Source organism: Haemaphysalis longicornis, unplaced genomic scaffold, assembly GCF_048455015.1.
Source record: "Haemaphysalis longicornis isolate Haplotype H1 unplaced genomic scaffold, Haemaphysalis longicornis Haplotype H1 scaffold_17, whole genome shotgun sequence".
Classification (NCBI taxonomy): domain Eukaryota; kingdom Metazoa; phylum Arthropoda; class Arachnida; order Ixodida; family Ixodidae; genus Haemaphysalis; species Haemaphysalis longicornis.
Genome location: NW_027526276.1, coordinates 1,383,417 through 1,440,806, shown reverse-complemented (window position 1 = coordinate 1,440,806; position 57,390 = coordinate 1,383,417). Strand labels below are relative to the sequence as shown.

At 45.6% G+C, this 57,390-nt stretch overlaps 2 protein-coding genes across 2 annotated transcripts; both read right to left on the bottom strand.

Moving 5' to 3' along the window:
- Positions 1-1,989: 1,989 nt before the first annotated feature.
- LOC144166376 (uncharacterized) lies at positions 1,990-35,323 on the bottom strand. Its single transcript, XM_077695892.1, has 4 exons — positions 35,120-35,323; positions 23,438-23,534; positions 12,350-12,552; positions 1,990-2,415 (listed from the first exon to the last, which is right to left on the bottom strand). Exons 2-4 carry the CDS (start codon positions 23,511-23,513, stop codon positions 2,035-2,037), a joined length of 660 nt encoding a protein of 219 aa, XP_077552018.1. The 5' UTR covers positions 23,514-23,534; positions 35,120-35,323; the 3' UTR covers positions 1,990-2,034.
- A 6,967-nt stretch (positions 35,324-42,290) lies between these two features.
- LOC144166341 (uncharacterized) lies at positions 42,291-54,299 on the bottom strand. Its single transcript, XM_077695869.1, has 3 exons — positions 54,087-54,299; positions 51,342-51,425; positions 42,291-43,166 (listed from the first exon to the last, which is right to left on the bottom strand). Exons 2-3 carry the CDS (start codon positions 51,412-51,414, stop codon positions 42,613-42,615), a joined length of 627 nt encoding a protein of 208 aa, XP_077551995.1. The 5' UTR covers positions 51,415-51,425; positions 54,087-54,299; the 3' UTR covers positions 42,291-42,612.
- Positions 54,300-57,390: the final 3,091 nt, after the last annotated feature.

Sequence of the window (57,390 nt, the reverse complement as noted above, 5' to 3'; positions counted from 1 at the left end):
ACATTTAGGTATCCGCCTCTAGGAAGGCCAGGAGCGGTCGCTCATTACCGGTACAATACAGTGGAGCGACCCGCATGCAGCACAACCTGCTGGCGGACTATTGTTTGAGCGATTCATGACAAGAGCTCGATGCTGCTTCCTGTAAACACATCTTGTTGCGCAAAATACAAGTCATTGCTTGCACAAGCTTTAAAAGCGTAGTAGCAGCATCTCTATCTGCCTAAGTGCTACTGGTATCGCCATAAGCGCATGCCCCCATCCCCATCCCCGGTGCACGGTCCTGAGATTGAGTCGGCTCACTCGCTAGAGAGGTAGACCATCACCGCGCCGTGGCGGCAGTGTGGCCAGATTGGGCTATTCATAGACGCATTGTGCGACTCAATATATCTTTTCGCGCGGTTTTAGATGATTTGACTACATGGCTATTTTTGCGCTGCATCTCTTGAAATGAAGTCAACTTTAAAAACCGGTTTTAAGGATGCAATGCATTTTCAAGATTCCAGCATATGCAACCGCCCAGTGGGCAATTGCATGTGGCGGCCACTCCGAGTTCCGGCAGGGTTTAAGTACCTGTAATCAATGTCAGCGGCTACACCGGACGGAGTCCATGGCCCCTTATCACGAGCTTATTCATGAAGCTTTAGGGCATTGTGGCTGAAAATAATGTCAATTTCGTCCGCTGACACGCACCCAATGCCAAGTGTAATGTTTTTGGTCATAATACTAAATCATAGGAACGTTTTGGTCATATGATGACGCTTGTGCGGAAAGAGTCATCAAAGAACCATAGCCGAATTATTCCTAAACCATGCAGGGGGCGGCAGCAAAGGCTGAACTTACGCACCAAGTCACGTTACCACAAGAAAACGCTTGCAGCTGTAAATGCCACAAAATGATAGGGCGGATGATGAGGTGCCATCTGCGGTAACTTATAAAACCGCTGTTCATAATCTTAGTCACTTCAATTCTTCAGCGCGGGGGAGAGGATGGACTGGGGCACCATTGGATTGAAAATTAAATCGTAGCGTCGTGTATGTTTGCCTTTTGAACAGGTTGTTTCAGAAATCAGCGCTTTAGAAAGAAATGGCAAAATTATAGGACACATGCGTACACTCAGCCGCGAAAAAGCATGTGCCTAACTGTATGTTAACAGAACGCAATATTGTGTGCACGCATTGTTTGCTTTTGGAAGTCTTAGAAATTCTAGCACGACTATTTTCGCACTCCTTTTCGTGGTTTGCGATTGCGATTGCCCGCCTTTGTAGAGTGCAGAGGTGAAGGATGGATGTTCGAAATTCTCGCCACGCTGACATGGTTTCTGAGCGGCACCACGTCTTTCCAGGAATCCCGGCTAGGTGTCTTGATCGCCAGTTGATGACTATACGCTCCACCCATCATCTGGGCGCCTATGCATCTACCATGCATACACTTACCGATTTTGGGTAGCTCGTAATACGAAAGTTTTGTTGTGTTCTGGAAACTTCTGGCTTTGATATGCGATCTCAAAAACCGCAAGGGCATTTTTTTCTCATTTCCGCGAGCGAACAGGGATTCACTCATGGGAATCATTCGTGATCAATTTTAAGTCTTGTGCGGAGAGGGAGGCGAGCAAGAGCACACCCATTCAAATCGCCTCTGCCGACATTTCCATCAACATCACGATAGCAGCAACCCCTACAATGTATACTTCTACTGCCACAGCTCCTCGTATACGAGTTAAGAGTATACCTTCTGTCATGAAACCTACAGCACTAATCCTATAAAACAACATCAGCAAACAACGCGTCGCGGACTGTTGACAATGCTACGCGCCGGTGGACAAGCGGAGTTAGGGCCTACCCTGTACGTAGTGGCCAAATCAATGACAGATACTGCATTGATTTAAAAGTCGGTTTCTTGCTGCCACCATTTAAGCCCGTCCATGCGATTTTGTCTTATATACTGCAGGTACTACTCGGAAAGCGCCAGGCAGGTATTATTTTCAAAAGTATGAGGTATATTTTATTTGGTCCGTTTCTTTTTGTAACCCAGGTTTCAAGCACCTGCAGGTGCCTCCTTTAGTGCCCGGAAAAGCTTATGCACGAAGAGCGCTTCCCACGAGTCATGAATGGCAGCTAGGGCGAGGTGCCTGAGGAATCCTGCAGTCGCCCTGGTGTTCTGTCCACTCGGGTCGTCGATATGCAGCGTCACCCTACCGGTGCGCAGAGTAGTCGTCACCGGCTCGTCACGTTCGTCCAGGATCCGCCGCGGCGTTGCCGCGTTGTGGTCTGAGGCATCGTCTGGGGCGGCGGTGAACTTTAGCTGCGTTGTCGTTTTCACTCCCTGTGCAGCGAGGTCGAGGGAGCCATTTCCTCCAGTGGTCCAATGGAAAGAGCACAACACCGGCTCTTCAGTCGATAGGTCGAAGCTAGCAACCTGCGTGAAAAAGAGTCAATACTCCTAATAAACCTTCTTGATGCAATATTTCATTATTGTTTTCTTTTGTATTCGACAAGCAAGAGGTGAAGGATACAGGAGGGTGCAAGAAATATTCAATCAAAAATTTCAGCGAAGCATGAAGAGATGAGATACGACCAAGATATTGCCATAAATGTTTCCCGAGAAAGGAGGGAAGATATGAGAATTAGAGAGACGTAGAATATTACGTACTTTGTCCAAAATGTCTACGGAGTGTAGCCTACAAAAAATTGCAAATGAATGTAAGCCGACATGAATTGCTACCACTGTGCACCTGACAAATCTCATGCAGATTATATCAACACCCATCAAGCTTTACGTTGCCTTATCGACAAGTGAAAAATAAAATCACTGTAACAGCAAGTTCGGCTGTATCTTTTTGGCTACTCAGTATGTACTCTTCTGGATAGACACATCGTTCTTTCTCGGTTTCTTCCGTCGTGCCTGCGTTTGATCGCTCGGTCTGCGCAGGTGAAGGTCGGCCGTGGTTTCGGGTAACCACAATAGGGCCAAAATGCACTTGCATCAAAAGGGTAATGCCCAATAGAGAGTTTCTAGCACAACTCCTCTCTCATGACCTTCATGAGGATCGGGAAAATTATCAACATGAAAGCTTGTTGAGATAGCCGTAATAGACTAACTGACTTCTCGTCCAAATGATAGCGCAGCTGCAGCGCTTCTTTTGAATCTTCTTACTTGGCGTGACATCGCCGTGCAGGACCACATTGAATCGCGAAGTTAGACCTATACGCTTTCACTGGTACAGTCGAGCCCGCTTATATCGAGCAGCGCTAGGACTGTAAAATAGTTAGATATAGCGAAATTTTGATATAGAAAGTGAAGCAAAAAAAACTTACATGAGAGCAATGCTGGCGACTGAGTCACGAGCTAACGCTGAGCTCTTACCACCCTGCAGTTCACTATTGATACGACGCTTTCTCGGAAAGAAAACAATCATTTATTGGGGCGGAAGAACTGCATGAGTGTAGGCACCTGCTTTTTGGAGCACAACGAGTTGCTCGTGGCTGCTTTCTGCACTTTACCTAAACACTCAACAAGCACAAGACCACTTCCCTCAATGGCACTGCAATATCGCCATAGCAGGGCCACAGCAGCGACGGCTTCACTCGGCTTGGAAGCGGCACGGAGTCTTCGGCGTCTTCGATAGAGTGGAGACAAGCATGGATACAAGCGAATAGCGGCGAACCCAGCGAACCGAGCAAGGGCGGGCAGCGACTGGCGTGGACTTGAAGATCGGTGACACCCAGTCCGCAGGACCCAATGTGGCGCTTTCGACGCCAACGGCATGCATTCGTATTCGTGTCGCTGCCTCGCTGGTCCAGCGTTACTGAAGATACATATATATATATATATATATATATATATATATATATATATATATATATATATATATATATATATACATATATATATATATATATATATATATATATATATATATATATATATATATATATATATATATATATATATATATATATATATATATATATATATATATATATATATATATATATATATATATATATATATATATATATATATATATGTATATATATATATATATATATATATATATATATATATTTATATATATATATATTGACTAACTCTAGCTCCACCGCTGCGTGCCGATGTGGAAAAGCCTGCTGCATGCCTAAGGAGAGCCAAAATTCCGGTGCGGCGGAGTTCGATATCTCCGTTGTGAGCAAAATCGCGTTCGATATAAAAAGTTTAAATGCATGTCATTTTTATCAGAATTATACAAGGGTCCGATATAGGAAATAATTCGATATTCCAGTGTTCGATATAAGCGGGCTTTACTGTATTGAACGACTATCGAGCAGAAAGACCCTCAGTGAAAGCACTCAACACGCAATCGCAAGAAGAGTACATCTCGGACATCGAGGAAAGGTTAAGAAGTCCGCAGCTTCTTGTTTACAGCCGGACAAGCTCACTTGAAGTGAATGGGGGGGGGGGGGGGGGTGTGGAGTGGCCCTCATCTAGGGTATTCTATTGTCGTGTATAGAGAAACCTACATGCGTTCGCACAGACGCCCAGGACCCAGCTCAGTTCCTGCAGCGTGAAGAAAATACGCCGAGTGTTTAAAGAACAACGTTACGGTATGTACCCCCGGGCACCTTTTTATTTTTCTCTTTCTTAGTAGGCGACTGGCCTCTCCGCGAAAAAATTCTAATCCCGAAACTTCTAGAGGACGTTAATTCCCTCACGTGTATTTAAAAGCCAACTCAGAAAGCACGAGGGCATTCCCGTTCGCACAGACTTCCGGGACCCTGCTCAGTCTCCGCCGCGGGAAGAAAATAACCTGCGTGTTTTGTTACGATATGTGCCCCCGGGCAACTTTTGATTTACCGCTGTAGCGCCGTGCGGTGCAGCAGTGGAATAGAGTTAAAGAGCAGAGGTATAGAATCCGCCTCGTGTGTAGAAAGAGAATGCATCGAATCCCGGGGCCCGACAATTCCCACACACAAAAAAACGCGCAACTATGGAATTGCAGTTGGGGCTTGGGGTTGGGACTGACCCCGGCGACCATTGCCGGTAACGCACTCCCTCACCAGAGCAGCATAATTGGCCACCCTGGTGCAGTAACGGCCAAAACCTCCCAAGAATACGCCAATTAATTAGTCTCCAGTGTCTGCGAAGCAACTGACCACGGCGGCGGTCAGACCTGTGACGCAGCAGGGGGTGCTAAGAATACCTCGACCCGGACAGGCCGCCATTGGAATCTGAACCTGGCAACGTTTAACACGAGAACCTTATCTAGTGAAGCGAGTCAAGAGGTGTTGTTCGAGGAATTAAAGGGCATCAAATCGGTTGTCATAGGGCTTCGTGAGGTTAGGAGAACAGGTGAAGCCTTTACGGTGCTGAAAAATGGACACGTTCTATGTTACCGTGGTCTGGAGGACAGAAGCAAACTGGGCGTGGTATCTCTAGTCAATAAAAGCATACCTGGAAACACAGAAGAATACTGTAGCATTAATGAAAGGGCAGCAGGTCTTGTAATTAGGCTCAATAGGAGGTACAAGCTCAAGGTGGTAGAGGGCTATGCCCCCTCATCCGGCCATGACGACCAGGTAGTGGAACGCTTCTATGAAGATGTGGAATCGGTAATGGCTAAAGTAAAAACACAGTATACCGTAGATATGGGAGATTTCAATGCTAAAGTAGGCAAGCATCAGGCTGGAGACAAGGCAGTAGGGAACTATGGTCTGGGTTGTAGAAATAGCAGGGGGGACCTACTAGTTGAGTTTGCAGAACGGAATAACCTACGCATAATGAATACCTGCTTCTGTAAACGGGAGAGCCGAAAGTGGACGTCGAGAAGCCTGAATGAGGACCATAAAAATGAAATAGACTTCGTATTATTCGATAACCCTGGCGTCGTGAAGGATGTGGAAGTGCTCGGAAACGTAAGGTGTAGAGACCATCGTATGATAAGATCTCGAATTAAGCTAGATTTGAGGAGGGACCGCAACAAGCTAGTACGAAAGAAGCCGATTAATGTGCTAACAGTAAGGCGTAAAGTAGAAAATTCAGGGTCGCGCTGCAGAAACGATACTCAGCTCATACCGAGGAACCCGAGCTTACGACACAGGAAGCCAGCGACAACCTTACACGCATTATCACGGAGTGTGCAGTAGAAGTCGGGGTGCGATGGCTAGACAGCATACTGGTAAACTTTCCCAGCAGACGAAAGATCTAATTAGGAAACGGTAAACCATGACAAGCTCCACCCCAGCTGACAGAATAGAACTAGCGGAGCGTTCGAAGTTAATCAATAAGTGTAAGACAGCTGACATACGGAAGAATAATATGGAGAGGATCGAATACGCTGTAAAGAACGCAGGTAGACTGAAAGTAGTAAAGAGGCGTCTTGGCGTAGGGAAAGATCAGATGTATGCACTTAAAGTATGTGTGCACTTTGTCTGAAAGGCAATGTCATCACAAATAGGGATAACATAGTCACAGTGGCCGAGGAATTCTATAGGGATCTGTACAGTAGCCGGGACATCCAGGATAACGCCGAACGAGAAAGCAGTTCAGAGGAGGTAGACATCCAACCAGTTACGACCGAAGAAGTAAAAAAGGCTTTGAAAGAAATGAAAAGGGGAAAGCATCTGGTGAGGATCAGATAAAAGCAGACCTCTTGAAGGATGGCGGAGAAATTGTACTTAAAAAACTGGCAAACCTGTATCCGCAATGCCTAATCACCGCAAGCGTACCGGAGTCTTGGAAGAACGCGAACATCATCCTAATCCATAAGAAAGGTGACATAAAGGACCTGAAAGTTTACAGGCCGATCAGCTTACTGTCAGTCGTCTACAAGGTACTTACCAAGGTAATCGCTAACAGAATTTCTGCAACCTTAGATTTCAGTCATCCTAAAAAACAAACAGGGTTCCGTAAAGGTTATTCAACAATGGACCATATTCACACGATCAATAAGGTGATAGAGAAGTGCGCTGTGTATTCTGAACCCCTATATATAGCCTTCATGGATTATGAGAAAGCATTTGACTCGGTCGAATCCCTAGCAGTTATTCAGGCGTTACGGAACCAGGGGCTGGATGAGCATTTTGTAAAAACAATAAAGAATATCTACAATGGGTCCACCGCTACCATCATTCTCCATAAGGAGAGCAGTAAAATACCTGTAAGTAAGGGTGTCAGACAAGGAGACACAATCTCTCCAATGTTATTCCCAGCATGTTTACAAGAAGTATTCAGGACGTTGGATTGGGAACAGATGGGAGTAAGGTTAATGGAGAATACCTCGGTAACCTCAGATTTTCTGTTGACATTGCCTTGCTAATTAACTGGGGGACGAATTGCCAAGCATGCTTTCCGCACGAGACGAACGGAGTAGAACCGTGGCCTGATAATTAATATGCAGAAAACTAAAGTAATGATTAATAACCTCGGAACAGCACAACAGTTTGAGATAGGTGGCGAGGCAGTGGAAGGGGTAAAAGAATATATCTACTTAGGCCAGAAGGATCAGAACGGGGTGCCGTGCATACTGCAGACATTCTCATATAATGAATAGCAGCTTACCATTATCCCTGATGAAAACAGTGTATGACAGCTGCATCTTACCGGTACTCACCTACGGGGAAGTAACCTGGAGGCTCACTAAGAGGGTTCAACTTAAATTGAGAACGACTCAAAGGGGAATTGAGCGGAAAATGATAGGTGTAACATTAAGGGACAAGAAGAGAGCGGAGTGGGTCAGGGAGCAAACGCTTGTTAAGGACATACTAGTAGAAATTAAGAAGAAGAAATGGACATGGGCAGGGCATGTAATGCGGAGGCAAGATAACCACTGGTCATTAAGGGTAACACAGTGGATCCCTAGAGAAGGCAAGCGTAGCCGGGGGCGGTAGAAAGTTAGTTGGGCGGATGAGATCAAGATGTTTGCAGGGATAAATTGGTCACAGTTGGCACAATGCCGGGGTAATTGGAGAATAATGGCAGAGGCCTTTGCCCTGCATTGGGCGTAGATAGGCTGGTGGGGATGATGATGATGATGATGATGATGATGATGATGACATGCATTGGTAGCGCGTGAGTACAAGCCAGCCGCAGAGATTTTACACTACAGTGGTGCCCTGTAATGGTAGTGATAAGGACATGTCAAAACAATTAAGCGGCTGTTTTGTCTGCCAGACAAATTGAACAAATCCAGGAGATGACAATGACAATTTTAAACGTTGTGCTTCATTAGGCACGCCATGCATCGGCAAAAGCTTTGTCTTACTAACCAAACATTTTCCACGCAAGTATGATGCATGCGGTCATATCGCAAGCTTGCTATTTTTTTGGAATGGAGTTCTCTAGTATGCTTTCATTGAAACGTCGGTATTCGCAATTTCACATAACCAATACTTTGGCAAACACATTTTCTATCGCTGACTGCCCAATGAAGAAGGCATGCATTCACAGTCCACTGTTCCTGTAAAAAATATCGTTAAGCTATTTCCGAAGCCTACAGTTTCTGACATAGCTGCACGCATCTACAATCAATTGATATTACCAAGAAATGGGCTTTATCGCAACACTTTTTAAAAAATTGAAGCCGCATACTCGGTGATCCCGAGAGACATATTGTAAGTTACCGCCGGCACACGCCGAAATTTAGCCCGGTGTGACACGTAACATAGTTTCGGTGGACGGCCTAAGATATCACTGCAATCTATTGAATCTCAGTGCCTGACTTCAATTTCCGTGTTCAAGCCATCGTCATTTGTATACTGGAAGGCTTTTGCGGCGAGTTCAGGTAGAGGGCAGGGTTAGTTTTTTTTTTTTTTGTGTGTGTGGGGGGGGGGGGGGGGCAGACACGGAAACCCTTTTCGCCAAGTCGGTGCTGTTATTTTGCACAAAGTCGTTTTTATGTGTGCCATAGAATTATTGTGGTGGCAACCGCACAAATCCGGTCGAAAATATGGCAATTGGCGTATTTTTGGTTCGCTGTTCTGAGAATTCCTCAAAACAAGCAGAAGGTTGGACTATTTCGCGTCGTCCGCGTAGGCGTTTGGGTGAGTAACACTGAAACCTCGAGAAAAAAAAAATCACGCCATATCCACGGAATGAATGATGATAAGTGGGGCGAAGCTCGAGAGGGGGAGATCATCGGTAACCGTAACTCTCCCGTGAGAGTTCGCCCATTACATCATTAAGAAAGACGTAAGACTGTGTGCGTACATTGTACAAATCAACTTTTATTTTCGGAGTCAATGCTCCCAGGCCCAGACCTGGTGAAAGACCCCGCGCCATCGAGGACTACGCCGCACCTCCACCACAATTTGTCACGTAGGATGGGACACAACGGTAAAGAAAGAACTTTTATTTAGGGCGAACCTGTGCCCGAACAAGACGAGAGGAAACGAGCAAAGGTCCTTGCGTCTCGTTCGATCTCCGAGAACGACTGCCTGCGTTCGTGGCGTGATCTCTTGCGTGATCTCCCCCTCGCAGTGCACGTGCGCTCGCGCCTCCGTTGGCGAACACAGACAAGCTCGCGCTCCCGGTGCCGAGTTTGCGCTGCCGGTTGCAGCCGGTTTTTGCGCGTGCAACGCGGCCCACTTTGCGACGTCTCCGAAAGCATGCGGCGGTCACGTACCACGAGACACAAGGGATAACCAGACCCATGACTTAAGAAGCTTCGCCCCTAAAATGGAACCGCCGCTATTCTGGTATGAGTAACACCTCCGTAACGTGCTGCCCTAAACGTCGTGCTCAAAAAGGTAAAGCCCAAGCCCCAGTGTTTGTCTGCGCTTTTTTAGTTATTAAGTTTATTCCTCCCCTTCATTTGTTTACTTGGTTTCGTTTCTTGTTTATTTAAAATATCCCAAAGTGCCCTGTTTCAAGAGGTTTGCAGCGAGGGGTATGCAGTACTAAAACAGAGAACTGATTCAAGGATAGCATTGATATCTATGTTGATGGGCTCAGTTGCAGATTGCGGAAAATTGTTCTTCTAGAGGACTGTATCGGCAAAGACGGATTGAATGTGCGTCATTATGTTTGTTCTTGGTGGGGAAACGGCTTTCTAGTGGGAAAGCACTCGGAAACGCCTTGGACTGGCTACATAAAATGCCTTGATGATAACTCCTAATACATTTTCGACAGAGCCACAGCGTGCGACACCTTCATGAAGTTTCTATAAGGGAGTCTGCTAGATTTGTGCATCTTAAATAGGGCAGCAAATTACAGAGTCCTTAGTGAATTGACGAATCTCTGACGGCATTTTGGGTACCAAGTCATTTATATCAATAACAAATATGTGACTGCCCAGATGAACACCTTCATGTTATCTTCCACGTGGAGTTAGGATTTATAGGCTGCCTATTATCCGGTTGAGGACACTGTAGAGTCATGCACTGCGGCCTTTCATGTGAAACTAAGCCGAGTCAAATACTCATCTAGTACGGGGTATTTAGGCAGAGAGGCACCCCAGCATTGCTCAGTTACCTTCGAGGACTTAAAAAATTCTCCCTCTGCGTTATTGAAGGCAGGTGTGGTGGAAAAACGGAGCATTCCGGCGTTTTTTTGCGACCGCGGATAGCTCACGCGAGCATCATTGCCGGTATTAGCCATCAAAAAAGCTATGCTCGAAATGTGGTGAATCCAATCGAAGGTATACAGCTCGACGATTGAGTCTGTCGTAAAAACCTTTATCTGAGCCTTTACTTGTGTCAAGGTTGGCCTCGTTGACAGTTTGTCACAAGAGCCGTCGTCCCTGCTGACACGACTCAATAAACCATGAACGACGTGCGCGTTAGGACAAACTTACAGCGAGCATTCGCTTACGGAAAGTGTACTAAAACATTGCCTCAGCTTTTTTAGAAGTACATTTTTATCACAGCGAAACAGAACAGCTTTTCTAGTACTTTGCTTTGAAAACGAGTATACACGTGTGCGCGATTAATTACGGAGATGTAACATAACATCTTAGGAAAGAGGGAAGGGTTAGTGCATTCAAATACCTGGCTATAAAAATTTGTCTTCTACTTCAGGGAATTGATTGCACTTGATGTATATCATCAGACTCTTCCCAAAGAAACCTGTTTGGGCGACCTCATGAGCCCCCCTATAGCAGTCCGTCTTTTATGCGTCTACTAGGACGGAGGGCTGAAATGAATGCGACCCATATTGTAGAGTCTATACCACCAGGTACTGAAAAACACTACCTACGAGTATAATAGATTAGAAAATGATTAAAAACTATCATTATGGGGCGAAAAAAGCCACACGGAAGCTGAGCTATTACATCACTCCTTGAAATCCCTCCGGTAGATCTATTGCCATCATATACGTACACAGTTCGTTACGATTTGCACCTTATCTGCATTCCACAGTAAAGACAGCACAGAAACCTAACCGGTGGTGTTTGGCATGCTCATGTCATTCGGGAATAACGAATGCATACTTCATTGATGTTACGCACAGAAGTATATGACATTTGGCACGTGTATAAAATAATCAGCGATAGGACTTCGCCAGAGATTGTACGGAAACATTAGTAATTATGCCCTACAGGAGGGTACATAACTACCAAAAGGCATCGATATTTTTGGAACGTCTTCCTCTTGCGCGCTGTAGCAGACGACGGTTCATCATCACCAGTTGCATGTGACAAAGAAGCGGTGGCACGCGTTCGCGCTGCACCCGCAGCCAGTTAGATTAAAACGCTCATCCTAACACGACGTGTACGATCCGCTCTCGCACGACTGCTTGACAGCCTGAGGACCTCGGGGTCTATTGCAGATATGGAAACAGCTGGTGTGCAACCAATGTGTCACTTCGCTGGACCCAAGGGGCCGTGAATTAGTCTCATTAAGCATTTTTAAAGAAAACTCAGATCTGCATAACGGGCTATCGTATGTTACATACTTCGTTTTGGTTACTGGTGGTCTCGAGGGTGTCTCCGTAATAAGCAGGTATCTCAAACAGCCCTTCAAAAGTTTTGGTAGACAAGGGGCTGTAGTATGCATTTTCTGCAAAAAAGTTTGGTCACTTTGTTGCAATTGATGTTGTATGAAATTCATGCGATGCTTAGGACTGTACATAGCAAAGGTGACGTTTGCACTCCTTTATTCAATCCTTCTTCTCTTCCCCTGGCTCGAAAATACCGCTCTATGGTAAATCAATGCGACAGCTAGGCGGCAACCCCGGTTCACTTATACGAGGGCTCCGAGAAATATTTCTTTAATTTTTGTGAGTATTCAGTTTACTCATTGTCGCTGGCACCGACGTTGTTAGCAGATTTTATATTCGCTGTTGTTTGGAGGCGGAATGTATGTTCCAATCCGTGTCGGCACGTTTTCCGTGCCAAACACAACAATATTCTTCTCACCTGGGTGCCATTTGCACAGTGGGATCGGATGGGGCCGCTTCGTCGGAGCAGGTGGAGGCCATTAATTTTGTAGCCGTCAAATCCAAGTGTTGAATGCGGCTCTGGGCCTCCTTCGAGTTCCGAGCTGTATTCGGGCGGTATTTCGTTCATTGTTGATTCTACGACCTGTTCCAAGTATCTGTCATGGGACTCGTCGCACCAACCTGGACACCAAGCAAGTGAAAAAGACTCTAAGCAATGCATGATCCAAAAATTTCTATTCTAAAACTAATCATACTGTACGTGGAACGTGTAAAAATATTCCTTCCGCCATTTTCCTGAATATTGCCTTAATTTTTGCTTCTAGAGGCAAGAGGGGCACTCAAAATGAGTGTATTGCGAATACTGATCCCTGCTTTCCCCTTTCAATGAAACTTGCAAAGATAACGATTGACGAGCAAAATCCACCACGTAGGTTCCATCCACATTCGAACCTCTTAGGAAAGGGGACTTGTAAATACTTCACATTATTTTGTAATTTTGCGTGATTGCAAAAATAGTCACTGAAATTTTGTAGTTTCAATAAAGACAAGTGAATAGGTCTTCATCGGCATAAACAAGTATTTTCTTTAAAATATTTGTTTGTAATACGGAAACATTTCACCTCTCACGACGGGGGTACAAGAGACAATGTCAGCGACAAAACACACACACACATACACATGTGCGAAATCTTGGGGAACGCAGGCATGTCTCTCATATGACCTACATGTCCCATATGTCCCATAAAATAGGCTGGCAGGTTGTCACTCTGTAGATAGGGCACCGTTTGGAAATCAATGAGTAGGAATAGGATGCTTAGAAGTGTCCATATTCATAGTCGTTCACCTGGAATATATGTTTGAGTAAACAGCGCGTTGTACTTGCATGACCCAAAATTTTTGACAGTTTTCTTGCGCTGATTTGTAATTAGTGTGACTCATTCCGAGAAAGCCTCATTTCCTATTTATGTTTTCTTGTTAACTATTTATCGTTTTTATTTAGCTCTTTTTTATCTTCTATAAGGTTGACCCATCCGCTGACCGGTTCTTGTATAGCCGTCACGGCACATTTTCATCGAAACTATGTACGTCTTCTATCTCGCAATTTTTATTCCACTCTTCAAGACTATCTTGTTACAATTTCCCCTATTTTGGTGCTTCAAATACACAATTTGAATTGGAAGGAATTGCGAGTTATTTATTAGCGGTACGTTTGCTGTATCAGGAAGCGCAGCAAAAGCAATGAATCAAAACATGGAAAAGTCGGTCGATTTCTAAGTATCCCGAGCCTCTATGGGCTAGGATTTTGTTACTTCTAGCTATCATAAGAAAGTCCTACTGGCTTAGCTATTGCTTCTTTACGAAAAGCGTCTCTTACACTCCCACGTACTAATAAAGGCACGCGACATCATAAGACAAGTACCTATACAGGGATCTTCAATGTGTTTCTACACACCCAAGTATCCTGTACGAGCAGCTCCAACACATTGATCGCTGTTGCCGCTTTGCGTTAAGGAAGTGTTTTCTGGGCGCTTGCCGGCAAAGAACTCGCGCAATTACCTCCATCACCGCAAATAACACTAGATGATAGGTTGGTTTTAAACGGCTGCCTATCGAGCCAGAAACCGACACCAAATTATCTACATGTTGGCCTCGCGTATGGACTAGTACGGATACCCTCGACGTCGGCTGCATTTGCCCGAGGGGTACACAAACCCTTTTTCCAGAAAATGATGTCGACATTTACATACACCAAGTTTGGTGGATTTAAATTTGCCTGCGCTGCTAAAATACAAAATAGCGAGGAGTTTCTTTGTATTGTAGTTGTAAGTAACAAAACATAATGTTGTATTCCGTGGTGGAATTTCCCCTAGACTATCTTAGCTCTGTGGGACAATGGGATAAAGAGTCTGTTGCAGAATCATAGTTCAATAAATACATAGGTATGAGTATATTGAGCCTGCTGGGGTGCCTGAGAAAATATAACAAAACTTTGAACTTCTGAGAACTGGATTTTCATTTAACAGGTACGCAGTCCCCCGCAAGCTGTTCGAGTACGGCCGTTTTTTTTAAATATCAGTTTTAAAGGAGACTCAATATTAGATTTTGCTTTACGGTTCTATATACCTACTTACCTCTCTGTACTCGTGTACCTCAATTTCTGTTGTCAGAAAAATGTGCACGAAACGTGCAGTCATTTAGTTTCCGTATTAGAAAACGTGTAGCAGTTATTGAAAGTCAGCATCCCTATGACGATCTAGCAGAAGGAGCTCACGAAACTTCTATGTTTGGCATCACTATACTACGAATACTTTTTTCGCTTCATCATGCTTTGGCAATTCTACAATGATCTCGTGACTAGACCCTTGGGTGTGAAATGGTCGTAATATTTTTTTTTATTTGTCGGAATTCTTTAAAAGTTTAGAGGAGAATGTTTAATTACACTACCTCACTACGCCATAGTACAACGTGTTTCTTAAAAGAGGACTTGCAGGCAACACACCAGTTATGATTTGTTTCATCCGAAAAATCGTCTCGTTAAAATACTACTCACACCACTTTTAAGGCAAAAAACAGCGCAAAAAACGGCACAGAAGACCAGAAAGAGATGAACATTGGCGGTAGGATCTCTTTCTCGTCTTCTGTGCTGTTTCTTTGCACTGTTTTTTGCCTTCAGTATGAACGAACTAGCCCGTCTTCACACTCTAGACCAATTTTAACGGGCACTTTGCTCAAATAGACTTAGGAAGAAAGAGAATGGTCATGCGAACAACTAGCTCATTTCCCGTAAGAGGACCTATGATGCCATATTTGCCAGCGCTGCTATTGGCTGAGGCCGGCAAAAGCCAATGCACATTAGGCACGGCTTATAAGCTCGCCGAACGAACTATTTGCGGCCTAATGTAATGCATATTCATTTCACAGACATAAGAATGCTGGTGTAAACAATGAAAGTTACGAAAATAAACGCAAGCATAGACGTAGCAATGCGCACTGCTATTGGTACTGGGCGCACGATGCTTTTTTTAGCTGCACAGCGGTCCGCCGCTTTGGGGTTGTCTTGCACGACACTGGCCGATTGGCGTAAGCGACGTTGTCTTACGTGACCCTTTTTGTTGAGGATACCACGTGTTTCACGAAACGATTACTTTCTACAGTAACAATAACAAGCCAGGTGCAAATACTGTCGAAAAAAAAGCAGCAGCGGACAACGGTCCGTTGGAGTGTATGGAAGGACTGACGGCAAGCATGGCTGCAAATCCCAATGGCGCAGGGGACGTTCGTTTGAATACGCGCACTTATTACTTCGTCTACTTCGAAAACACGCGATATTACTTCGAAAACACCCGATTTGGCAAGGTAATCAAAATTTTAGCCTAAAATAATAATTGCACAGTGAATACGATCATCTCCTGGCGGAAAAGTGATGGAGGTCATATAAAACAAAATCTTTCGATTTGATTTGCATAGCCAAGATAAATACAGCAAGAAAATTTATGCCAGAAATCGGATTATAAAATAACTGCTCGCGTATCTCCTTTCTTTTATGCACATATCGCTGCAAGTCAATACTGCACCATCCCTGCCTTTATCCTCCTTCCTCCTTGTTCTTCTTATAGTTGAATTATCTCGCATTCGCAATGCTCGCGCCATTTGGTTTTCTTTCGCCGCTCTTCGGCACCATTTTTAACGGGTTCTTTCTCCTAATTATCTGGCGGAAAACTAATCGAATGTGTATTCCAGTTCAAAGAGCACTGGTACTGACGGTTATTCACTTATATTTTGCCTGAAATATGTCGGTTGTTTTCTTTTGCTGAGACAAAATTGGGAGATGCGTAAACATGGACCGATGGTTTTGGAAAGAAGCGAATGTATACGTAATCAATCGCTTGTCTAGGGAGCATTTATTTGAGTAAGGCGACCTACTGGCCATAAAAACCCAAATATTCCCATTGACGCAGCCCAAAACCTTTATACAATGAGACATACCATTACACTTCTCTGTAAAGAGAATTTTCAACGCTTCTGCAGCGATATTTATGTATCGATGACATCTTTTTATTCCAACACGGTCTGTCTTGAAATCAAGGCTAACAAAATCCCTTGAAACGGAAGAAAGAATGAGAAGATAAATGACGCCTTGCGTTTGAGCAGGGCCTCATATTCTAGACGCTCAGGACACTTTGACTTACGATCCGCCTTAACGGTTTCGAATTGCTTCGATCTGTCCCTTACGCGTTGCGCCTCTTCTCATTCTAGCTTCGATGGAAGGGGTAAATTCCTTTTCAGAATTTCACCTTTAAAAGGTCGTAAGATGGTCTAGGAACCGATCCTGAAACACCATATTGCTCTGCAGAATTCCCGCATATCCCATTCGCGAGTAACCGCTTTCGCTGAACTTTTATCAGCGAGCCACACACAATTCCTTCGGTACACGCTCCATTACTTTCACTGAATTTGTTACCATAACAGCGAACCCCTTACATATTTCCTCGGTTGCGAGCACTCTTCTCGTAATGGTAGTTCCGTCTTTGGTTTGGTAGTTGGCTCCAGATACAACAAGGTGGATGGAGGGTGCAAATGCTATCCCTTAGCCACCAGAGACCTCATGCGGCTCTGTTTCCTCGTTCACAAGTATCCTCCTTTCCTTTCCTCCTGATGCTCCGGCCTTGCCATACTCGGTTTTCCTACTCGCGTACTGTTCATTAACCACGTCGATTATTTCCCGTTGTGCTCCACGTTGGCTCGCCTTCATTTTCCCGTGCTCCAGAAACAAGGCTAGTTCAGGGTGTATATTGCGCGTATCACCCCTTTCCCTGAGTGTTTGTCACCGGTGTACTCTATAAGCGATGCGAAATCAATCAAATTCAGCCGGTACAAAAAAACAAAAGAGACATGCCCATTTTCTGGCGAGTTTTGTTTTTCACCAGTATCAGCTTTACCGCCTCTGAAGCCTTTAACACTTTCATCGCTGCGGCTTTTTCACTCTACTGCCAATTCATCTCACAAGCTTTCAAACGATAAACTTTCTGAGATGTTCTGGGCTCTCCGTGACACTTTATTGTCACGCTTCTGATACAGCACGTTTCTACACGTTAGCAAATTCCGGTTTCCCTCTTGCTTTTGTACAACTGAACTCTGAAACAGCTTACCCGACAACATACATTGTCTTCCCTCAAACAATTTTGTAGCGTGAGCTACACTGGCCGAGGTTGAGCAGTTTCGCGTGGATCCTGGAGAGCCATGCTGCGCATCCGCGAGGAGCTGTGACGTCTCAAGGCGCACAGCTGGCGCGCCGGAGCCGCTGCCGCCGCGACTGGATTGGATTTGATTGGATTGAATTGGATTGAATTGGATTGCATTTAGTTGGTTTATATTGGATTGTATTGAATTGTATTGGTTTGTAAATCGTTTTAGTAGCAGTAAGCATGATAGTCAGCTAATCCTAGTCAACCAGGAAAGCTAAGAATAACCAGCTGAACCTTAGCTCACGCTACGTATACCCTGGCATAGCCGAGCTAAGCCACTGTTAATTTTTTGCTCCCACAAATCTCTGTCGAGCTTTTTGAAGTTTGTTTCGCGCTCTGATCTTTTGTTACCTTTTACTTATATTTTGAATCTATACTATCATACCGCTAGCTCACTCACGTAACAATGTAACTCCGTCGGTTGCTCATGTAGCCGCTTTTGCTCCACTCGTGCTGTAGGCTGATTTAGGGCTCCAGTATGTTTAAACGATAACGAAGTAATAACTAATAAATAAAAAAACACTCTGTTACGACAAGGCAAACAGAGTGGCACATGAAGAGCTGCGAATTAGAAGTTGAGAGACCATAACCTCAACGTGAACCACCCCCGGCCGCTGCTCGCAAGCTGCTTCGCAATCACTGTCATATTCATATAACTTTAAGTGGTACACCTTACAGTTCTTGCGGAAATAAGCACAGAGACGAGAACTTTTAAACACAGGATAGTTTCATATGGACCTGAATGGGTGCTGGCCTGCCATTGGCATGTCCACATTTATCTTGCAAATGGTTAAGAGTACGTTTCGGGTCATTGCCACGTGTCGTTTTATGCTTTGTGCAATACCTAAGTGAAAATGCGGCCGGAACGCGAGATTCTGTTCCGTAGTGTGTATAAGCCCGGCATCTACCGCAAAAAGTTCGCCGCTGCCCTGTATCAGTAACATGTGGGTAGAATCATGGGTTTTGGAACGAACGCTCTGTGTTCGGGCTGCAGCAATACCAACATCTCTTTTCCAAAACACGTGATTTTTTTATTGTGACATGTTCCCTTGGCTGGTATCTGTGCATTTTTTTTTTGTAAATAAAAGCGGTCTCACTCGTTTTAGGTCGGTTGAATTAACGTTTTGCATCGCATCCGAAGTGCCCGGCATTCGCCTGTGTTGGAAAAGAATATCGCGTATGAAACAACACCGCATGGGCTTCTGGGAATGCGTTACAGGTTGCGGCGAAAGTAAAGAGCGAGTATAATTTTTTTCGACTTCTTAGATTCGTAAAAAGCTTGAATGCCAATCCCGCAGTGTTTGCTTCGCAGCTAGAGCTCGCAGTGCGCCACAGCATCGTTTTTGGGACGGGACCGTCTTAATTTGTGCATTCCGTTTGGGCCCTTCTTTTATCATTTTATGGATATACTGAACTTGGCTCACGACTGGAGAAGCTGATTGAAGAAATGGGGCGGGGCGTTTATGCTTTCAAACCACGCAGAAACATCACGGTAACACTGAACGACCCTGTCATTACGCCTTAGCGGCGACATGCCTTGGTACATATTGGAGTCTAAAATAAGTCAGCGGGTTTGGTAGTGTGAGGACGTACACGCGCTGAGAAAGGACGTCGGTTTGTATATTGCCTAATTAGCCGCTTGTTCCCGCCAATCTGAAGCTTGGTCGTGTTGTATTGACACCATGCGCGCGCGTACAAAGACTGTTGTAGTATTCCATTCCGTTATTCTATCGGTAGTAATTTATAACCGTAACAAAAAAGCAGCCGAAAGTGTGCACTGTACGGCACAGCGACTTTTTTTAGAGTGCGCCATGCATTCCATTTCCCCCTTCTCCCTTACTTTCCGGGAAACCTCTGATGCGACCCTGTGTTTATCAACTACTAGACAAGTACACCGTAACAAATATTCCGACTGGTCTCAAAAGAGTACTGCGAGTTTTGGGGCCATGCGCGCTACCTTTTTGAGAATACGCAGATGATAGCACAAAACAATTATTCCACTCTCGCTTTTTTCCCTTATGGCCTGGACCTCTTTTCTCTCTGTAAAAGCTGCCAGTCCATTTTTTACCTGCTGAGTGCTCTGGATTGACATATGTGGATTGCTTGGTTGCCGGCCACCGCCCTATATTACTCCCCCCCCCCCCCCCAAAAAAAAAGAAACATACCGTGTGTATTGTTTAGGCGGATGGGAGGAAACTCTGGTTGCTTTATATAACGACGTAACATTTCCAAAGATACACAAATACGTATTTCGTCCTCAGAAAGTACACTTGCCTATTTATATATACAAAGCACGAGTTTAAAACTGAACAAAACGCACCAATGACTTAAACGACGCATTGACTTTTGATATAGTAGTTCCACAGTTCAACCAAAACATTTTGCTTTGGAATCGCGAGTAAGATTCGCAAACGATGCCCCTGAGAGGCCAGAAAAAGAAAAAAAAGGCAAAATATGCCCCGATTCGAATTCGCGGCTTTGAAAAAGCGAACGCGAGCCATTAATCCAATGCAACACGGAGCAATGGCACACGAGGGGAAATAACAGGCATACTGTACTTCATAGCTGATCTCCAGGAACAGCACTGTTTTTTTTTTTTTACGACTGCGATTTTGCCCTGCGGGAATAATGCTCTCCGCGCTCTTGTTTTAAGCTTTCGGCGTAAACCTTCTGTCGATATAGACTCCTTATTACCTAATAGACCTCCCGTAACTCGTATTGTGCTCTTAGCTGAGCTTATATTTTCTATAAGCATTGCTGGTCGCACACCAATATGCAGTTTGCAACTCCGGGAACTGTTTTTAAAGCCAACGGCCGATGCGTGGTGAGCCGAAATACAGATTCCATTAGCGCTTGTGAGTGTTCTATAAACTTCGTGGATTTTAGTATGTTTATTACACTTTAAGAACGAAGAGAACATAGCCGCATTCATTACAGCAGGATTGTGGTCGTGGTGGATGCAGTTTTCGCTTCTGAATCGCTTCACGCCGACCATTCGGTCGATCGGTATTGCCGGCGTCTTCGGTCAGCGAGCCAGTCACACAACGCGGAATATCGTTCGGCCGACGTGCTCGTGTCGCCGTCGGCGTCATATGACAATTGGCGCTCTGCAAACTCGGAAGTCGACGTCGCAGTCGTGTTGTTCGTCGCCGGGTCGCCCTAGCCAACGCGCCTTAACGAGAAGGGTGGCAATAGAGTAAAAAAGATGAATATCGACGAACACGACACTCTTAAGCATGCTGCAGGAAGCGTTAATTAAACAAAGGCGCCGCCGCGAGCCGTCGACGCTACGCAGACGACTCTTCTGTTCGCCGGAAGTGCGAGACAAAGCCATCCAATTGCAAAATTTTTGCTGCGGGGCGCGCATGGGGGAATCGATGTCGTACACGCGGGAAGATGGCGGCGCTCAGAAGCACGGAGGAAAGGGTGGCAACGTGGCAGCAAACTTTCCAACGCAATTGTGAGCTTTCCGCTGCACGTAAAAAAGCGTTAGTTGGCACAGGTGACGTTGACCACCCAACCTAACGATTGCGCTAGTTCAATGAGTCTGCTCAAAACACCTTTCAGGGTTCCTTTAACCAGAAATTCCGTTGTTCGCATCTGTTCTAGTTCACGCAGGCACTATAATACTGAACACGGGAATGCGGCAATAATAGAGAGTTTTAGTAGAGCGTTTGTTGCCTCTGCGTACGCTAAACGCTCAATTTTTGCGTCCCGCTACGGAAACACCGCTACCGGAGTTTTAGTAGAGCGTCTCATCAGGTTTGCGTGGCGACACGCTAATGCATACGGCGCCATCTGTCGAATGTTTTGCGAAATGACTCGCCGGCTGATCTGCGAGCGGAGTGCCGGAGTGCTTGGAGACTTTACGACTATCGAAACAATTGTAAAGAAACGCTTTCCGGTTAGTATTGAATGCAACACGGCCACAGCACTGCATAAATATTGTCTTACCTGAGTACGTTCCATAAAGAAAGCGTTGAAGTCCCCCGGAACTTCTTTCGAGCAATAGACAGAACGCCCTGACCCGAATGCGCGAGTTCGACGCATACATTTTATCCAACTTCAAAACAATACAGGGAGGCGTTTCGAACGAACACAACGTCACGACATGCGTTGCAAGTCTGAACTGCGATTGACCGGTGATCGGTTGCCTCCTCCTGCAAGTCGTAAACTCGCACTCACCTGCCGCGCGGTTTGCGGGGTCGAACAGCAAGTCACTTAACTCTGGCGCTGAAGTCGAGAAGGCTTTTAGCCACGCCCACAGTACATACCCCATGCGAGGTTGAGTCGTACGTCGCCCGAGAAAGATAACCCAGAGCATAAGAAGCATACTGTCCGCCCGAAGAAACACAACGTCGCATTTCATCGCGAACAACGTCGCATTTCACGCACGCAGCACACGCACGCACACGCACGCACACGCACACGCACACGCACACGCGCGCGCACACACACACACACACGCGCACGCACGCGCACACACGCATGCACCCACGCACACACGCACGCACGCACGCACGCACACACGCACACACACACACACACACGCGCGCGCACACACCCGCACACACGCACACACGCACACACGCACACACACGCACACACGCACACGCACGCACGCACACGCCCACACGCGCACACGTGCACACGCGCACGCACACACACACACACGCACACACGCACGCCCGCCCGCACGCACGCACGCACACGCGCACACGCGCACATACGCGCGCACACGCCCACACGCGCACACGCGCACATACGCGCACACACGCCCACACGCGCGCACGCGCACGCACGCACGCACGCACACACACACGCACACACACACACGCACGCACGCACTATTTCGCTGAAATAGCGTCCGCTCGGCTTCCGTCCGCTAAACGCAGAAGCGGCTTAACGTACGGCCCATGCGCAGTGAGAACGACGCAAAGAAATAGCGTTCGCTAACTGTTTAGGTGCGGTTGCGTATGTTATTCTAAAACTCTCTAATACCCGGCAGTGCGTACAGCGCGCCATGAAAATGCCGAGAAAATGCCGAGAAAATGCACTCAAAAAGTTTACCATATGGTAGAAACTATTTACAGCGGTCGAGTTGAAAATAGTGCATCAGTCAATAAAGGGTCCCTGCAACACTTTTGATAAACGCTTTCACCCTTCCCTTCGCGTCCGGAAGCACTGCGCAAGCTACAGTTATTGCCAGCACGTTGCCGCACCGGCTGATTTGCTCGTCACTCGGCTTTATTTTTGAAGTTGGTATCGAAAAGCGTGCATTGCTGAAACTGAAGGAAAACCGGCGAACAGCCGCTACATGCTTCGGTGGCGTAATTTGGGCCGTCGAAGAACGTCAAGACCGGGAAAGAGAGAAAATCTTTTGAGCAAGTTTCCAAGTTATCTGATGGGAATAGGGCAGTAATTTCTTGCTGAGGTACTTTGCGATCCCCCAATCTAAGTACTGGGCGTGTTGGTTGGCTACGTTCTGCAAGCATTCAAGATTTCAAAAAAGTTTAAAAAACGTGTTGCAGGGTCCCTTTAAGGGCCTCAAATGTGGCTGCTCCAGTTGCAATGGATTAAATTCTTATTCCAATTTCCCGCATGCCTTGCAAAGGACCATCTGCGATGGCGACCGTTTGTGGTAATTTTTCGTAACCGCTAACACCATGAAGTCCTGATGGGAGGTAGATTAAGGTTCATCGCTACGAAAAAAACTACCCTTTTGCTAGTCGGCGCACACACACCGTGCAGAATGTATAGGTAAAATATTTCGGCATACGTAAGCGCTGTTAGGTTCATGCAGATTAATTGATTCTTACCTGAGAAACATACGCCAGCAAGCGGGTATGACACCACCAAGAAAATGAAAGCTGGCAGCATCCCCTGGGAAGCCATGCTGATGAGGATCTGTTAGGGCTGCGACCAGACACCAACAAAAGGTAGAATATGATACATTAGTCAGTCCACTTCCCGCTTGTCTCCGCTTAGTCAAACAATCTGAAAACGTTAAACTTTTAGCCCAACAAAAACCAGCAGCACTCGTGCAGTGAAAGCTACTAATTGTTTGTTACTTTTCGAAAAGTGCATCTTTTTTAATTTCGATCTTTAACGATTTCTTTGCCCCCATAAACGACGAAAAAAGCCCAATTTTTGTTGGGTGGCTTCGCGGTACTTCGCTTTATGTCTCTGCGGGGCATGTATCAATTTCACGCGTTTTAACTGTGCGCAATGACGTCATTTGTTGCGGTTACTATTCAAAATGATTGAGGTCGTTATTCATATAAATCACAAATTTCATCAATTAGCTCTTTATTAAATACTCCAGGTCCCATTCTTAGTATGTAGCTGCTTAAAAATGCAGTAACACTTGATCCTGTATTGTTTACGCACTAAAACAAAGAAAAATGCTGCGTAGCTTTTTCTAAACGTGTTAGTTTTAAACTATACGAGGTATCCCAATAAAGTTACCGACAGACTTCAATGCAATTTTAATACAGTGCATAACCCTTGTGTAAATAAGGGACTAAGAAGAGCGGCAGTCGCTCTATTATACCGCTTCCGAAAAGGGTCAACAAAGACCCTTTGTGATACAAGCTGGCCCTGGTGTGATCTTCTCTGTGGAAGTTATATGGGGCTGGTAGAAGATGTGGAACACTGTGCTATTGGCCACCCAGAGCAGGCTGACATATTATGTAGGCTAGCGCCACATGACCAAACTACATCAGCACCAACGAAACAATGTTTCCAGCTCATCTTCTTGCACTATTCTTATTGATATTACTTACCTATCCTACGCATTTCTTCTTCCTAGTGAAAATATAAATCTTCAGATCAAATTGCACGCATTAACCACAGCATTTTTTGTTAGAAAATTGGTATCGTGCCGTCAAGTGATCGACATGAGAGAGATTGGAATTTTGAGATGTAGCGCGTAATAAAAACGTTGACGTCATTTTTTACTGAATTTGTTGCGCGCAACTTCTTGGTTTACTGTATTGGTTGCGTGCAACACAATCTGTACGTGCCTGGGCAAACCAAATCGTACTTCCCGCTGCCAAAACAAAAACACGAGAGCCTGTAAAAATTGAGGGACAATACCTACTACCAAAATCAATCCTTTGAGAACAGACAGAAAAACGTTTCCGCATTGACGTTACCCAAAGAAATCACCATGGACAGAAGAATTTTGGACGTAATTACCTATGTCATTACATAAAATAACATTCATGTTTTTCTATATCGCCCCGCCTAGCGCTTGTGAAAAAATGTAGAATGTGGGTTTAACGGGTATGAAAGGAAAATATGAACGTTTCCTGCAGTCACACCCTTACTTCAAGTGGTTGTGTATAAAGAAATTGCTATACGAGCACGATGATCCAAATGTAAAGCTATTTAAACACCAAAAAATTTGCGCCTTTCCACTCTGTGAAGGAAGATGACCTGCAAAGCTGGACGCAGTGCACGGAGTGCACGAAACAAAACATGTTTAGCCTAATTTGCGATGGAGCATATTTCCAAGCCGATTAGACAAATGAAGCTCTTACGGATCCAAGCTTTGTTCTAAGCAGATAGCCATAGAACTGCCTGTATCTATCCCTCGTTGTAAGCATCTTACTGTTTGTGTAAGGACGGGTTCAGACTGTTTCCTCAACTCTTGTAGCAACTTTGAAGAACTACGTCACCCCACGTCAGCCAACCGAACTGCGTCACATGGCATCTTTTTACGTCTATAAATGGCAAAACAGGTTTTGCGTCGGTAATCTGAACATAATATAACTCACAAACCCAATCCGCCCTGCAAATAAGGACTTCGGACAGGTCCCATTTGGCCGTTTAACGTCCGCGTTTAAATCTCGCACCACCACAATGGACATGCCATCCTACAGAACGGGCATAAAACCTGTGGCTACGTGGGCACGCCTCCCTCCTCCCTCCCACTATTCTCCACTTCAAACCTGCGCACGCATAAACCGGCCACCGGTCATGAGCGCGTGCTTATAAGTGACAGACACTGTCGAAAATATCCCCTGAAAGCCCTCTGAAAAAGTGATAATGGCTCACACCGGCGTTCCAAGCGGGCAATTTGCTGTTGACCGGGTAGGGATTCGCCGCTACTCCACGAGCTAAACTTGAGGCGGTTACAGCGGTGTCAGCAGCTTTCCGTTGTTTTTGCACCCATTCGCGCTTGTGTTCGGGCCAACCATTCGATTCTTGTTCTTACTCCAAACGAACGGCAGGCATCCGTTCCATAACGATGTAAAACCTGGAAGCCCTTGAGCTCTTTCTCGTGTACAAACATGTGGTTGTCCGTTTTCTTTCCCCGTAGTATGCATCTCACTGTTTTTGTAAGATGTCGGTGTAACACATCAACCCACACCCGAACCGCTCGATGGAGTAGGACAGGCGACTAATCGCATACACCCATGTAATTTCGATATCTTAATGCCAGCACAACCGGAATTTCATCGGTAGCAGCATGATGCCTAGCTGTGCGTGCACGCCCTTCTTTTTGTACCCGAAAACCGTACACCCATAAACAGGTAACCGGTGATGGCGCATACGTATGCCCGAAAGACACCGGCGAAAATGTCGATGGGAACGCCTTCCAAGATGAAAAAGAAATATGGGCTCAATCCGGCTTTCCAACTGGGGAAGTTTCTCTTCTACCGGGATGGATTCGTAGCTACTTGTCTAAGCGAATTTGAGTGGAAACGGTGACGCCGTTTATGGGCCGTTTTAGGGGGAAGCCTTTGGCACCCGTTACCTGGGCTTCGTGGGAGCGGCGTCTGTTTATGTCCGCATAACCGAGTGAGCGAACGCAGCAGTGACGAAAGAAAGAAAACGGAGAGGAGCGTCTAGCGAAGGGTGAAGTGGAGTACGACACGTGCGGCTACGACGTCATCTCTCTCACTCCCTTTTCCTCACACATGTTTCATGTGTCGCCACCAAGTAGCACCCTCACCTGGCACTTTCCACAGACGCAGTTCTATTCTCCGCTAATCCAAACCACGCGACGTTTACGCGGGAGGTTCAAACACAATACGCAACAGCATGCTAGCTGCTCTCTTGTGCGGGGCTGATCCGAACCACGTGAATTTGCGCGGGAGGTTCAAACACGATTTGCAATATGCTGGCCGGTGGTGGCGGCGTACTGCGAGGTAGCAGCAGAGTAATGCGCGCCGCCCTATGTTCGGTGATCACGCGAACACTTCCTGAGACGCGGGAGAAATGCGCCGTGACCGAGAAGACTGCAGCTCGCGCTGCGCACAAATTTCATATGAGGGAGTGTAGTAAACGTAAGTGCATTTTATACGCCCATCCGTGCTTCTGTTCATTTTTCGCAATCATCTGATAACCGCATACCGCCGTTAGCTGCCGATTGCGCAACTTGCCAAAGGGTCATCGGTGGAGGCGAGGGAGAAAATAACTGTGAAAGAGTTGTCAGCGGTGGTGAGCAAGAGCCCTGGAATTGCGCCGAGTAAATCGATGACACGGGAAGGAAAACGGGGGGGGGGGGGTTAAACATTTAGTGCTTTGCAGTAAAAAGTTGCACTTAGCACTGCGCAATATTTGCAGGAGTTTAACGACAAATTTCAGTTCAGGTTGCAGCTTTAAATTATGTTTAATGCGACGTTTGATGAAATGATGGCGTATAGCCCAGGATTTTAAAAAAAGCTTTAATTGGGCGTAATCTGAACTACAAGACCAATACCTATATACCACAATCATTGACCGACATTTTTTACACTTTATATGTGGGTGTAAATATTAGTATGTGAACGTTTCTCGCAATTCCTCCAAAAACAGATGACTGTATAAAATGAAAGATTGACCGTTTCAGCAGTAACAGGCTTAAATGTAACTATAAACGATGCATCAGGAACAATCTGTACATAATCGGAGCGGTTATTGGCTCTAAAGGTATCTCCTTCGCAAAATCACAATTGTACGGCTGAAACTGGAGAGATGGGTTTGAAAGACTGTCTCAACTGTTTCTCCGGATCTATCTGACTGCTAGACAACATAACTGTAAATTGGAGCAACTACGTCAATTACCTCACCGTTGCCACAAAGTGTTTCCTAAAGCTCTGTGTTTGGACCCTTGTTTTTCTGATACATATAAATGAATTTTCCGAGTAGGAAAAGTACGTTGATGACACTGTTTTTTTCTGTTGCAAGATTAAGGATATCAAAAACAGGTGAATACCTAACTGCGGAAGGTAGCGCGGTGGTGCCCCTCAAATAGATAACAAAAAGACAACAATAAAACAAAAGTCATACTTTTCCAAGTTGCCAAAAAATACAAAGAATATACCCATCGCATCATGAAAGCTTGTTGAGGATTACAAATGTCCAGACATAACTCTTCGTCCAGCGCTCCTCTTACATCCGCAGCGTCAAGCTTGATTGCACCATACTGATTCCAGCGAATTTCTGTTACCGGAACCTGGACGTTCATTTAGTTCACGAACCTTATCCACCATTTCAGTTTTAGGGGATTATAACATCCTTCTACCCTCTTCGGGCCTCGCCTATCCTCCATATCTTAAAGCGACCCTGAGAAAGTCTTTCAACATTAAATTAAATTAAATAATTTAAATAAATGTTTTCGAACAAGCTGAAGAAACACACCCAGTACTTAGCATATGGTATCACAGAGTAACACAGTCCGAAATTCCTGCAGTGAAACCGTCAGATGACTTAGCAATGTGCTAAAAAAATCTTTCTCTCTTTCAGGGTCTTGGCGTTATTCGAGCGCTTGAATTACGTCATAACACCGACGTCGCAGGTATTGGACGGCTTCCTTGCAATTGCAGCAATTGACTAATTCTATAGTCACAAACGAAAAGCAGAAACGGAGGACCGATCAGGTTTCAAGGTGCGTCAGGCACGAAGGGAAGAGCGGACGCGTTTGCTATGTAGGAAAAACTATGTAGGAAACAGCAATTTGTGTAAGATATTTCTAAAATCGTTCAACCTTCGCTTCGCGCCACAGCGGGTAAGCATAATATTATATTATAATAAAGGGCAGACGATTCCAAAGTTGCCTGCACCAAGACGAGAAAATTTGACCATAACACTGATTGCATACAAGTCATTTCGTACATATTTCAAGTGGACAACGCCTCCTGTCCACCTGTGCTGTCCTGTTCTGTATTGTATCCTGTTATATTTATTCCTTATAAAGCGAAAATAAATTTTGTTGTCATTCAGCATTGCATTGCTGTGATGTTCCAGCCGCCCTGAGCGTTGTTGCCGCTGTTGACACCGTGTGAATAAAATTATTTCCTCTTGACTCCTCATCTGCCTTGTTTGTATAATTTAAAGTATTATTCTTACACTCTGAATGCCACTGCACGGGTGTTTGACGTGATAGATTCCACTCAGATGAAGGCGTTGTGTAATTCTGGCACTATATTATGTAACAATCAACGACTAAGTACTTGAAAAGTTGCGTTTTGTGATAAACTGTCAAGTAATGCTACAAAATGAAATAAACCTAAGCTAAAGCTGGCCTAAAGTGAGCTCACGAATTTTAGGAGACAATAACGGGCTTGCAAAGACAGACATTATTTGCGGGTCAATTGGTGGATCTTGAATAATGCGTCAGCATCTCCGAATTCTTCATACCAAACTTGAGGCCTCACTTCTGAGAGTCTACCCTGATCTGAGGAATCAACAATATTCCTTCCAGCAAGCAGATCCCAATTCCATAGCATATCTCCGAAATTGAGACCTAAAGTTTGAACCCATGAAGTCGGCACTCTTTGTGCTCTGCCCTCGCACAATTGGACTAGACCCCCCAACTCGCAATTTGAGGTAATAAGCTAATGTATTAAAAGTTCTCAGGATCAGAATTATGGAAGCACCCCTTCATCACGATGTATCGAAAGTGGCTTTTTTTGCGCCAACTACACAAATAATAACCGAACAAACACTCCTCAAACAACTAATACGACGTCAAAAAAAACGGAATCAGAAAAACCGACTATCGCAGGTTCGTTCGAGCCCTATTTCTCAGTCGACTTACACCATTAATCACCTTCAAACCTGAAGCGAAAGCCAAGCTGGATCCGCTATTACCCAAAGCTTATAAATCCCAAATCTAGCTACCAGCCTACACCTCGACTGAGAAATTACAACTAATAAGACTTCATATTACTCTCTCCAAAATTGAACAAGAACAGTGAATGTCCCAATTCATCCGCTATATCCTCCACCAGCCGGCGCAAGGGTATACCTAACACTCGGCAAACCGAACCAAAGTTCCGTCAACATCTCACCTGTGCTCCCATCGGACATCAAATTAAGAGTGCTACTGGCACCCATCCCGAGACATATCTACCTAATATTCTAAAAAAGAATCAGTGCAAACTTCCCGAGAAAAAAAGATTGGCAGATACCACGCATAGGCGGGAACGCCATTCGAAGCTTTCGTGGCGGTGTATATGCGTTCAGAGGAACTGGCATGTAACATATTTTGTGCTTGGAGTAGTTGCGGACTTTTTTCGAATGATGAGCCGTACCGAGTGCATCGCTAAATACCAGACGGAACGAGTAGAGCTGAACGTGACCATCTCTCTAGTAAATAGGCCCCGGCTCCAAGCGATGCTAACGTCCTACATGCAAGAACTGTGGCTTCCCCAGATCCCCTCTTCCCCACAAGTCACCTCCTTGCGGTACCGACGGTCCGAGTCCGCAGAAGCCCGCCTTATATGCCGCAACTTAACCAGGCCCTCCTGGGAGCCGATTTTAAATCCCTGCGAGCGCTCAGTCTGGAGGTCAACTGTGTAATTTGGTGTAAGATAAAACCCAGCATCGCACTAGCCCGGAAAGCAGCAGCAACAGTGGAGCCCTAAAAACTTGGGGTGCCAAAGGAAGCTTCGCTTTATTACTCTGACGACATCTACATCCCATGGCGCGGATATAGCCTGATACTGTGGATCACCGAGAACGATCATCGTCACGATGACCTAACCAGGTGAACTGGCCTCTGTGGCATCCTGCCTTCGTCTATCCCTCGACACGGCACAGGCCTTTGGCAAAGAGCACACCACAACGACCCACCACAGTAAACCATATTTCACAGTAATCGTTGATTCCCAACATGTCCACCACTTTTATAAAGCTTTACAAGAAAACCGGGCATGGTCCTCTACTACCCTCGAGCTGTAACAACAGACAACTGCATCACCATACTCTGGACACCAGTCCTTTCAAGCCCATCTGGGAACGAGGCAGCTCACGTTACCGCCTGAGAACGACACGCCCAGGCATTCCCTTCGCAAAGGCGGGATGCTCTTGGTGGCTCGGATGGCTCAATGTGACCTATGTTACTACCCTCGTGCAATATCTTCGCCCGAGAATAACCTATGTTAGTGCTTACGCTCCCTTACCAACAACGATTCTCACACATTGCGCCGGCTTCAGACCGGCACATCGCACCATTAAACTGCCGCCCCGCTTATTCCCCTTCCCTTCTCAAATTTAATTGCTCGAATTGAAGTATCCCCCTCTCACCCTATTATGTAGTCTACTACATTCCACTCAATCCTGATCCGTACCCGAAGCATAACCCGATATGTGACAGGCCGCGCTGTCCAGCTCAGCGCCGGACCTTCAGCATCCATGTCGGACAGAGCACTAAGAGTCTAGAGGACTCGCGGTCTTCTGGACTTGTGAGGCTGATCCCACACCTTTTCTCTTAACCTTTATTGATCAAATCATCAAATCAAAATTTCTTTGTTTTGAAGTCGCCCTCGAATGGAACTTTTAGCCGTAGACTGGACGCCAAACATTAACGCCGAACAAGCCGTGCTTCATGCGCCATCCAGTGTCCGAAATTAACTTGCAATGTAATGAACAATCCAAACAAAAGTAAAGGTCGCTTCCTTGTGGAGAATAAAAGCGAAAAAACCTGTGTTTTGATATTTCGGCGCGCGTTAGGTATCCCAAGTGGCCTACATAATCGGGAACCCTCCACTATCGTGCGCCTTTCTGCCCAGAGGTGGCTTCGGCGCTTTAAACCCAGAATTTCAACGAATTTAATGTAACACACCAATCTATAATTGTCTTATTTTCCGAAGAAGCTTCTTCTAAGACATAGGCCAAATCACCCGCTGAACACTGAGTTGAAGTGACAATGATTTACCCCGGCCTGGGAATGTGTAAGCAAAGCGGGGCAAATTTGGTAAGAAAGAAAAGAGTTTTCATGTGCTTCACAAAAAACCAATTGCTGATTTTTTTATAAAGCGATTCGTCCTTCAAAACGGAGGGGGCACCACTTTGTATTGCCTACGCCACCACAGAGCTATGCTGTTTAAAAGGATCGTATTTTCATCCATTGAAACTGTGCTCTAGGTAAGTCACAATAAGCTGTTTTAAACTCCTTTCCAGTGTTTTATGTTTTCTTTTTTCGATAAAGTGACTGCACCTCCGCCTTTAAGTAGTCCGTCTCTGTTTTTTTAGGAAACCTATATAAAAATGAGATCCTATTCGTGTGAAGGTCGTTTAGAGGAAACCGCGTAGCGATTTTCTATTTTAGGAATGTTAATCTATTTCATTTAAGATAATCCTGTTTTCCATGGCAATATAAAAAAAATAGTAACACACCATTTACGCGCTGCTAGGCTCACGGCGTGAATAAGAATCGACAACCATAAACACAGGATGTTCCACCGGAAAGGTTGCAGTATTCGAAAGGGCAGGATCCATTTTTATTACCAAGTGAGAAAATAACAATATTCACTTGACAAATGTTCTTTTTGGACACATTATTCAAAACAGTAAAATTAAAAAAAAACTGGGAGTGACGACCGCTATTTATGAGCGATGTGCCATCTTGGAACGCCATGCGAATATAAAAAAACACTATACAGGGCAGTGTGACGCACGTACGGAAATTATTTTGTACCCAAACGCCGTCTGGAATATCTCCTCCGCCGGTGTCGTCGGGAGCATACCCGCATGGAATCTGTGGAACACTGCCCCATTGCTGACAGCGAGAACAGAGGTACGACGTTGGCGTGTGTTTTGAGCGGTTTGCAGGTTCCCTGAAGCACATGGTGAAACACGGTACGTCTGTGCAGCGCATCTTTTGTTACACAAGAGAGGATTTCGACTTTGACACAGCGCATCTTTTGTTACACAAGAGAGGATGTCGACTTTGTGCCAGTGCTGCACCTACAATTAGAAAGCACTTGCTTGCTCATGTTTCTTCAGAATAGCCGCTAAAAGCATCCGTAGCTAGTTTCTCTTCGAAAGCTACATGTCAACCGCAAGCCTTTTTCAAACTTGTTTAAGCCTCCGAAAAATTGCGTGCCCCTAAGGGATTATGGGGAAGCTCTTTCGTTATTTTTCTTGTTTACGCACTCGGCCTTCTACCCAATAAAATTGACCTCTTTGATGCAAGAAAGAGTGGGGCATCATATCGAACGCCGGCCTTTCAAAACAGCCATAAAAGCTGCAATTCAGGCATTACAGGTGCAGCACCCGTGAAAGTTTTTGTTTGACCGCGATGCTACTGTCGAACATTCTTTAGCTGTATTAAAGCTCGCATGTTGATACAGTTTGCCTGCAGGTATTATACACACAACAATAATACATTTTGTAGTAGGAGCATTAAAAATATCATGCACCCCTTCGTCAAGCGACGGTGATTGTTGAACGCGAACCATTGTGGCGAGGAACTCCTTGGCTGTCATCTTAGTTTGGACTTCCACTCGCCAACGGGCTGGGCTTCGACTCTTTAAGCTTTGACTTTGACTCGCTCGCAGTTGGACGTTTCAGAGCAGAGGCTTTTACTTTGACCTTTCGCTATTTCATTTCGCACGAAGAAAGCTTCGCGTTCAACCGTCGTAGCCGTAACACGGAATGACACAAAAGTTTCTAATTTTGCACGGCCATGCACCCGTCTCCAAATTTGAACTGCTTGGCCCTTGTCGAAAAGAGAAATCGGATAGAAGTGGTATTTATAATGCGTCGAACTCTGGTTTGATTCCGACCACGGGAGGTGTTTCTTTTTTCGTTTGCCTCGCAACTATAGTCCCAATTTGTAAGCCTCTATTCCTCACCACAATGGTCACTTTCAAAATACGTCTACTACAATGTAAACTTTTAAAAAGGTGGAAGCGTACGCTAAAGCGCATGGTGTCTTTTACACCGAAATTGAATCTGTGCGAACTTCATGTATTATAAAACACCCTTGAATTCTCGTAGCCGAAACAACGGAGAAGCAGAATGCCGCGTGAAAATATTTGTGCCAACGAAATGAGGACGAAATGCCAACACCGAAAAACATTCTGGGATTTGCAAGGGTATTGAACACCCCCGTCATTGTCACTCATTAGCAACATTACAAGATTTTACCATTATAACCAATGTTACCAGAATTATGAAGCAGCGACCGTCAACCTCAGTCGAGTCGGCGTGTTCTCAAGTCTAATTGGAGTGCTACGTATTCTTTGTAGTTATTCATGATCATCATTATCAGCAGCGTATCTGGGGCCACTGCAAGACGAAGGCCTCCCTCATTGACCTCCATCCGTTTCTGTCCTGTGCTGCCCATGTCCATTCCTTGCCTACGAATTTTCTTATTTCATCTGTCCATCGAGTTAATGGCCTGCAATGCGAACAAAATGCAAACAGCGCTTCCTAACACAGAAGGCCCGGTATTATCACTGCAAGAACGAAACGTTGTCCATTTTCCCTAGTGGAACCCGCTTTCCCCTCACTTGTGTTTTAGTGGGGAAATTGAACTGGTTTATACATCTTCATAGCGGGTACAGAACGGGCCTCTCAATCTCGTTGTTCTTTGGCGTTTGCGAGTACACTTGGCGTTCCTTCGTACTGCGCGCCCTGAGAAAGCAAAGTAGTTTATCTTAAACGCACGTTTAAAGTATTATACGCCAGGCTTATCTCTGAACGGTGACCATTAAAATGTTTTTTTTCTTAAGCCATTTTGGTTCTTGAACGACTTTTTCAAGCTTCTCCCTAGTTGAATAAATTTCTTCCAGAAACCTGTCCCTGGCGTTAATTCCTCACATGGCTAGCGTACAACCCCAAAATTTAGAATGTCTTTTGTGACGGAACCACCCTGTTCGAAGCGCCTATGAGACCCGTAGTCTTTGCTAACATCGGAAACCAGTCTCAAAGGACTACACTTGCCCCATGCTTAAATAAGTGAGTTTCCTTGCAGAAGAGCAGTTAGACGCGCTTAGCTTACTACTTAGCGTTTGCGCCTAAATCGAGGCTACACTGAAGTGTGCTTTATTGAGTGGTGTACTAATGTTGTACCAAACATTATCATAAATCATAAATGGGCGACTAAACCAATTGATGCATGAGTGCTCTTAATTTAAGGGAGCCAGCATACCACAGCAAAATTGCAGTACAGGGTAACTGGAACCATATTGTAAATTATTGCAAGAAATAAGAACATTTATCACGTAACATCCACTGTTCCGGGTTCGCAGGACTTTCACAGAAAGCACAGTTCTTACCTGGTAAATCTCCGCCGAAAGTGTTGTTAAGGTCGAGCAGTCATACGCAAAGACGGCCCTCTGCGAGACCTCTCTTGAAACCAGTGAGAACTACGGGCCTAGAAAAGGAGAAGTGAACGAGTGGAAAGCCCCGATTTGAGCAATCTCTGATATGAGCTGAAGTGGACGTACGAAATATAACACCCCCTCGTATCACCCAGGACCGAGGCTTCTTTAACCTTGTGAAGCCTGAAGCCACATTGATAAGTCTTCCTGGAAATACCATACGTGAAACTTGAAACACATACACGAGGTTTCATTTTTCGAAAATCGTTACATTGAAAAACAAGGGTAGTGTTTCAATGTATTGGCACAAAAGCCTTACAATGTTTAAATATTTATTGACAAATACCGTTTCTCTGTCAACACTAACACTATCAACGTGAGTAGAAGAAAATGCGCAAGCAAAGCCTCTCTCTTAACATGGCACTGAGAACTTTCTAAGATCCACAATTATACGTAGTGCATGCCTTTCGATGGTTACGCATGACACCTCCGAAAAAAATCGACTTACTGCTTGACAGGTCCTAGCTTTTGCAGTGACATGACGGGCAACACAATACGACAAATTAATTGCTTTCGTGCCTGCTGAAGTTGAAAAGAAATCCATGCAGAACAGCGTAGATTATAAGCCAAAAGCTCATTTTGCAATTCAGGAAACGTTAGCAAGCTACATGACAAAAACATCAGAGCTCTACGGCCTAGAGAAGACAGAGATGTCGCGAAGATGGCGTTCTTGTTGAATTTGCTGTCTAGGGGTTTCGCTATATTGGTAATTTGCTATATTTCATTATAATAACAGTGGACCAATCTCTACATATCAGACTAAGGGCAGACACGATTGGTAACTACAGACAATCGCGGTTCATTATAGCGCGGCTACGCCAATTACAGCGCAGGCTCTGGTGCCCCACACAGATGGCCGCCGAAGAGTGTGCGGCACTGGGTAGTGTCAGCACGAAGAGAGACGTCGCTCGAGCCGACTATACACGAGTCGGGAAAAAATGGCCGCATATCTCCTCCTTTCGTTGCATATGTCGACGAAAGACGAGAGTCGCCTGGCGCCCCTGCCAAGTAAATGCCTTCCTTCTTTTTCCTGCTAAGCTCTCATGCTCTTCCTCTCCCGTCTCGTTCCTCCCAAGATAAATGCGACAGAGGTTTGCTCAAGTGAGTTTAAATATACCGCATTTCAATGTTCCACGCCGGGTGCCTTGATGTTAGCGCTGCCGCACCGCGGACACTCGCGTGAATCAAGCACCCTACTAAAACGTTTAAACAATCACTTTGCCCATCTCCACGCGTGCTTGGAACGTGGAACCAATTTAGTGGAACCTTTTATTATTGTTGCCATTTCATTACTTAAAATGTTTCAGCAGTGAATGTATTTCGTTTGCTATTGCAAAAGCCTAGCATACAGAATTTTTTAACAACGGAACACTGCAAATATTCCTTATGTATTGATTTCCAGCCTTATATTTGCGCAATATATTGTTCTTGTTCAAGAATTTTGACAAGTATGAACATTGTCACCACACTTAAACGTTTATAGTTGGCTGTGGGTATATAAGACTTTTGCGCAGCTTCGGTTTCACGTTGGACGGGTGGCTGAATCAAGCCACCAACAGACCGACATGCATACATACAGAACAATATTTCTACATTTAAGTAGCCCAAAAACGGCTAGTGTCTTTAAAACGCGCTGCAGGTGGAGAGAAGTATGGAGGTAGTGTAACTCTACTCGCACCGGGGGGGGGGGGGGGTGGGGCTTCATGCTTCGATGTGGAAAACCCAGCACACAGCGACAGAGCTTAAATCCGGCCTGACCTTTAGCACAAATGCGTTGCTGGTGAGACATTTCTGCATGTTGCTGGCCGTAGTGTATGCGGTGTCATAAAAAAATTCCCCCGCATTTCCCCGAAGGGGAGTATGAGGAAGTGCGAAGCACGGGGTGATGCTATGAGGGGGAGTTTGTTGAAGTTTGGTGGCATTTTGCCCGTTAGTTACATTAACACCCCCTCGTGATCACGTTCGGCTTAACACGCCTCGTTTGTCCCTCTGCGGAAATCTTGGTGAATTAACGTGTATGTTCGAGAGATGTTCGAGAGGGAATGTAATCACGCACACACACACACACACACACGCAAAGTATAGTGAAACGACAGTATTTATTTCAGCACTTGTTTGTGTTGTCGTTGTATGCGACGGTCATTACGACCGCCTTGTGGTCGCTAAAGTGGACCGTTAAGGGTTGTTGCAGCCGCTATAACGCCGCTGAGTCGCCAACGCACGCCGCTGACGACGTAGTTTGAATGCGTTAAAGATATAAGGCGCGTTACTAACACTGATACCAGCGTCGCGTCCGTGGCTTAGTCGGTAGAGCGTCGCGCTGAGGCCGCAAAGTCCTCGGATCGAAACCTGGCGCCGGATGCGGTTTTTTTTTTATATAGTGTGGTGGCCTGGCTGGCGCGCCGAGAGAGGGTGTTGCGAGCTGGAGAGTAGCAAAGGGGCTTTAGAAGAGTAGGCGAGAGGGGAGATAAGGCGCCATGCGAGCGCCCTCACGCGTCGCAAATCCGGCGCCGTTGCTAGGCACGGTAGCTAGCTCCGTTGCTAGGCTGCGGACGGAGGACGGCGGTGGAAGCAGGAGTAGGCCCGACTAAGAAGTGCTTCGCACTTAAAAAACTCGGGTAATACTTACTCCCGCCGTTAACCGCGCTCGTGAGCACGCACTTTACGAGGAGAACAGTTCACGCGCGTACGCGCCTCTACGGGGGAGCACAAGACAGCTCAGCTAAAGACGCCCAGTTCGTGAAGCCGGTTTCAGCCGGTTCTAGCGCGCGCAGACGCGTTCTAGTTAGGAAGAAATGTGAAAGCCTGCGGGTAAAACGGTCCGGTCCCGCCAGTAATCCACGAGGAAGACGACGATGTAACGTATATGACAATGACTACTACTACCTTAATAAAGGCAGTTACCCCATGCGGACAAAATATTTTTAGCGGCGAAGGCGACACAAACATTATCTTTAAATGAGAGCTTCTCAAACAAAAGCTAAAAATGAAAGCCCTGGAAAGATCGGGCGCACTTAACAAGGAGGGCAAATGTAAAGAAGTGCTACGAAGTAGCCTTGATGTTTGTGTCAAAAAAGAATGCAAGTCGCCCGGGACGTTAAAGGATGATATTCGAACACTGAAGGCACCGCTGGAAGAATTACATAAGGATAGAGAGAGAGAGAGAGAGAGAGAGAGAGAGAGAGAGAGAGAGAGAATAACTTTATTTCTGACGAGGCTCAGTCCTAGCGAGTGTCCCTCAGGTGAGGGAGGCGCGCCAGGTAATCCTGAGCCCTAGTGGCGGTCAGGAGCTGTAGCTCGGGCGAGGAGCTCCCGGTCACCTCCAGCCAGGTAGTGGGAGGGTTGGGTAAAAGGAGCGGGGGTAAAGAGGGGCATTCCCAAATGGCGTGTGGCGTGGTATCTCGAGCGCCACATGCCGGGCAGTTTGGGCGGGGATATAATGTGGGATAGATGTGGTGGAGGACGACCAGGCAAGCATCGAACGTAGCTTCTGCGACTACTATGAGAAGTCGTTTGCTCGTCAGTCTATTGATGAAGTGTAGTTTGAAAACGAGTTTATGTATTTTTTGCCATGCCTGAGCGAAGAAAAAACAGCAAGCATAGAATGTGATATTACAGTAGACGAAGTAAGGAGGCTTATTGACGAGCTGAGCCCAGGGAAGACGCCGGGTCCTGATGGACTGACCGCATCTTTTTATAAAAAGTTTAAGGATGACATTAGCCCTGTTCTATGGAACGTCTACGCTGAGTCATACAAAACAAGAGTGCTACCATCTTCCTTTCTTGTGTCATATACAGTGTTTATACCCAAATCAGAGGACAAAACAAACTGAGGCATATCTCTGCGTATCGCCCAATCAGTTTGACAAACGTCGATTATAAGGTGTTACTAAAAATATTAGCTAGTCGTTTGCAGTCTGTAATAAAGGATATTGTGGGACCACACCAAACGTGCGGAATGAAGGGGCTGTCAATAGTGACAAGTACTCATACTGCCAGAAGTGTTCTCGAATGCTGTGACAGTATGCAGGGTGCTTTGGCCATGCTATAGATAGACCTGGCAAAAGCATTTGACCAGGTATCACATGAGCTTCTTTTAGATATGCTACAGCATGTCAAAGTAGGTTCTGTTGTTCGCGAGGGAGTGCGCATGGCGTACAATGGGTATTGTACTCGCCTTGTTCTGGGGCGCCGTCAAAACAGCACACGACGAAAGGGCACGCGACAGAAGAGCACCGACATAACAGCACGGCGTCAAAAGCGCACGCGACGGAAGAGCATACTGACAAAACAGCACAGCGTCAAAACAGCACAGCGACAGAAGGGCACGATTTTATAGAATGCCGAACTGGGCAATTGTTTAGATTTTAAAGCGTATACAAATATTACAGAGGGCGCAAGGTGCTCTGTAGGAGTTTCTCTTCACGTTCCGCTACTCTTTCTTGTATAGAACCAAAAAATTCAAAAAGAAAAGACGAAAGGTTGGGCTATATGAAACTCAAAATGGCTTTTGTTTCCTTTTCAACATCAAGGTTTATAGAAACTATCTCTTACACTAATTGTTTTTGAAGTAGCCCTTCAATTTTTGGGGGGCAATATCAGAGTATAAGAATAATAAAAATTATTGTAATAACAAGATATTGCCTTGAGACCCCCTTACAATAGTTTTGGGAAGTCTCTGCGTATCACAGTTTATTCGATTCTATTCAAATATTTTCCAGCCTTGCAGTTCCGATTGAATGTAGAGGTGCCACAATATGTGGAAGCGCTCTTCCACCTTATGTGACTTGGTGTTGCCTACACATTTTTTTTTTGTTGAAAAAATGGTGGAGCTTGCACTGCAAGAGATAAAGCAGAGCTGGCGGCTCCTCTCTTTGTCGGAGACCAGTCTGTTGCATCTCACATTTATTTCCGAACTTGCCGCTGAAAGGTCTCCAAGACTGGCAGGTCCGGATCGTTCCGTCCGCAGGCTTCCACATCTTTCCCAAAGTGGGCCGCCCGCGCTACGAACCCAAAGGAAATATATATATATATATATATATATATATATATATATATATATATATATATATATATATATATTTATATATATATATATATATATATATATATATATATAATATATATATATATATCAAGGTTGCAGTCGTCATTGCCAGTGCTATTCGGCTTTTTTAGAAATATTTAATAGGGCCGAATGACGTGTGCTTGTCACGTTTCTTTGATTCATTGATAAATAAGCGAAAATATAGGTCGACAGAAAATCCGCTGTTTTTCCGGGAGCGGGACTCGAACCCACATCTCCGCATAACCGGTGCGGTGCGTTCGCCATTACGCTATCCCCACAGCGGCTTCTCTCTCGACTTTAAAGCGGGGGTTTATATTTGCAAGAGCTCTGAGGCCGGTCAACTAGCGCCGCCCCTCGACTACCGCGGGAGACGTAGAACGTCTTCTTTCCCAGCGGCCGCCACGTAGAACGTGGTCGGAGGTCGGGGTTAGCAATTGGCGTATCCGAACTGCTGGAGCCAGTGCCTCGTAATGCATGTAGCAGAACAGAGAGATACGGGACGAGGGACTCGGTAGAGATACATATCAAGGTTGCAGTCGTCATTGCCAGTGCTATTCGGCTTTTTTCGAAATATTTAATAGGGCCGAATGACGTGTGCTTGTCACGTTTCTTTGATTCATTGATAAATAAGCGAAAATATAAGTCGAGAAAAAATCCGCTGTTTTTCCGGGAGCGGGACTCGAACCCACATCTCCACATAACCGGTGCGGTGCGTTCGCCATTACGCTATCCCCACAGCGGCTTCTCTCTCGACTTTAAAGCGGGGGTTTATATTTACAAGAGCTCTGAGGCCGGTCAACTAGCGCCGCCCCTCGACTACCGCGGGAGACGTAGAACGTCTTCTTTCCCAGCGGCCGCCACGTAGAACGTGGTCGGAGGTCGGGGTTGACCGGCCTCAGAGCTCTTGTAAATATAAACCCCCGCTTTAAAGTCGAGAGAGAAGCCGCTGTGGGGATAGCGTAATGGCGAAAGCACCGCACCGGTTATGCGGAGATGTGGGTTCGAGTCCCGCTCCCGGAAAAACAGCGGATTTTTTCTCGACTTATATTTTCGCTTATTTATCAATGAATCGAAGAAACGTGACAAGCACACGTCATTCGGCCCTGTTAAATATTTCGAAAAAAGCCGAATAGCACTGGCAATGACGACTGCAAACCTTGATATGTATCTTTACCGAGTCCCTCGTCCCGTATCTCTCTGTTCTCCTACATATATATATATATATATATATATATATATATATATATATATATATAGCGAATCAGAATAGGAAATTAGGGGCTCATTGAAAATAACACAGAAATAAGAGTTGGCAGTCAAGAAAACGTCGGAAAACAAAGGGGAGAATGTGGTAGATCACTGAAACAGTTAAAGAATTTGGAAAGAAAGTGGAGAAAAAATGCCGGCCAGGTGGGATCCGAACCCACGACCTCCAGAATACCAGTCTGGTGGATAACCACTACGTTACCGGTGGGACGATTTTCCCGTCCACTTTCTTGGGTATTTATATTAAGGTATTTTTGTTTCCTGTGCTTGGGGGTGGTAGCCAGCGCCAGTCCGACCACTCGGGGTGAAGGGGACCTTCTTTGTAACCCCCGGGACGTGACTGGAGTGTCTACGACATGTTAAGAGTGGTCGACCAGCGTTGAACCCTCTTAAGCTACCTATGGCACCAAGATTGCCAGAACAGAGGCCCTCGCTATGCATGTAGCGAATCAGAATAGGAATTGAGGGGCTCGTTGAATTAAGACAGAAATAAGGCTTGGCAGTCAAGAAAACCTCGGAAAGCAAAGGGAAGAATGCGTTAGGTCATAGAAACAGTTGAAGAATTTTTCGAGACAGAAAGGAAGTGGTGAAAAAATGCCCGCCGGGTGGGATCCGAACCCTCGACCCGCCGGGTGGGTTCGGATCCGCTTATCCGAACGGATAAGCGGATCCGCTGTGCATGGTCCTAACGGATCCGCTTCGGATCCGTTCGGACCATGCACAGTTGCCGCTGGTGCAGCTGCTGGACGCGCCAGCCTGCTACTCTTTATTCGGACCTCGGTCACGTCCTCTGTTCCCGTCATGCATAGTGACGGGGAATCGCGCCACCGCCTTCCCAATCCTCCGTCTCCACTTCAAAAGCCAGGTAACGCGTCTACAGATCAAGCAAGTAAGAAACACCACAAACGATCTGAAAATAGCATTTTTGGTTGAACGAAAACGTCGGTTCCTAGCATTCGATTGGCTTCGAAAATTTGTCGGCTGTCAGGACGCGCGTTCAGGATTTTTTATGTAAAAGTGTGGTCAAAATCAATGGACAAGTTAATAATTACAGCTATTTCAATATATTCTCCAGAACTCCATAAAGAGCTGTAAAAAAGTGTCGGTTCCATTCCTGCCTCTGAAAAGCTGGCGCCAGCTTACCAATCAAGTCGGCGGTTTTTTCGAGTTCGCTTCCTGCTCCAGTTAGCCTTAAGTGGATACCTTCGACTGCTACCGGTGTTGACGGGCCTTCGTAAGCCAGCCTCGCACCAGATCCCACGCCGTCCACTCGAAAAGGTACAGTAATTCGCGTGAACCCTGCGGCGAGTCCGATGGTGCCCGAGTGATCGGAGCAAGAGTACTTCCATGGGGACGTGACCTGAACGCCACCACCGCTGTTAACTAAATCCACGTGAAATAATCTCGTTCCGTTGATGCAGTAAGGTGAAATTGGCCCGTATCGCTGCAGGATATCGAAGCCGGTGACACGGATTCCGCCAATCTCGACGCCGGGTATCAGGGTCGGCCTAAAGTCGGCGTCTGGCGCCGTCCACTGCTGGGGCATCTTCGCCAGCAGTGCATCCACGGCTGCGTCGAGATCCAGGTCTGCGAAACTACACCGTTCTCCTGTGGGAAAACAACAAAAGAGCAATTACTTGAGGCTAACAACTTGTGCCTGTTTTAAATCACTCTTAATGCAAGACGTCCGTGTAACGCATTTGAAGTGTCTGCAGCAGTTTATATCTTCATATCAACTTTCCCGGTCGTGCGCAAGGTTCTGTGGTTTGAACCATTGCGTTCAGCGTTCTGAAGGAGCCTTTAAGAGAGCGCTACCATACGAAACAAATGATTTCAGGAATTGCCTATAACGTAATCGTCAGAAATAACTGTTAGAATCCGAGTAGCGCCACTAGGCAAGCAGCACTAGTGCACTCAAGCGCTGGTGCACAAGACCCTTCTGTAATTTTGCAGCTGTGAGGAAAAGGGGGGTCGGGAGTAGCAGTAAAGCAGGGCGCTAGCGATGCCCCTTGTCAGGTAAACGGTGCTGATAAACGTATGTACAGTGGGCAGCGCGCTAAACGAAGGTATATTCGATGTCGGTGCCCACCACGACTAACAACCACAATTTATTGAACTGAGAAAAAATAGAACAAAACAATAGAACATCTTGTACAAATGATAATGACCTCTCCAATTAATATAATTATTCCACAACACTGCCTCCTGGCATTCCGGCGCTATCCCAATTGATCAGCCAACACCGCCTGTATAAACATTGCCTAACGCGTCGCCCGCTTTCCAATGAGAACGGTAGGGATGCTTGGTTCAGGCACTCATCCGCTATGTGGCGCGCACCGGCGGATGTCCCGCAATGCGTCACTGCTCGCGAGTCGCAAACGCTGCACCCTCTTCTACGACGTGTGTCTGTCACCTTGCCTGTTGGGTTTCAAGAGCCGCTTTGCTCACATCTTAGCCCCGACGGGGCGCTAGTCCTGGGGTGCACTGGGGATCTCGTTCAACGTTTCACTCGTAATCATAGTTGCTACAATTTAAAGCAAAGCTTTCTAGCTCCACCAGCCAACGGTTCTTTCGTGGCGTGCGGGACAACAAACTCTTAACGTGTCGGAGGTGGCTGCGGGGGGAGGGACGGAAGGGGCGGAGGGTTTCACTCACGGACCACACTAGAGATGGCGCGGCGGCTTTACCCAGCGTTCTCCGCGCGGGCGTTCCTGCTCACCGGCGGGGGCGACGGGCCGTGGTACGATTTTGTCGTATGCTTCAGCGGCGGTTGTTTTCGGACTGTTCTGGCGCAGCTTCGCGTCCATTGCGCCGTGCCTTCCACCGCATGAATAAGGCATGAATAAGGCACCTCCAGAGTTACCCGCACCCCAGGGAATTAAGTGTCGTATGGCAACCACACGTTAAGGATTGGTTTGCAGAGCGGGAAAACAAAATGTACAAATTCCATACAGACATCTGGCCGCTAGAGAAGCATTACCTTTTGCGCACTGCTGGCAACGAATTGGACTTCGTTTTCTGAATTGGTGATTACCAATACGATTGTGTTTAAGAGATATTACAAAAGGCGAAAGTAGCAACAGGTTCTGATAAATAGAAATTATAAAAGTTCCTCAGCTTTCTTGGAATTCTCAACTAACTGCTTTAAATCGGTATAAATGGGAATCGCTAAGCTCACATACCCAATGGTTTCGGTGTCTGCGCTTGCGTCGCGCGCTGGTGTAGCCTGATGCTAGCACATCAGGATGGCTAGGTTCCGCTGTCTCACCCTTCGAAAGACGCTCCTCTCCGTTTTCTTACTACAGACTCACGGCTGGGCTACAGCGGCGGCGTCCGCCGATCTAGCCCGACTGTGGCCGACGCTGCTGCTTCGTTCGGGACGCTGCCCCCGCGAATTCCAGGTAACGGCTGGCAGAATCCCTGGCTTCACTTTTTGTAGAGCCATCGGTGTGAATTCAAGTGACGTGGCATGGGCAATTGTTGTGGGTGTCGTTTAAAGCTTTGCTTTCCAACCCCCTTCACAGCGTGGATTGGAGCCACTTTCTTTTTCGAAAGAAGACTGGCGGAGGACGAACTGAAATAGTGAATAGTGTAAGAACATATCAATTGTCGGGTAGACAAATATCAAACATAAAAACGATACTTTCGCAAGGTATAGCCATTATTGTACTGATATTTTTTTTTCCTCGAGAGGATTTAGTGAATAAAAAATTGCGTGCACATTTTGTTCTGTTCATGCGCTCACTTCTACCATTACTTTCACAATCATATTACGAACTTGTGAATTTCAGGCGATAATATAAAACAAAAGGATAAGAAATGGAGGGTTTAGCCACGTTTTCCGAGCGCTTCTGCAGTACAGTCCTCAATTTTAAAACTGCGTACCGATGCGGAGTGCGACCAGCGAGGACCACACAGGGCCAAAGTGCGGAGGGGACACAGGGGGATGACCCATTTAGAAAATGTCGGTGCCCGTGATCCAAGTAAGTGCACAAAGCCGGCATCAACCGCGGCAGCACAAGTAGCCGGCATCACCGCGGCGTCCACCGGAACAATGGTGGTTTTATCAGCGGCAGACCAGGACAAACAGGCATGGTGAAAAACAAGAAGGCGTAGGAGCGCCGCCTGGGGAACGCTAGGTAAACTGTCAACTATTTCGCATAGTTTCCGAGCATTGGCGCTGGCTGACAGACATGAAAGCAGACAGGAAGGATGCGGAACGGGAAAGGGCTGGGGAGAGCTACAGGAGAGTGGGTGTTTGTCCATTTCTCGCTCACACGTTAGGCAATGATTATACAGGAGGCGCTGGATCAGCGGTGAATCTTCCAGCAAAAGATAGGGCTAAAGGTATACCATGCAAATGGGGTTAGTTTTCAATTGAGCATTTTTACTTAAAGGCTGAAACAGAAAAATTCCTCCTCAATGACCATGATCATTGTTTGTACGAATTTAATTCAAAGCAAACGCTTTGAGCTTAACCAATTCAAGCATGGGAAATATTCCTCGTCCACATCCTACGCCTTTAATGTCAGACTGACCACATAACAAATATAACCAGGAATTTCGGCTCTATATATTCATGTTCAGAACCACGGTTGAATACCTCGCGACGACTAACAAACAGCTAGGAACTCAATGGCGTGTTGGATAATCTGGTCGCCAGCCGAAGCCACAGTTACAGCTACAGCTACAGCTACAGCTTTAGCATACAACCATTAGAACTAAAGCGAAACACATCATAGTTCTGGTGAATCTTGAGCGACAATCAAAAGCACCCGTCTCCAGATAAAAAAAAACTTTGGTTGAAGTCTGACCCCAGTCTAATCGATCGTGCGACGTCCCTTCAATTCACGGCGGAACCACTTCTTACAATTAACGGTCAAAGCAAAGCGATCGCGGTCGAACCTGAAAGAGCGCAGCACGGCTTTGTGCGCAGAAGCACTTACACTCGGTATTTATGTGTAGTCTATTACACTGCTGCAACAACACTATAGGATTTATGATCTATACGGACATTCCGATTTCTGGATACATGACTTCAGAGAAGGCGCTTCAATTCCATTCTCTTTCCGGCGCCAGCGGCTTTGGTACAAGCCGTGGCTTCATGAATCCCTTCAGGGCGCTCTTCGGAAGAGGGTGGAAACAGGTTTGCCGTAAAGCGAGCAGTTTGGACACCACTGCTGCATGCATTTGGCGAGAGTAGAAGGTGCGAGGCTGCATCAGCGACTACAGCCCGGACGATGCCAACAACACCGACGAAACCGGTGCATTTTCCTACGGCTGTCTCAGAAAACCTGTGCTGAAAATATGAAAAGCGTGTCAATGTCAGGATAACCGCAATGTTTTGCTGCAACGCATCCGGTACGTGTAATACAAAACCTTATAGCATCTGTCGCTAGGCCCATCGAAGGTTCTATAAAGGGCTTGCATCTCCCATCTGAATACACACATAACTAACGACCTATATCTTATATCAACTGATACAAAGTGGATAATAGTGGGAAGAAGTAGACGCCGAAAAAATGCCAGTGTTATGTTACTTTTGTGCATTCGGTTGGCCCGCTAAATAGAGACACGTACCAGCCAGCTACTAGTAGAATATGCCGTGCTGAACAACAAGTAAATGTTGGCGTTTGTTTATCACAGCATCATAAAAATATGTAAAAAACAGGTAGCCCCTTCTGCAGCACATCCTGTATATATGAGATTGCAGAAGCCCGGCCAACTTATCGTAGGACGGGTCACTTGAAATTCTCACAGGCGGCTGGTAGAATGTGACTCCACCAACAAAAGCAAACTGCTGACACAGAGGTCTACACACTCCAGTCTGAAGCGATGTGGACGCCAAATTCGAAATGGGGATCATGATACTGATGGCAGCACTGAACCCGATGGAAAACAATTGTCGTCGAGGCTGGGCCTTCGCTTTCTGCGGACATCGCCTGCTGTGACTCGCACGTTGAAAACGTTTCACACTGAATTCAGAAGAAATTTATGGTGCGTACCATGTCAGAACGAAAACATGCAATCAACCCCTGAACCGGAATTCCCAAACGTTGTACATAAATGACCTCTGGTGCCTTTCAACAAACTGAATTCCTTTGCTGCTAGCAGATTGTTCTGGCGCTGAAGGTTCGTAAGAGCTGTCACAATGGGACTGAATTCATGTCAACAGCACCTATAAGCCTCAAGTGCGGTAAACCTTTACTGCCTCTCGGACAACATTTTCAACTGTGTAAATGAGGCAGAATATGAACATAACGACAAATGAATGGATAAAATTTCATTCCAACAGGATAAGTTTTTGGCTTCTGAGAAGAAGCTGCAGCATGCTCGATTGACTTCAGCGAACATTGGTAAACTAATTCGTGTGAACCGTTGAAGTTTTTTAAGAAGTATTTTAGTGTATGCAACACGGCAGTGTGCCTTGAAAGCCGTGGACTCTTGTCGATTATTGAGACCTGCGTCTATACTCTAAACGTGTGAAAGGTACAAACACCCACTACTTGCCAATTGCTAATTAGCACAGCTTGTAGTCTGCACTGCAAGTAAGGATGACTTTACGGGGAAAGCGCTTCTATTCCGTCCGGCCGAAGTGCACACCGTGACCGCTTGTCCCCCGCAAGGACCTCCAACGTCGGCCTTAGATGCAGGATGTGCTATTAAACAGCATAGCATGTTCGCGACTTTGTTACTCTTAAATAAACCGCTTAAATAATGTGGCACGCTCTACTTCTATAAATACGTTTGTAGCAATTGAAGGAAGGCAGCGGTCAACCGTGGTTGAAAAGGAGAAATCCACGTGGTGGATTTCTACCACAAAAGGAAATCCACAACACGCGATTTCAGCGTGTGGTGGATTGCCTCATCATCCAATACGGTGACAAGGGCGCTCATGTGCTTCCTGCGAGAGACGCAACTTCAACACGCGACTCTAGAAGGAACCCGCCTAGTGACAATTATTGAACCAGTATACATATTTAGTGCCTCAATGTTGCGCATACCTCACTACGCTGTGCTACAAACATCATCTTTTCTCTGCTTTCTCATTTCACCCGTTTTCTTCAAATGGGAACGATTTGTAGGTTAATACCTGCCTTAATGTTCATCTCTCCATCTTTCCGTTCCTTTCCTTCCTCCATTTTGTTCTTCTGTTTCCTCTTTGTTCAAGGGAGGTAACCGATAAATTCCGGAGTATTTAGACTTGGGCGAGTGGTCGAGTTTCATTATTGACAACTGGCATCACCGACTTCAAACTGGAACCATTATTCCACCGTATGTTGCGCGTTAGTATTTTTGTACAGCCCCTAAGTATAGTATCAGAAGCAGAACTCTAACACCATCACAAAGACTTATATCTTTTTCAGTAAATACTATCCCCTGCACTTATTTACCCTCTATTCCCATCACAAAATCCTCTTACTCTGAAAATGAGGTGACTGCAAGTTGCGGAGTTGTACTTGTTAACGTTGCGACCTACATTGTAAGCGTTGTAACAGCCACCCTATTTTTTAGCGCGCGCATATAATCTGAACTGTTCCCCATTGTTTTCAACACCAACTATCCCAGTGTAAACTGTTTTCAGAAGTCAAAACATCAGGCCATTTTGCCAACCACCCCTTGTAGAAGAAGTTTCGTGAGCGCAAAACAAGGGGTGAAATCTGTTTTACTATCAAGATGGCAATCTAGTTACTCATGGTTGTTTTGATGGTGGGTCTAATATTCGTTTTTTCCAGAAAGCTACCTACTTTCAGTTTCAGCGGTGCGGGAAGTTTCACCGTCTCAACTACATGAGACTTTCAAAGTTCTGTGCTTTTTTCAACCGCAGAATAACGTTCCACCGTTTCAAGTACCGCTTGAAGTGAGCCCGCTGGTGCGGTGTAAACAACTTTACGATAATACACAAAATATTATAACTGGTCATTTGGAGAATATTAGTTCACAAAACATATATAAATGTCTTTTTTGAGGCACGTAGCGCTGGATAGATATTTACTATGGATATAACGTTTGCGGCCAGGTGTGCAAGTGTGTCTCCGCCGGGTGTGTGGCTCTGTACCAGAAGGGCGTACAGTAGATATGCTCCTCACTTGATTAACAAAAATCAGTCAGAACCGAACGGAAAGAGAACTTCAGAGGTGGGGATACGTCATCCGCAGCACCATAACGCTCGTCACGTTCTTGAGAAACGAAACGACTTGCCGTTTTTCCTCATGAAGGCGTCGTTCTGCTCCCTCTTATCATTTCTATTCGCACATTAACTTTAATTTGGAAGGGCAGGACTCCCCCTTTATCCTTATTTCATGTTTCGGAAACTATAATTCCAGAATAACTAAGCCAAATCGACCGAATCGCCCAAATCGCTTAAGCCCTTCGCAGAGTTTTAGGCATCTTTTAACTGCAATAGAACTCCGTCAATGGCCCAGCATTAAACATATCACAACTATTACATCCGGGAATACCATTTCTAGCCTAATTTTCTGTTAAAGATTTCATCAAGTGCTACGAAAACTTTTTGTGGGAAACATTTTGTACCAAATTTAAATTTAATAAATGGGTGTTATTGTACTGCTCAAAAGCTTCCATAACCATCCGTTGTTTATTTATGCAGAAAAAAAGCCAACCTGGCCGCATTCGTATGATTATTTGTTGTGTGACACGGGAGCCAGTGGTTATTCGGGGCCTCAACTTTTTTTCATCTTGGCACGGTTTCACCTCACCAGTTCGCAAAATGCTTCAGCTCCAAACGCACTTGGTTTCCCGACCGTTTTCGACTTTGTTCCTGTACCACCTTTTTTACATTACCCACAGCTGTTTTTTGGTTCGTGTTTTCGCAACAAGCAGCAAAGCAAAAAGAAAACAAGGAGGCTTTAAGACAAACAATTTGTTCTTTCAAATAGGCTTGGAAGCATGTTCTGTGCTTTCGCCGAGAGCACATGAGTGCTGCACGTCTACGGTGGGTTATGCGTGATATTCTTGCCACTGACTAGCCAAAACAATAATAATTCTGAAGAGTGTTCTGGCTACTCAGTGAGCGGAAGCAGATGAGCCGGTTAGGTAAAATTAACGGAGACTGCACCCATGGCCGCTATCATGGAACACTATTTAAAACGTTGTCCCTCCGACCGCGTCTCTAATATTCACGGCAGCCTTTGGTTTTCACATCAACTCTATGAATAAGAGCAATCTATCAATATATTATACGTTTTCGTAGCTTCCTAATATACAAAAGTCTTCAAAAAGGCACCCGTGGGGCAGCATTCCAGGCAGGGTAGGACACTGTATAAAACAATTAATTACTAATTTTATTTATGCTGACAGCGAAAAATACGCACTGCAGATTATGTTCTCTGATTTTCGCGATTCCATTCCTCATTAGGAATTTCTCATTTGGGCCACAAAACGCAATTATGAAGTACATCACGCCTGAGTAGATTTTAGTCGGGATTGCATTGTGATCCCTTTGTGAATTTGAGACCTATGCTTTTTATAATACATAAGAAATGTAGTAATGACATTGCTTCGTGATATTTCTCTATTACGATTGTACTATAATGCTTAAATTTGTGAACAGACGTGTTGTTATGTGCGCTGTAAATCGGGTGGCTGAGGCCTCTGTCAGGCCACGTTCGTCTTTAGTCTCAGCCTCCCCTTGGTTTTTGCCAAGAAATAAAAAATCAAATAAAAAAATGCATGAAGTAATCGGCTCCGTATGGGTGCGATAACGATTCTGTGCGTATACTTGATAACAAATTGGGTTCACATCAATTTTCAGTTTCTTACCTGCTATGGCATGAGCTGATGGGGCGCATACAAGAATCCACAGGGGGCAGAGCAGTTTGAGAACATCAGTCATGTTTTTTTCAGCTGCGCAAAAGACGCCCAAGTGTTACTGAAGCCTCCAACAATTCCGGCCACACACTCTCGTGTTCGTTGGTGTAAAATGAAGCCTTCATCTAGGGCGAAATAACGCCAAAAAATTAAGGAAGCTCACACTAACGCGTGATACTCGAAGGTATCGAAGCTGTGCACAACCTTCACGACCATCACGACTGTTTAAGTCCACAATTGCAGCAGATTTGCTTCTTGGCTGCTTCCACAACGACCTTTACTCCATCATTGTTGCTGTAAGTCTGAGCCTTACTCTTTTTTTTTGAAGTGACTGTCATTGGACATCACGTTGGAGTGGCGTACGCTATGACCTGTCTTTCTCGTTCCGAGCAAGTGTTGCCACGATTACGGCGAAGGCTAGAGTCTCTCGTTTTGAACAAATGTTGCCACGATTACGGCAAACACTGAAGTTTTTTTTTTTGGCCAATCCAAGCCTATCTCATTAAAGGGGTATGCCTGGCTTGCCAAACATGCGCAGGGCTCTGGGCGGTCTTCGCGAGGCATACAAACACTAGCGCTAGGCATTTTCTTGGTATTGTTAACTGCCCGGCGGTCGCCGCGACGCCCGCGCTCACGCGCGCTCGCTCGGCAATGCTTGTTATTTTTAAGTGGGGACACGAAAAATTACGAGTTGCTATAAAACTTCGCTCTTAATAAACTGGCTCCCTCAAGGTGTTGGCGTTACCAGTAAAGGTTGCAAGACATTGGAAGAAATTTGCTTCATTATGGGGGCAGAGCAGTATTCTAAGCTAATTTATCAAAAATCCTATCCTTCTGATCTCGTGCTGCTGCTGCTATGAGGCTTTATTTGTTTTGTTTTGTTTTGGTTTTCCTACAGCGTCAGGTAATAAGGGGACGTTTTCTGATATCACGAACGGTCGTGCCCGACCAAACTACAGAAAAGACACACTGCGCCATGGAGACACACCGCACCGTGGGAAATTCGTAAAATTACAGCATTACCGCACAGATTAGAATGAAACAAATCTCTTTCGGCTTTATATCCGTAAGAATGATACCTACTCAAAATTCTAAAAGGGGTATACAAATGGTAGATATTTGTTTATGAGGTACACCATTTACCTCTTTCTAAAAACCCAAGTGTGTTTCCACGAACCATGCAAAAAGGAAACTAAAATGAGAGGCACAGATGCAAGCAATGCACCTGATGCAGCATTAGCAACCAGAGATAGCGAAGGGCCTGGAGTTAAAGTCTGGAGCTAACCTCAACGCAGGATCCTTTAAAACAGGACTTCGTAGAGAATTAAAATGGACATGAAGGCAGAATAAAATTACGTACAGTTTGAGGGAACTAACCTTCGCAAAATCACTCACCTCAACTCCAAGCAAGAAAGCCGCGTTTTAACCTCACAACGCAACTGATATTGAAAAACCTTCAAATTTCGCCCTACAGTGGTATAATAAATGTAGGATTGACGTTGTATGGGTCATCACAAAGCGTAGTTTATCACAGCATTGCCGGCTTCTTGGCATTGACACGGTACAATCGAACGGAACTACAAACCCCACTACAATCACCCAGTCATGGTTTTTTGGCAGTGGTTCAGGTCCACGGCACACAATCACACAAAAAAGAATTTGTGTCGTGATACAGAAACAGCCAGAAAGTGGCTGGGGACTCGCCACAGCTTCATCCCTTTCGTCAATAATCTCGGCCATTTATTTCGAGCCTGCAATAAAATGGGTGTCATTGATATCTGGACACTTTTCAATGAACGAAACTTCCATTTTTTTGTTGGTGGCCGCTTTAAAAAAAGCAAAAAGTATTTGGCTCTGATAGCACCAGTGAAAGAATCTAATGCAAAAAAAACCGCTCCGGAAAACCTTGTTTGCAGAGTTCAGGGAAATATGTAGAAAATATGTAGAAAATGACACTGTCAAAACCACAGATGCAAAAACTAACTCCGTCCGAAATAAAGCAATGCAGGTTCTTTAATAAATACAAAACACAGTAATGGGGATCCTGAGCTTGAGGATTGGTACCAGAATAATCTACTCGTGACGTTCTCTTAGACGCAGGCGGCTAAGCACGGAATCGTATGGGGTCGTCATTATTTGGTTTGTCTTCTCCGACCAGAGCACCTACATTTTACCTCCATATGTATTGCACTACCTAAGTTCAACATGGTTACCTTAAATGCTATCGTATGATGACTAATTGAGTGCTCATTTCGGTATGAATCCACGTAGTTGGACAGTTGACGACGTTGGCGGTCAGCTGTACGCGGGGCACGTTAATATGGTTTCCTTTAAGTTGGTCAAAACACCAGCAATAACATATGTTTGAATGAATATATAACACTGGGCTGACGGCGAGCAAAACGCGTAACAGTTCGCAGAGGGCGTTTCTGAATATCGTTGGTTAATTTTGTTAAGTTGCCAAAGTCGATATATAGCTTCAAAAAGCAGCCCACAGCTTGAGTATTGATGTTTATACGGGTAAGCAAGACATGTTTACAGCCACGGCAGCCCCTGAAGTCCGACGAAGTTTGTTTGCAAACACCAAAAGTAGGTAATTTTGCACACAACTGAAACCAAATGATCAATACATAGGGTCACATTAATAGCAATTGTGGTTGTTTTAATTGCTATCTAAAACATTTACTATGAACTCACCTTAACGCAGCTTCGACGAGGAAAATCGAAGTCTTCGGTGAGTGCCGACTGCTCACCACACCTTTAAACAAAGGGAAGTTGAATGCCACGCAGGAGTCGCCTCTTTTAGAAGTTTCGTAGGAGGAACTTTAGACAGCACGTGCGTCCTTTTATCCGCCTTCGCGGCAACCGGACGTGATAGCACGCTCTCCTGCTACAGGCTGGATGCGCGACCTGTCGGTTCCCACGAGACTGCGCCCACGCAAGCCCGTGACGGCAGCCTTGTATTCACTCGCGAGGCTGTGCTACAGCTGAGAAAGGGAACGCGTCGTCTGGAATGTAGCAATAAAGTTCACAACTTTCCTTTCAGCCTTCCGTTTGAATTTTTGATAATGGACATACCTCATTTAGTTTGTCTGGAGGTGTCTGTAATCAGGATCGGAAAATAATTAGTAACCCGCTATACCGTATAGGTCCAAAGCCTGCCTTACGTACGATAACGGTACAAGATAGAAGGATTTTAGGGTAGCGTTGGCTGGGCGCTTTATTGAACACTTATTATTTTTTCGCAGCTAAAAGGTAACCGAATAGACGCCCCTATGGAACGCCATAATCGTTATGATATAATTTTGGTGCCAACATACACAGGAGAAAGTTGTCGAAAGGTCGTGGGTTTAAGAAATCTGAAAATAGGATGTTCACGACCATCCACTTCAAGCAGCTCACTATGTAACAAACATTAGAGCACCCTGTCTAGCATATAGGGTATATCGTATCTTCTGCTGAAATCTGGGATTCTTGCCGTTCAACTCTAGACCTCTACGAGTTTAGGGTCATGCACTTTGTCCTGTTCAATTTCCCAGAGACCTTCGAGAGACTTATAAACGCCCTGAGCAACCCCTGCAGTTGGCGAGCTGTCTCTGCTATCTGGATGAAGTAATCGTTTTTTCCCGTCCATTTCAAACTCACCTCGAGCGGTTTCCGGCCGTTCCGGCTGCTTTTCGCAGGAGCGTACTTTAGCTTAACTCGACTAAATGCATTTTCATACGCCGTGCGATCATCACACTTGGTCACGTCGTATATGCTAAGCCCTCAGTCGGCTTTGAGCCATTAATAGGCACACATCATCATCTATGCCAATGTCGGTCTGCCGGACACCGCCATAATTAGAACCGTAAAAGACCTTCCCCGGCCGCGTACTACGGAAGATGTTGGAAGCTCTACCAGATTGTGATCCTATTTTCGCCGCTTCTCCGCTTTCACCTACCTTTCCACCTTCGGTACTGCCTATGCAGGCACCTTATCAACGCTATTCCATGCGCTCCCAATGCCACTCATTATGGCCCACATCGTACTGTTGGCCCGTGCAGAACTTCGCACTGACGCCGCTGGGCAGGGCATAGGCGCCGTATATGGCTTAGCGACACATGGACGTTTATCTGGTGATTTCCTAAGCAAGTCGCCATGTTTTATCGGCTGATATGAACTCCTACATGACGGAACGCGAGTCCGCCGCTCTTTAATGGGCGATAGGAAACTTTAGGCCTTACGTCTATGGTAAGCCTTCCTTTGTCGTGACCGACCACCACGGTCTCTATTGGTTATCGTTTCTCAACGAACCGAACAGCCACCTGGGACGGTGGATCTTCGGGCTCTAAGAAGGGTGTAGAAATCTGAGTGGTGTACAAATCTGGACGTCTCCACGCCGACACATCCGGCGTGTCCAGATACCATGTGGGTCCTCTCGACTGATGTTCAACCCATGCTGACAACTCAGTTTTTCTTTTTTCATTTCTGGCCTTCTAAACATCTCCAATGACCAGCGTCATGATGAGCTCCTTCACTCCATCATAGACCGCTACCACAACGATGAGTCGTGCCGTTTCCACATTTTGGCACCCTCTACCGACAGAAGTTGCGCTCGGACGGCCCAGCTTACGCCTTGTCATCCCTGAACATCTGAAGTCTGCCATCCTCTACATGGCCACTCCACTCCGGGACACCAAGGTGTTTCCCATACATATGACCGTATCCGGTAACAATTCTACTGGTCTGGCTTGCACCGTTTGTTATCCAAAGATAATGTTAGCCAAAGAAGTGCCCCAAAACTCCCACCCGACCACCTTCTGGTCTCCTACAGAAAAAAAGCAAATTTTAGAACTGGCGCCAGTATTCCTCATGAAACATCAAGATGACGAAAGCACACAGCCACAAACCAGCCAGCCAATCAGACAAACCTTCCGGCAAATTCCCGAATTCAAGAAGACTTCTCAAAGTCGAAAATAGAATCGAAAGGAATAGTCCAATCACAGAATTGCGGCTCTTTTACACCCGTACAACCTCGGGAAATGCGACCTCGGGAAATACCCGTTCGGGAAATACCAGGAAATACAACATCGGGAAATGCCCGTTCTTGGGACATACGACACGCCTGTGCTGTCTAGTACGTTATATACAACGGGAAATGCTTTATCCACCGTTGATAAATATATAGAATTGGTGACTTGCAGAAGTAAATCCTCATCACACGCCACAGACCCACGAGATCGGAAACAAAACGACCCCTCGAGGCGAATACTCGTCACGCAGGTAAGCTTGGGTAGATTGAGTACCGGAAATATGTTTTTATTACTTTTACACCCTTTGCGCCCCCCGTAGAGGTTCCGCTTTGTCTGGGTGATTGCAACAATGTCATTAGGCAGCGAGAGGCCAAAACCAACATTCAAATCGCGACGCAGCGCTGCATCGGTTGGGACGTAGCAAATAATTAACGGTTTCAGCATCCGTAACTCAAAGTGAGGGGACTGATGTGCATTCAACGAACCCGTAATTTTTTTTAAACACTACTCATACCTCGAAAAAAGGTCCGTGGATATGTGGTACAAGGCACCTGAATGACCAATCGTGAAATCCCGGAAAAAAATTTAGGAAATAAAAGGTCCGACAAAACATTTGACTCGACAATGGGGTCTCCGCTGTTATCGCGCAGTGCAACTCTCGGTGCTTTCATTGTGCGAAGTCACAGCGGCAACGATATTTGTCGGGTTAAACCTTGTGCTGGGTAAGCTATGGGGCTATATTACTGGTTGTATTGCAGTGATCACCGTCCTCATTTCACTGCACTGTAGTGGATTGTGGACATTTTTTACGATGCAGGCTGTGTTTTTGCTCGTTGTTACCACTAGGTGCAGCCAGCACCATACAACGACAAAACTGTTTCCTGCGTAAAGGGGTCATCGTACGTATTATTCGCCGTAATATCAGGGAGAACTTATGTGAAGCGCCCCTAAACCTGGATGTTCCAGCTTCCAAAATTTAGAGTCGA

Excerpts from the sequence above, each read along its gene's own strand:
- LOC144166341 (XM_077695869.1), bottom strand. The coding sequence starts at position 51,414 with ATGACTGATGTTCTCAAACTGCTCTGCCCCCTGTGGATTCTTGTATGC. Across the intron at positions 43,167-51,341 it reads ATCAGCTCATGCCATAGCAG|GAGAACGGTGTAGTTTCGCA; the intron begins GTAAGAAACTGA and ends GTTTTCCCACAG.
- LOC144166376 (XM_077695892.1), bottom strand. The coding sequence starts at position 23,513 with ATGGCTTCCCAGGGGATGCTGCCAGCTTTCATTTTCTTGGTGGTGTCA. Across the intron at positions 12,553-23,437 it reads TGCTGGCGTATGTTTCTCAG|GTTGGTGCGACGAGTCCCAT; the intron begins GTAAGAATCAAT and ends CTTGGTGTCCAG. Across the intron at positions 2,416-12,349 it reads ACTGTGCAAATGGCACCCAG|GTTGCTAGCTTCGACCTATC; the intron begins GTGAGAAGAATA and ends TTTTTCACGCAG.